The 72,089-nt window shown below is 34.0% G+C and overlaps 3 protein-coding genes across 3 annotated transcripts; 1 reads left to right on the forward strand and 2 right to left on the reverse strand.

Annotated features, from left to right (window-relative positions):
• The first annotated feature begins 753 nt into the window (after positions 1–753).
• Positions 754–6,083, forward strand: LOC114406252 (serine/threonine-protein kinase BSK6-like). The gene is made up of 10 exons (XM_028368905.1): positions 754–835; positions 945–1,165; positions 1,689–1,824; positions 1,950–2,083; positions 2,176–2,281; positions 2,766–2,851; positions 3,335–3,523; positions 4,324–4,488; positions 4,567–4,680; positions 5,617–6,083. The coding sequence occupies exons 1-10, from the start codon at positions 754–756 to the stop codon at positions 5,857–5,859; spliced, it is 1,476 nt and encodes a 491-aa protein (XP_028224706.1). The 3' UTR covers positions 5,860–6,083.
• A 4,703-nt stretch (positions 6,084–10,786) lies between these two features.
• Positions 10,787–15,068, reverse strand: LOC114406253. The gene is made up of 2 exons (XM_028368906.1): positions 14,014–15,068; positions 10,787–11,380 (listed from the first exon to the last, which is right to left on the reverse strand). Exons 1-2 carry the CDS (start codon positions 14,466–14,468, stop codon positions 11,149–11,151), a joined length of 687 nt encoding a protein of 228 aa, XP_028224707.1. The 5' UTR covers positions 14,469–15,068; the 3' UTR covers positions 10,787–11,148.
• A 31,217-nt stretch (positions 15,069–46,285) lies between these two features.
• On the reverse strand, positions 46,286–57,553 carry LOC114406254 (transcription factor MYB1-like). Its single transcript, XM_028368907.1, has 2 exons — positions 57,089–57,553; positions 46,286–47,485 (listed from the first exon to the last, which is right to left on the reverse strand). Exons 1-2 carry the CDS (start codon positions 57,360–57,362, stop codon positions 46,701–46,703), a joined length of 1,059 nt encoding a protein of 352 aa, XP_028224708.1. The 5' UTR covers positions 57,363–57,553; the 3' UTR covers positions 46,286–46,700.
• Positions 57,554–72,089: the final 14,536 nt, after the last annotated feature.

The raw sequence follows: 72,089 nt of genomic DNA on the forward strand, positions 1-72,089 counted from the left end.
ATTTTCTATTGTATTTAATTAACATATTATAAGTGTAAAATATTTTTATATAAATATTCAATAAAATTTGATTGTTTTACCATATCATTTTATTTAATAATATGATGTCACAGTAAAATAAAATTTATAACCCTGATGAGAATGATATTTATAACACTGGGTTAAATAGTGGACTTTTGGAGTTAAGAATACAAATTAATTTTCATTAGATTGGAAATGGGATTCATTTACACTAAAGATATTCACATATACTGTACTTAACAATAATAATAATAGATTGCAAACAAATTCACATAAAAGGTATTCTTAAATTTCCTTTTATTAAATGCTAAGCAAAATGATGAGAAAGCAGAAAAGCAAAAAGCCAAAACCAGAAAGCCAAGATTGGGAAAGGCCCTTTACAAATTGAATCACTGAAGAAAAAAAAGCCTGTTTCAAAGAAAGGGATAGAGAAAGACATAAGAAGAAAGTGATAACAAAAAATTGTAAAAACATTAACGTCTTGTATTTGTGTTGTCACTGTTGTGTACACTGCAACAGCAATTGAGGTACAAATGAAGAAGAGTTGTTGAAGCCACCTTAAGTACTATTAGTAGGAACCTTTTGAATTGTGTACTCTTTGCCATTTATGTTCAAGCATAACAAAACAAACACAAAAGGTTCACAACAATGACCACTGTGTGATCATTCTTCATTAGCATTCAACCCTCAACTGCACCTTTTTGTTCTTTCTTCTTCCTCTCTTGCACTTACATGGGGGCTCGTTGCTCTAAATTCTCTTTCTGCTGGTTCCACTCCCACCTCAAACCTTCTGTCCTTGAATCCTCTGACCAAGGTTTGTGTTGTTCTTTGTTTTTGTGTTTTCAGCACACACTCTCACATGCACACACCACCCTTTGTCTAGAAACTCTTGTTTCCTTTTAAAAATGTTGTCTTTGTTGCAGAAAATGGCGAGAAGGGTGAGAGAAAATTGTGGCCAAGTTTTGGTGAGTTCAATTTGGAGCAACTGAAGGTTGCCACAAATGGGTTCTCCTCAGAAAACATAGTGTCTGAGCATGGTGAGAAAGCTCCAAATGTTGTTTACAAAGGAAAACTTGATAATGGACAGTGGATAGCCATCAAACGTTTCAACAAGTTTGCTTGGCCTGATTCTCGCCAATTCCTCGTTTGTAACTTGCACTCACACTTCATTTATTTTTTCCCTTTTTAACTACTTTTGTCCAGTTTTAAAAGGCCTCTAAAGATAATTGTGGACCAAGGTTTTAAATTGCAGTTGCGGTCGGGGTTGCAGTCTTGTCTCTATCCTTGATATTATGAGAATTGTGGGTAAACGTGGCTAATGCAACCACAATTACTGTTGCGGTGAAGTTGTGGCTGAAATCACAGTCACAGACAGTTTTTTAAAACGTTGTTGTGGATAAATGCAGCTGATATAGTCACAATTGTGGTCGCGATGTAGTTGTGGAGATCTCCGAATGCAGCTGATGTAGCCACAATTATGGTTGCAATGCTGTTTTGGAGATCTCCATGCTGTAGTCACAATTGTGGTTGTGATGCTGTCATGGAGATCTCCAAAACCTTGATATTGAGGCTGCAAATACGTTTGCGGACTGCAATTTAAAGAAACTTTAACTTTCTTGCATTTTTCTTTCTTCTATTGAATTTGACATAATGTCTTGTGAATTTAGGAGGAAGCCAAACAAGTGGGGAGCCTTAGAAGTGAACGTCTAGCAAATTTGGTTGGTTATTGCTATGAAGGGGAAGAGAGGCTGCTAGTAGCAGAGTTTATGCCACATGAAACTCTGGCCAAGCATCTCTTTCATTGTGAGTTCTTTGTGAATACCATTAACTTTTATGTTAATCTTTGTTGGGTTTTAAATATTTCCTTAAATTGTGGTCATATGCCTTTTAATTCTGAACAAAAATAAATCATGGTCTATTTGGTGCAGGGGAGGCACAACCAATGAAATGGGCAATGAGGTTGAGGGTGGCTTTCTACTTAGCTCAAGCTCTAGAATATTGCACTAGTAAAGGAAGGGGTTTGTATCATGATCTCAATGCCTACAGGATCTTGTTTGATCAGGTATAATTGGTGGTTAATAAATGCTTCCAAGTTCTAACTAAATCTTGTTTCTTCCTATTTGTAACTTGGACTGGCTTGTGTTGTATACACAGGATGCTAATCCCAGGTTGTCTTGCTTTGGTCTCATGAAGAACAGTAGAGATGGCAAGAGTTACAGTACAAACCTGGCTTTCACCCCTCCTGAGTACTTAAGGACTGGTAAAGTTTTTAGGATGTTTGTGTGTGTTGGTTGCATGAGAAAGCATGTCCTTGATCTTTGGCATAACTGAAAGAGATCTGAGAAATCTGCCACTGAATCAGCCATAAAAGTATAGATTAGTCTGAAATACTTCAGAATGGTCAAAGAGCCATTGGCAATGTTGTACTATTCTGTTTTAGGTAGGATCTTTATTGTATCACAAAGGGGGCCTGTATTTAATTTTACATCCTCTTCTGCAAATAAGTAAAAAATTAATTGCTTTTGACTTTCGTTTTTAGAAATATAAAATTTGACCAAATTATATTGGAATTTATCTAGAAATTCATCTTGTCTTTTCTTTTTATTTTGTTTTTTTTATTGTTTCCTTACCCTAAGGAAAATCCTTCTTTTAGATGAGGGAAACATATCTGGAGTTATTTTGCGTATGCTTACATATTTTAGTATGTGACTGTTGTTCTTTGGTACATTTGGGTTTATATGCAGGTAGAGTGACTCCAGAGAGTGTGGTTTACAGTTTTGGAACTCTGCTGCTAGATCTCTTGAGTGGTAAACATATTCCACCAAGCCATGTAAGCTTTTCCTTCCATTATGAAGTACTAAAACTAAAATTCCATGAGATCTTCACACCATTGATTTTGGACAATGATGGTGTCAATGGCTGATATAGTTGCTTAAAATACACATTCAGCGTGTGGGACACACTATAATTTATATCAATATCATAAGCAAGAAATTGCTATTATAGAAATTCTCATGTGACATATTTTGAAACTTTTCTAGTATATTGTTTATAGTCTTTTACAATAACTACAAAAAAATAAAAAAATACCAGTTTACAATCTTTTGGTATATTAGTCATTGACTCATAGTGTATTAATTATTTGGATCTATTTCAAGTTGCAAAATAGTACTTCTACGTAGAAATATCTGTGTTAAATCTTTAATGTTCACGCAGACCATGTCTAGTATAAATTAGGTGGTTCATTGATGTACCAAACTCAATGAAGAACAAAAATATGATATTCACAGCATTCACTTTTGTTCTTTTACAGGCACTTGACTTAATTCGTGGCAAAAACTTTTTGATGTTGATGGATTCTGCCTTAGAGGGTCACTTTTCAAAGGATGATGGAACTGAGTTGGTTCGTTTGGCTTCTCGTTGTTTACAATATGAAGCTCGTGAGAGGCCAAATGCAAAGTCTCTTGTTGCATCTCTTTTGTCACTTCAGAAAGAAACAGAGGTATATTCCATGCATGATAAGCTTTTAGAATAATAGTTTATGCTTAGGTCTCATATATCTATTATTCTACTTCTATTATTACACAAATATTCCTCTTCTTCCCTTATTTTTGAACCTAATTTTTTAGCAGCATTTGGGAAACTTCGTCTAATCATGCTGATGAAGTACCTCCATACTTTCCATATTCTTTTCCAGTTGTTGTGTTTCTTAAGATGACTGATTATCACTTAAAGTGAATTGAAATTTAAGTATATGATGATTATTAAAGTTTAATTTATATACATTATTATTGTAAAGCATATTTACACCGATATTCAATGAGATTTGACTACTTTGCCTTATCATTTATTTATTAATATGATGTAGAGATTAAAAAATGTCTTAGAATTTAATGGTTATGCACTCATAATGTAAAATAAATTTAGACTGATATCCAATCACAAATCATCTTTTGTATGACTTTTAAGGTAATTATTGTAAAACTCAATAAACTTACCATACATTGTAGATTACGATTGGATGACAATAGAAAACTATACATACATTGTCAGTGTATCACTTTTTTTTTTTTCTCAATGTCTTGTTAGATTTCACCGTAAAAATATTTTATGTTAACAATGTATGTAAATTAAATTCTTATTTGCACATAATTTGGAATTATGCTAGTGTTTCCATGTAGTTTAATTGTTAAGATGTTGTATAAGCATCTATGACAAAAACAAATGTTATATAAGCAATGTGAGAACCTTATACCTATCTTGGGAAGATTATAATTTCTCATTTGGATAGTATATGAGCAGGTCCCTTCATATGTTCTGATGGGTCTCCAGCAAGAAACTGCATCCTCAACAAAGCAATTGTCATTGACACCTTTTGGTGAAGCTTGTTTGAGACTGGACCTTACTGCAATACATGAAATATTGGAGAAAACTGGTTACAAGGATGATGAAGGAATTGCCAATGAGGTTTGCTTACACACTTTTTCCCTCTATTTTTATTGTTACCAACTCTAATGTTGATCCTTCTTAATGTTGAAACTGCAGCTTTCCTTTCAATTGTGGACCAGTCAAATGCAAGAGACCTTGAATTTGAAGAAGCATGGAGATACTGCTTTTAGAGCTAAGGACTTTGTTACTGCCATTGACTGCTACACTCAAGTAAGAGGATTTTAATTTAAGGACTTTTTGCTTAAATTGGAAGCTATGCTTAATGTTAATGTTGCAGAGTTGCAATGACTGATGGTTGCATACTGTCTTGTTAAACATCTAATTTGGATTATCGTTTGTTAACTTAATTTTGCATCATCCTGAATTTGAAAAAATAATTTTAATTAAAAGTAATTTTAAAGCAAAGTGATTTATATTTAAGAAATTTTCTTTCAAAAGTAAATTCAAAATAAATTTTTTAACCCACAAATGAAAAAGTTACATTTTTAATGATTTTTTCTTACTTCTACATCAAATGTATTTTTAAGAACAAACTTTATATTTACTTGACAACCATTTTTTTTCCTAGCAAAATCATGTTTGGGTAGCAAAATCATGTTTGGGGTTTCCCACTACATAATCAAGCAGGGCATTAGTAGATATTGTTTAGGCCTTTTCCTTCTAGCCTTAAGTTGTTTGTAGATGTGATGGTTTAAAAATAAAACAAGGAGAAAATAGTTTATTGCTAATTTATAAAATATTTTTACATGCTAATTGATTTTATATATATATATATATATATATATATATATATATATATATATATATATAATCAATTTGTTGAATTTTAAATAACTGCTTTAAAAGTATGATTTTTTATTAATAAAAATGTAAGACATAAAAAGTAAACTCTAACCTAACCATCAAATGTTTGTATTGTGGAGTTATTCTAGGTCCAATCAGGCTCCAACATGAGTGCCTCTAATAGAGGATACCTATGGCCAAGACAAATAAATAAATAAATAAATAAAACTCTAGCATTAGTTACTTATCTATATCCATGATGAGTGTCTCTGACAGAGGATACCTATGGCCAAGACAAATAAATAAATAAATTAAACTCTAGCATTATTTACTTATCTATATCTTATACTTTTTTTTTTTCAGTTCATAGATGGAGGGACCATGGTGTCACCTACAGTGTATGCAAGACGCTGCTTATCTTATTTAATGAATGACATGGCACAAGAAGCCCTTGGGGATGCAATGCAAGCCCAAGTGGTATCTCCAGAGTGGCCTACTTCTTTGTATCTTCAAGCAGCTTGTCTTTTCAGCCTCGGAATGGAAAATGATGCACAAGAGACTCTCAAAGACGGGACTAACATGGAAGCCAGAAAAAACAAAAACTGAAAAAGTTGTATAGATTTTTCTTTTTCTTTTGTTGTCTTAAGCATTATTTCATTTCATGCCCTTTAAAGTAGTTTTTCTTAGGCTTTGCTTCCAATTTCCTTCATGATTTATTTGTTTTTAATTTCTTTTTTAATTTTTTTTTGGCTTTCCGTAATGCCCGGGACAAAATACAGTGACTGATTTGAAATTTTATACGCGTGCACCCTCTTTTTCCTTCTTTTGTTTCCACCTGCATGTCCTTTGTTGTCTCCATTCAATGACAATACTGTCAAAATTATATATCTATGCAGTACAATTTATAATGGACCAAGAAGAGAACAATACAATTTATAAAGGTGTCACATGGGAAGTGTAGGACGTGTCAATTCACTTGCAAAATTTTCCTTCCAAACTTTTAGGCTTTCCAATTACAAAAGGTCTCATATAGGATGTACTATTTTGGTCTAGAGAGAAAAAAATCATTTTGTATAAATATTAGACATAAGTAAATTTTAATTAATTTTATCTTATTTGATGTTCTTATCTTACAAATATTATTTATTTAATTGAGATTGTAGATAACTTTTTTTTCCTTATACTATGTACCAATGAATGATATATAAGTTGAAAAAAATAGTTTTGATTTAGATTGATATAATTAATATGATTAATTAATTATTTTTTTGAATTTTTTTTTCTTAGAATATTTTAAATTTTATCACACCGCCTTTTTGTTAGTTTATTACATAAGTTCTAATTCTTCGTGAGATGTAGAATGAATTCAATATAATTCCTAGCTTTTCATGTATATGTTCAATCAAAAACAATTTGTAAACCACTAAATATATTCTTTCTATCTCCTCTCAATTTATGGGTGTACCCTAATTCAATATGTTATGTGTCTATTACCTTTGTTTCACTGAGAGAATTTAAAATGATATCAAAGCCTAGGTAACAAAATATAAGAAGAATTAACCCAAGAACTCTAAGTTTATGTGTTCAATGTCCTTGACAAGCATGTGTTGATAATTCTATCATCTTCATGGTAAGCCTAGGACTTGGCACTTAGCTTGAGGATCACAACAAGTTTGTTGGGTTTTGCCAATCTCATGCTTAGTTTAGGATTAGGTGGCACTTAGCGATAGAGTGACATAAAACACCATTTTGTTGCCATTCTTGCGCTAAGCTCGGGACGTTAGCATGAGCTCCCAAACAACATTTTTTGTATTTGCACATTTTGTTGTGTTTTTTAATTTTGGGCCTTTTGAACATTATAATTAAGACCTAATGTTGCTCTAATTACCTTTGTTAGGTCTATTAATTAAGGAATATATTGTCTATTATTCCCTCTTGTAAACAATTTAATCATTTTAATGAAATTAACCTTTGCTTAAGTGAGAGTTTGAAGCTTCTTGAGTTTCTTCAATGGAATCATGATTCTTGTCTACGATATGAAATCCTTAACGGTGAATCCTTCTCGACTTATCTATTTGCATCAATCATGGTGTTGTTTTACTACTTTTTTTTTCTACTTCTTCTCCATTTTTCCTTTTCGGATTCTTGAACATTCATCCATGGAGCTCTTAAAGTTGATTTCTGAAACTGTCCAAATCAAGCAATTTGTAAGTTAATCTTCATCATTTGGCTTCTTTTGCATGTGAGATGCAGTGACTTCCTCTTTTGCTTAGAGACTTGACCATTTTTTTACACGCACTACTATTTTCTATTGTAATAACAAGAGCACCTTGCACATAGTTTGAAAATCCAGTTTTAGATATTGGTTGTCATGTTAATTAGGGAACGTCTTCAATTTAGTCTCAAGACTTTTTCCCTTTAGTGGTGCTCTACCCAAGCAGCTGACATATATTTACTAGAACACTCATCGATCTTGTCTTTTAACATTTAGTCTTCAAGTTGAACATTCATGGTTGATGGTTGGAACATATCATAATGATGTTAGCTCAAATGGATGCTAATACACACACGAAAGCACGCACCAATCCTATCTTAATTTTAACATTTAGTCTCCAAGTTCAACATGCATGATTGACAAACATCACAGTGATGCCAACTCTGATGCTACTGAATTAGTTAGTTAATTAGAATATTCCAAAAACTACCACACCACTTGTTTATTAGTATGTTAATTGTGATATAGGCTTTGGTGGTTCACGAAATGTTTAATGGCTGCAAATTTGTCAATTCCAAAAGTTTAAATATTTAATGCATCATTTCATTAACCATTGAACCTTTTAGTTTCTGTTCCATAAAATGTAGTGTTTTTTTTTTTTTTTTTTTTACTTTTCCATTAAAATGTAGCTTGTTGGAAAGACTATAAAAATAGAATAATATAAGTATAAAAAAAATATATATTAAGTTTTAAAAAATATATTTTATACATTAACAATAAAAATTTATTATAAATTAAAAATATATTATTGTTGGAGTTCTTAGTATGCAACTTTATTAAATAATTAGAGAGTTTTATTGTCGATAACTTTTGTATTTGATTGGAATCGGATTGTCTCCAGTAGAAAGTAGTCTTTATCATAGAAAAATGATTCTATTTTTTTAATTTATGTTACTTTTGGATAATTAGTTTAAATCTATTTTGTAGTAAAAATAAAATTAATAAATTAGTACTAACAATGAGATTACATATAGAGTTTGGCCGGCATGTTTGAGATGTTGGGGACTAAGTGTGACATTACATAAGGATGCGATGGTGAATTTCTTATAGTTTTGGGGTTGATGGATTGGCAGTTGGAATTTTGTGGATTAACATTGTTTAATTATTAGATTAAATTTATGATTATTAATATTAATTATGTAAATAAATTATGATTTATTAATTGATGGATATTAGTTTTGAATTTATTATGTGATTATTTTTATGATAGATTGAATCTCACTTACTGTTTAAATGAGGAATCTGTTTTTGTCATGTGCTTGTAAAATTATTGCCCCATTAGACAATTTTACCATAACCCAATATCATGTGAGAACTCCAACAACCAACCAGAGAGTAATATCTTTCTCATTTCAGGTTGGTGATTCAATTGAGATATTAAGGATGAATTTCATTTTCTCTTCAATGTCTCTAACTCTATTATAATTGTTATTAGTTGTTATATACTTATTATAATTGTGCGTCATTTGTTCCAAAATTTCCATCATTGTGGTGTAGATAACAAAAAGTATTGGATGGCGGTATGATTTGTGGTAATATGGTCAATATAGTTGAGCCATAATTCTTGGATACTTACATCAACAAACACAAAAAAGGAATGCCTTGTTGATTTCATTAAATTCCGTTCATGACAGTAGAATAAGGCAAAGGGGGGTCTCACTTATCCATTATCTGAATGGGTGTTGAATCCTAGAGCATGCATTGATATTAATTGAAATGTTATGGGACATATCACTACGGTTTTAGTGTTTTAATATTGTTTCCTTATGTTAATTTGTTGCTGGTGTATGTAGCTCATTGTTATTATGATGTTTGTCTGGGTGACGGGAGTTTTGGTGAGTTAGGGGGTTGGGCAAAAGCTGTATCCATCGTGTTTATGCTTTATTTATTTTGTTTGTTTTGACTTGTAAGCTTGGCATTTATTGTGCTACTGGTTTTTATTTTAATGAAATTCTTTGCTTATAAAATAAATTAATTAATATTAAAATTGCTTTTATATATTTTTGTAAAATATTATAAGAGTATATACAAATAATAATGAAAAAAAATTTCGTATATGTAATTATTAAAAGTAGATTCAAAATTTTAAAATTTTTAATTAATTATATTTAAATTAAATTTCAGTATGAAAATTATAATATGATAATTTAAATATTAATCAACAAAATATTTATTTATGAAACTATTTACATGATTTTATACAGTGTTTAACTATAAATAATTTCATAAGATTTTAAAATAAAAATAATAAAACATTGAAAAAAAATGAAATTAGAGAGAGAGGGTTTGAGAGAAAAAAAAATTATCTAAAAGATGACCTTTTGTTCTCCCAAAACCTTCCCTTAAAATAGAGTTAATAGATTGATGACCAAAATGTTTATATATATATATATATATATATATATATATATATATTAATATTATATTAAATATTATTATTTTTTAATGATAATATAGTCATTTTAAAAAAATATTATAATCATATTATTATAAAAATAAATAACATTCAAAGGACTCAAAGTAAAAGAAATTTTTTGAGAAAAATATTTGTTAATCACTGTAGAGTAACTGTTCAACTAAAAGATCAATTAATGACTTGGATGTGTTGTTGAAAATGGAGGGAAATTTTTATAGAATCTTGACATGTGACACCAAAAACCTTCCTTTACTAATTTTTTTTGTTTTAATCCTTTTCATTAGAAAAAAATTAATCTGACTAATATGAAGTTCGATTGAAAAATTAGAAGGTAAATAAAATCTGACAAAAAATTATTTTCGTTAAAAATCAAACTGAGATAATATTCGATTGACTTAACATTAACTGTAACACATAAATCACTTGTGTCCAATCACTTAAATTTTTTCCTTTCCATTCCCTTGTTAATAAAATAAATAAATAGACATTGCTAATAAAATAAATAAATAGATATTATAATAATTTGAGATAGGAAAAAAAAAAAGATAACATAATATATCCTAGAGAGACTCAAAATAGTAGAAACTTTCAGGAAAAAATAATTGTTAATCACTATATGATATGGACCGTTTAACTAAAAGATAAATTAATGGCTTGAAATTGTTGAAAAAGGAGGGAAAAGTTTTATAGAATCATAACATGTGGTATAAAAAAACCTTCCTTTTGGTACATTGTTAATGTTAATAGATTACTTTACCGACTAAAATGAGTTGTCCACTTTAAAACAATCATATCTATAATATACATTTAATATTTATGCAAAATCACATTGATTTGCAAAATAAAGTAATAGGGGGGATTTTTTTTTCTAAACATAGACAAGCTCTGCTATATACCTTTGTCTGAATAAGAAAGCACTATAAAGAAAGACCCAATATTATAGGAAGACTGCACAACATAAATGACGAAATCACGAACTGTTGACTTGCATAGAGGCAAGGATGATATAAATGCCTACTTACATAGCCCCAGTAAGGCCTTAAAATGAGAACATTAATTATCTCTAAGAATCAATTCTCTATTTTAGATTGTGGTTTCTCCTTTCTATTTTTCTTCCTCTTTCTCTTCACCCCCTCCCCCATTAAATTAGATTTCATTTTTCTTTAAAATATAAGTAAAGAAAAAAAGTTATGCTTTAGAAAAATTACGAGGAGGGCATATTGAAATGAAAAAGCCACGATATGACAAATGCAAAAACTATACAAGCAAGCAGAAAATTCAGGAAGCGATGGCCTTGCCAAAATCTTCGAGGTTCTGTTGATGTTGAGATTGTGGATGCTGCATTATTAGCATTGCTGCTGTCACTCAAAGTATGTGTTGTCTCCTCATTTGCCCCACAAACATTCCGTGCAACAGAATGACATATTTCACATGTCCTGAATTTTAACAAACAAAAAAATTAGAAAAAATAATTAAGGGCTAAATATAATTTTAGTCATCAACAAAGTCATGTTTTCTAACTGAAATTAGTCATTGAAAAAATCAATAGATACTTTACACCAATCTCACAGAGAGTCCGTGACAAAAAAAACAATTTTAGTCCTCACAAATGAAATAATGTTCACTTTTAGTCTCTCAAAAATAAATTGTCTCTTCTTAGTTATTCATTTTATTCTATTGCATGGACTAAAAACATATTTAACCTATTTTTTTAACTAAAGAGGTAGATGTTCATATAAATAGTTACAGTTATAATTGTGAGGTTACACAACTAGAAGAAAGTAGATATGATAAATCCCACCAAGGTATTGCTTTAAGTGAAACAGGAAAGAGAGAGCACAGGTGAAAAATTGCTGGTACCATTGAGTACATGCTCTGTATAAGGATCAGGGGCATTATTATCCCCTCCTAAACTGAAAAATCAAAATAAACTAGCAAAAGAGAACTCGCATAGTATTGGCAATGCATGATAGAAACTAGACAGAAAAGAAAAGGCCACATTTTCAACAACCACAAACTTAGTACATTAACCAAATCCTTAAGAGTTTAGAAGCTCATACACAGAATAAGGGCATAGTTGATGGGTGGAGCAATTATTCCTCACTATTGCAACCAAGGAATTTTTTTCAAATTGAATGAAAGTGTTTGTCAGTTAACTTATGTGTTTCTACTAAGATGTCATACCAGACAGATTCTGATTCCTACTTGATACCTTCTACAAATCTACACTTGTCTTTGGTGGGACAATGAAAAAATCACGTGGTAAGGTAAACCATGCAGCTTCTTCTAAACCCATTAAGAAAAAGATTATTTCAAGAATTTTCTATCAATAAAACAAAAGCATCAATCGATATGTCAAAGAAAGAACAGAGAACATATTCATATTCTGTTTCACTTAATAAAGCCACTAATCATGCGCTTGCAGGGGCAGAGCCATAACTTTGGCTTAAGGGAGGCTATGATCAAATAGCATGGCTTAGTAAAGAAATTTTAAACTTTTATGTGCATTTATATATGCAAGATATTTTTTTTTTTGGTTACAGACATATGCCAGAAATTAATATATAACTATTATCCTTTTATAAATAAAATAACTACATAACTGTATTGAGTACAGAAATAATATAAGAGAAAATAAATAAATTATATAGATAAGACAAATATTTTTAATATAGGGGACCACAAAATAATTTTTATAGTAATTTCAAAAAACATCACAAAAATTAGGGGTGACCATGGCCCCACTAGTTCACCACCTCACATTCCTCCCTCCACTTCATCAGCAACTAGATATGTTATACTGTTAACCATAGTTGCCTCCATAGATGGTCCCAAACATGGAGAAGAGATAATTCATCAATAAAATAGGTTCACTACCATGCATTAAACAAGGGGAAAAAATTATAGCATTATATTGAATTAGAATTCATGTATTGCAATTAAAATCAGGGATTAGCACAGTTACAATGAGTACAGGTTTTAACTGTTCTACTATCTGCAAGTGACATGCTGAACCTTTACATGCAGTGTGACAATAATTAACTTTAAAGTTCTTTGACTAGGATCTATCTTGTGGTGAGTAAAACAACTAAGCATACTAAAAGTTTGATATCATCATACATCATAAATGAACAAATTTTCACAAATCCTTAACATTTTGGGTTAAAATATCATTGGTGACACATCATCAAGCTATAAGCATCCACCAAGACAACAAAAATAAATCCCAAATACATGAACAAAAGGGCGAAGGTGTCAAATCTCCACTTAGATTGAGATAAAGATAATGAAAAAGAAATAATATGAAAATTCCTTAATTTCAGAAAAGGGACAAAGCAACAAGGAATCCCACTTTGCTTGCACAACTCAGCTAATCAGTAAGACTGACTAATGCTTTATGCCTTACTCTTTAAGTCTTCTTTAAATAATGTAATCTTCTATAACATTCCCCACTCTTGAAGAAACGATGGAATTTTCTGCCTTAAAAGTTTTGTTCCTTATACTCAAAATTCAATTAAACCATTCATAAGTTAAATTGCCTACTAAATACTTCACTTACATTTCAGAATTTTTCTACACTAAAGTTTTGAGTATCATATCCATACCCTTCCACTAAATACAAGATGTCACTAAATTGTAAAATTTTCTGCAAGCAGTGACATGGCATGACATGACTAGTTAATAAGCTCAAATTCCCAATGCAACAAATCAAGAAAAAGGAGGGTTTGTATTTTCTGTTTTTCTAAAATTATGAAAGTTAAAATAAAAACCAAGTTCACAATCCAACTAAGAGCATCTTTGGATTAAAAATTGTAAACTTAAGTTTGAACGAACTTCATTTCACAAATGCGTTTGCAAAAACAATTCTCCTTTTACTTCCATTTCAAATTGAGTTTCAAGGCGAAATTGAGGCAAGATTCAGTTTACAATTGGCCTAATTGAAAACCAAACAAGAGGCTTTTCCAATTTTACTTTTTCTGCAGCAGATTTTGAGACTTCCAAGTTCCAATTGAAAACGAAACACAACCTAAGAAAAGATAAGCTTTAAATTAAAGAATATTAAACTCACCTATTCCCCTTAATCTTGAACCAGGCCTCAGCACAATTCTTGTGAGCAGCACCCAAATCATCCTTACAAGAACACCCCAATTCAATGGGAACTCCGGACTCTTCTTGACTATCATCACTCTCCAAACCAAGATGACAAATCCTGCAATCCCTCTCCACTTTGGCTAAATGCACCTTAATTTCAGGAGCACCACTTTCAATTTCCACCTCCACAGAATCAGTGACAGAAGAAGCCCTCCTTAAATCAACATCACCACCATCCTCAGCATCAGAAACACAACCAAATGTGTAATCATCATAAGGGTCACCATTTGTTGAATAGAAATGGGAATAGCATGAACCATTCTCAGCATCAGAAAAGCACATGCTCATGTCACTGCCACTCACTGAACGGTGGTGGTGACTGAGACTCCCTTGCTCCAAATCTACCACATGACACATCTGTAGACTTGACATTTCAATAAAAACACAAACAAAATTTTCAAACCTCAAAGTTTAAGCACCTCTTCTACTAAGAATATATATATATATATATATAACAAAAACAAAAGAAAGAAAAAAAAAAGAGAGAAGTTGGAGGGTATATAAAAAAATTGAGAAATGGATTAGGTGCCGTTTGCTTGCAACCCCTTTAATTAATGCATCATTCTAGAAGTTTCAAGTTATGGAACAGGTTAAGGAAAGTTCCATGCTTTCAAGGCTCCAATGCTGGTTAGAAAGAGAGAGAGAAAAAGGGTCTCAAACAAAGATTGGTGTGCAAGAGAGGGACTCTTGGTGTGGCTGAAGAAGACAGGGACAGTGACACTGCAGACAAAAACAGAACGTGCAGTGAGAGTACAGAGAAACATACGCAGGTTTTGCATAGAAACAAGAGGTGTGGGGCATTGAAGAAAAAAAAAAGATGGAGAAGATTAACATTAATAAAGTAAGTGGTAACTTGGTGTGATGTTAGCTTTCACAGTTTGTGCCATAATCTTAATAATTACTCCAAACCACATAAATATTACTATATATTGGGAGGAAAACTGTATTTCAAAACCTTGGATATATATCAGAAAGGAAGAGGACTAGTTCACATTACGCCAATGGTTGTTTCAGTTTCTATATGATGATGATGGGACTGAGCCTGCGGGTCATAGTCTCAGACATTGCCAAGATCAAATTTACGGAACATTATCCAGTGTAACAAAAAAGTTATTATTAATTAAAAATCAATTTAAGTATATTTTATATTTATGATAAATTAAAAAAATTTATTTTAGGTATTGGATAAATTAAAAATATATTTATATTAGAAATTCAAAATATATTTTAGCTTTAAAAACTCTACAAATAAAAATTGTGACAAACATAATGGGATGTTTTGAATATCAAGAATATTGATAGAAAAGAAAATATGAATAGCAATATATAATTTTTTGTTTTGTGGGACAAAGATTAAAAGAAAGGCGAGAAAAAAAATTAGACTTCTAAAAATAAAAAATTAGTTTTTATTTTACTTTTTTTTCATTCAAAATTCTTTTTCTTTCCCTCTTTTTTTTTTTTTATTTTCTTTCCATCCAACCACACATAGTATAAGTAATTGGCACAGAAATAGAGTGGAAAAAATATTAAAAAACAGGGAATTTCATCGTTTGTTTGGGAGAAGAAAACAAGGTGTGGAATTATTCTTGCAAGACATACTAAAAAAATTTATCCCTTTTAAATTGTCATGAAATAAGGGGAATTATCTATCTCTTTCTCATTTATTAATTGATTAAAAATTAAATAAATATTATTAAAAATAATGGAGTAAGAAATATATTTTCTTAGCATACAGCTCAGATGGTGTTAATAACGATGGGACCACTTTTATAGAATATTCCAAATTTTACCGCACCGCTTTCTTATTAATTTGAGTAATCCACCAAATATATATATATATATATATATATATATATATATATATATATATATATATATATATATATATATATATTCTAACTTCTCTCAATTTATGTGTAGCCTAATTCAATATATTTTGTGCCTTTGACTTTTGCTACATGTAATTTGCTTAGATACTTGGCCATTACTTGTACATGCACTACAAACTCTGTATTGTAATAACAAGAGTGTCTTACACAATGCTACAAATTTAGTTTTTTTTTTTTTTTTGAAAGGACAAAGTATATAGATATCGGATGTTATATCTTCAAGACACGTCTTTAAGCGAGTTTCACAAGGCTTTTGCCCCTTAGTAATGCTACCCAAGTAGCTGGCATGCATGCATGGTTGTCATGAATACAAATGATGCCAACTCAAATGGTGCTAAATCCATTATTACTTAATTAGAATATTTCAAAATTTATTGCATTGCTTTTCTATTAGTTGGTTAAATAGGCTCAGATTCTCTATGTTTTATAAGGGTCAAATTTATATAATATATGGTTATCTATCTATTAACCATAAGAGTAGTGTTAGAAATAATGACACACAAAAACTTAAACCAAGAGGTTTGAAAATGTTTTTTTTTTACCCTTTTTTTAAAGATTTTTGCAATTTGCTTCCTTTAAACCAATTGAATCAAGAGATTGAGATGTTATGCAAATATCCTTTTACTTCCAAACACAATAGGTTGATTCAATGATACAGAGCAAATATCACAACCAATCTGTAAAGAACCTTGGGCAAAAAGTAATTAAAAGATGAAGGGTTAGAGAGAAGATGCTTAAGAGATTGATACTGATTTGTTTTCAAAGAAATCTATATCTAGTTTGATATGCAACAACCTTAGCTTGAATCTATCCACTAAATATTGAGTTTAACAACCAAACTCACATGCACATGTAACCACACATGCAAAACTCTTAAAAACCTATCAACAAAAACAAATCTACATGTAGAAACCTACTATATAAATCACACTTGAGTAACTCACTCAAGATACACGAAACTAATCACAAATTAAGTAAAGAATTCACCAAACTAATCACAAATTAAGTAAAGAATTCACCAGATTAGTGAAAGATATGAAAGTTGAAAACACTTACTATGCAATTTCAACATCTCTTCGTGATTGTACAACAAAGATCCAATGATTCTTCTGTAAAAATAAGTTTTTTTATCAAAGGACCTAAAGGGTGTTGACACAATAAGTTTATGAGTTTCTCTCAATGAAAAATGAAGTGAAAATATAAGAGAATGGGTGTCACACACAAGTTCCTTTTAAAAAACTCATTTTATAGTCCCAGAACAGAAATACTTGATTATCTAATAGATATAGTCGATTAAATTGTTCTTCACATCACTTGAGTTTTTTGAAGAACATATAGTCGATTACTTCACAAATAATCGATTAAATGTGGTAGTGAAATCAGCTTTAGACCCAAATAGTCAATTATCTAAGCTAATCTTAATTCTAAGATACAAGGCCTCGGTGTAGTCAATTATCTAAGCATATAGTCGACTTTATGATTTTAAAAACTAAGTTACAAATGATTTCAACAAACATCATCTTTGAGCACATATTGTCTGAAAGGTAGGTCTATCCTCCAAGAGCTACAATCTGGAGAAGCAAAAAGGTTGCCTATGATGAAATGACTTTCTCCACTCCTTTAGACCTTCAACAACTTCTTAGTCTGATGGAAATCTTCAACGTGGTTCTTCCCTAGAAGTCTAGGGAGTCCTTCCATATAGAAGACATCTACCTTGAAGAATGAGAATTCTCAGATTATGGCTCGCAGTTGCATCTGTACCTAAACCAGTACAAAGAAGAGATTAGGGCAAGGCAAGCTTCCTTCAAATGGCTGCAAAGGCTCAATGTCCATATGCCCTTCATGCTAGGGTCTCAATTTTTGTATCTTACACTTTGCAACTAAGTTTTAGATAACAACAGACAAGCCAGTTCTGATTCCCAAAGTAGACTGCTACAAGGGCAAAGAGATTCTCATTGAAGATGATGAATATACACCCTCAACCCACTATGTAAAGACAAGGCTAAGTAGACTCTTCAAGCATGAAGTAGCTGCTTTACAACAGAAGAGGGATCTAACAAGTAAGGATTGGCTAGCTCTGAAAAGATATTACAAATTGGGAGCTCACTGCTCTAGTCTGGAATCTAAAGAGAAGCCACCATTAGATGGAGTTCATCACAAGACCGAACATTGTTATCAGACAACCAATCACAATCTCTTTGAGGTTAATTCACCTTCAAAACATGTTTGTGTACGGAAGAGAGAGTTTATTGTTGTGTTTGAGCGCAGCTTCTCATTTTCTATTGATCTTACAAACTCTATTAAGTTTGGCTGCGTTCAAGTCAAATTGGACTGTACCAAATCGTTAAGTCCCTAAGGTTTTAATGTTAACAATGTATAAATTTTATGTGTTAACCTTTCATGCTTAAGTTACAAGTTTATCTATCTCTACGAGATATAAGCAAAAAGCATGAGGAGAAAGGCTGTGGACGATAGCTGAAATATCAGTCATTGGACGATATTGCCTCAACATCTAGTCAACACTTGGCTCATAGTCCAAAAGCCATGGAATTGTTACTTGATCCTCAAGAACTAAGAGTTATCATCATAAAGTAATGTCCATGGTTCAATAAGCAATACGTGCCATAGCGCACAAGAGGGAAGTTTTGAATTGTCTTGTCTTGACATTCTTTATTCTTTTTGTCCTGTACTATTAACATTGTATTTGAATTGTCAACTAAAAGTCAGCTCTGAATACAAGAATACACTAGCAAGATACACTTCTCTGAAGATACGCTGCAGAAGATGTTTGTGGTCCTCACACTTTCTGTCCACACTGTAATATGCGACGTGTAAAGTGCCCAAGCTGTTAGACAATGGCTAGCTGGGATCTCTCGACAAATCGAAGCTTTGAAGTCTATATAAAGCTTGAAAATGTTTGTAATGAAGTTTTCGAATCATTAGAGAATTATTTGAGTCAAAACAAACAAAATGTTGTAATGATGTCCGTTTAGCTAGACAGAAGAAACCTGAGCAAATTGAGTGAACCATAGCTTTGCTAAGTTAGCAAGTTTCCATTTTATTCAAACTTTGATGTAGCTCCATGTAGAGCTTGTAGGCCTTGGATCTTCTTCATCAATGGAGTCCTTTGCTTCTTGAACATCAATGGCGGCAGAATGGGGAAGGAGGAAAGGTGATTGAAGACACCACTTCAAGGAGAAGATGAGTCGAGAACAAGCTCACGACCATAGGAAGTCATGGATAAGAGCTTGTAGGTAAGAGAAGATGAGTGAAGGAAGAGGGAGAGAGGGGGCCACAAAATTTATGCCTCAAATGAGGTCTGAACTTTCAAGTGTAATTTCTCAAATGATCAAAGTTGAAAAAATGCATACACAAGACCTCTATTTATAGCCTAAGTGTCACACAAAATTGGAGGGAAATTTGAATTTCTATTCAAATTTCACTTGAATTTGAATTTTAATTTGTGGAGCCAAATTTGGAGCCAAAATTTCACTAATTATGATTAGTGAATTTTAGCTATGGTTCTGTCCACTAATCCAAGATCAATTCCAAGATTCTCCACTAAGTGTGCTTAGGTGTCATGAGGCATGTAAAGCATGAAGTACATGCACAAAGTGTGACTATATGATGCGACAATGGGGTGTAGCAAGCAAATGCTCACCTCCCGCTGAGGATGGTCCAAAATTTAATTGGATTGGGCTTCTCCCAATTCAATTAAATTTCTCTTCCAACACACACACATCTGTTAACTGTTAGGCAAGTGCACCAAATGTCCAAGTAGTAAAACTTGGAAGTCTGAGTGTCGAATTGCACAGGGATTTTGTTTTGTATTTGTATCATATAATTTTCAATTCATAAGGGAAGAAGTAAAGAGTGGTGTAAAAGAAGTAAAAGAATGGTAACAGATAACAACTAATGGTAGAGAAAATAAAAGTAAAATAAATAATTATAGAATTCAATAGAATGAGAATGTTAGGACCTAACATGTCTTGTTTGCCTAGGATGTATGATTTTTGGATTTTTCTTTATCAATTAGGTGAATTTATCCTACCCACATATATTCGATTACTTGGCTTTGATACCTCACGATGACAAACCTATTTTACCTACCTATCTCCCAAATGCCTTTGCAAAGATTCAATAGATGAAATGCATGAAGCTTTGATTCTAGATGTGTGCTTTAATGCATGAGCATAATGTTATCATCCTATGTCTACCAATGATTTCATTATGATATCTTTTCTTTTTGTTCTATTAGAAGTTATCCTCTGTCGAGCGCCTAACCCTTATAACTGATACATGCATATTTTCTTTATATTTTTATTAGAGTTACCCTCTGTCGAGCATCTAACCCCTAACATAATGTAAAGATGAATAATGCATGAAATAGAAATAGAAAAAGACAATAGGATAGAAAACACCTATTGTATTGATAAATATGGAATACATAATACATCTCTTTGGCTTTTTAGGCGTGCCATGCCCTAATTAGGAGTTTAGCCTCTCATGGTCATTGAGGACCTTACACTGAAATGGGGGTATAAGAATTAGTGGAGGAGAAGGGATGGAAGAAGGGAAAAAATGATGAGAGAGTGAATAAAATTCCCTAAGGAAGAGTTCTCTGGCTTTAGCTAGGTATGAGAGTGCTCTGAGACTCTGTGTGTCCTTTCTCCTTGGCTTGACTCTCTTTTTATAGTTCCTGAAGTGGATTTGGGCCTTCGTACTCGCGCTTAGCGCGCTTTGCTCGCTCAGCACAGGTGCACGTTTTCGCGCTTAGCGCGTGTTGTGCGCTTAGCGCAAGTGCTTGCTTGCGCGCTTAGCATGGCCAGGCCTTGGGCTGGGCCTGATGCTAAATCCTCACTTTTTCTTCATAATTTTTGTAGCCTTTTGCTTTTAACCCCTCCAGTTTTTATATCTGCAAGCCATAATTTGGAAAAGCATCACTTCTAACAATTAAGCAGAAATAACTGCTAAATAATTATTTTTGCAGACAATTTCACTTTATTTTTCATTATAAAAAGCACTTTTATTTAGTAGTTATCAACATCAAATAGTGCACTTAATGAATGTGAAATTACAAAACTACTCTAATAGAAAAACTACTCTAATAGGAAAACTAGTCTAGGTGCTCTAAAATACAAGGACTGAAAAATCCTACATTACTAGGGTACCATCCCTACACTATGGAGCCCTAAATACAAGGCCCAAAAATAATGAAATCCTAATCTAATATGTACAAAGGTAAGTGGGCTCATACTTAGCTCATTGGCCTAAAATCTACCCTAAGGCTCATGAGAACTCTAGGGCCTTCACTTGCATCTCTGGCCCAATCTTCTTGGAATCTCCTAGCCATGGCTTTTGTGATGGGTCACCTCCTTGGGAGGATTGCATCAAACTTACTGTGTAAACACTCTTTGAGTGATTAAAACACATTCTATCAAACATTTATTGTTTGTGAAAGTCAGGAATCACTTCGTGACAAAAAAATACTCGAGTCTTAGTCTTAGGGTGAGATTAAGGGTAGGGCCAGAAGTGGCTTAGAGAGTACTTGTTGTAGCTAGAAGAGGTATAGAGAATACTTGGCTGTAATCAAAGTTTTGATTAGTAGAAGCCTTAGTCTTGAAGAAGAACTAGACGTAGCCCAAGAGTTGAGGTGAACAAGTATAAAACCTATGTGTTTTTCTACACTATTATGTCTAAGTTTTGTGAATTGATTTTTTAAAACAAAGTGATTTTGAACCCCTTGGATGAAACCCATCATCCATTGATATATATTTGAGAAAAATTTCAATGTTTTCAAAAAGAAAAGTTTTTATCTATCACACTATTCAACCCTCCTTTCTTTTAGTGTGTTTTAGGTACTTCACACTCCACCTTCACCTTCATTCATCAAGTTAAGCCCATCATTGAAGAAAGTGAATTCTGATAATGAGATCCTTGTTTTTACTGAAGATACGACCATAGAAGTTTATGATGGCCCTCCTCCATCTTGGGAGTATGTGCATTTACATGAAGAAGCATTGCTTAAGACTCGAGGGTCGCTTGCTGAAGCTCTTCAAGACAAAACTCATGTTGAAAGAAAAGCTAAAAGGTAGAAACTCTTTAGGGATTACTTCTTTAATAAGTATACTAAAACCCCAATAGATATCTCCTTTGATGATGATTTTGGAGATGAGTTCTTTCGCAAGATAGAAGAGGAAAAAGAAGTTGCCAAACAAAAGGGGGGAAGAAGTAAAAGCAGAAGAAGCAAAAGATGTAGAAGCTAAGGAGGAGCGCATCATCTGAGGAGGAGATTTTCCAAATCTTTAGACTCTTATTCCTCTATTCTTCTCTATGTAATTTATCTCTGGTGAATAAAATGAGAGTTTTCTGATTGAAAGTACTTTATCTCAAAGTCTTACGATGCATGTTGTCTATTATACCTTATATTGCATCTGATAAGACTGTTATTGCACTTAAACTGTCATATCATATATCATATATATGTCCTCAACTTTTACATTTGTATTTGTTTGACATCATAAAAAAGAAAAGATTGTTAAGTCAAAAGACATTTATGTCTTAAAGATAAACCAGGACTCCTAATTATTTTGATTAAATACAAATAAATACAAATGAAAAAAGTTAAGTCTGATGTGTTGTCAGATCATTGTCTGTACCTTTGCGTCTGATGTTTTATATGATACATCCATCTATGACGATCTGACATTGCTTTAAGTAGTGCATTTAAGACATTCATTTAATACTCTATGCCTGAGATTCTCTCTTGCAGAAAACATTCTCCTAAGATCTATCAAAGTCCTATGAAGAATAAATGAAGTCTACAGTCTAGAAATGTTAATCTTCATCAAAAGGTGCACTCTGCATGTGCAAACCTGCTCTGATGGAAGAAGTAACTTTCTACTGAAGTGCCTAACACACTAACCTATAAACATGGACTCTACATGAAGAAGGGAAGTTCATTTAATGCAAGCATTAAATGCTCCAATGACCACAAGACTTTAGACGAAGAACTAGAGTGAAGAATCCATATGATAAGAGACAACAAATACTTGAAGATGAATGCTATAAATAGAAGAAGCTTTAAAAATACAAGACATGAATCAACTTGCTCGAGTCATTCATTTATTCATTCTTTCTTGTAAATATTTTTGTATAGATATAAAGCTCACAAAATACCTTGTAAACCTTGAGAGAAAAGACTAAAGTGCTGAGTGATATATTTGTTTGTAAGACGATCATATCTTAGTATTTGGGCAAATTTCCAACAGATCTTGTTGATTTTTTTTAGAGCCAACAGTGACTTGATAGAACAAAGAATATTGGGTTGAGGTCAAGCTTGGGGTAGAACTTGTCTTTGTGAGCTAGAAGTGACAGTGAAGAATGCTTGTAACTTTTGATAAGTTAGTGACAAAGAATATTGGGTTGAGGTCAAGCTTGGGGTAGAACTTGTCTTTGTGAGCTAGAAGTGATAGTGAAGAATGCTTGTAACTTTTGATAAGTTAGTGAAAACTTGGTAGGTTGCCAAGACTAGACGTAGTCTCAATGGTAAAGATGAGCTAAAATAAATTATTGTGTTATTCTTTACTCTTTTCTTTTTGTTTGACTAAAAAAGGGTTTGAATTTATTTTTAGATCTTATATTTGTTTTGATCTAATAAAGAAAACCATAGTCTAATAAAGCTTTTTTCAATATCTTGTATTTGTTTTCAGTAAAACCTGTATTAGACGATAAACATGTTTTTGGTCAAAGAAAAACTATAAAATTTCTATAAACACAATTCAAGCCCCCTTCTTATGTTATTTGCTTCCAAAAAAAAGATAAGAAAAAAAATTCTCCTTTGAGCATGGTTATCAAACTCTCGAGTTAACTCACTAACTCTTACAAGTTTACGAGTTCAGTTACGCTCTATGGGTTGACTCTTGAGTAAACTCTTTTTTTAGTATACTTTGGGTAGACTCTATAAAATTTAAGTAAACTCAGTAGACTCTCGAGTTCACTAATCGAGTTCACGAGTCAGCAAGTTAAAAAACTTAAATCAAAATGTAAGTCATTTTGGGTTATTTTTTGTCTGTTTAGTGTTTAACATACCTTCATTTAGTGTGTTATTCTCAAATACAAAAATTATCACCTTTAAAATCAAAGCTTCCAAGATTATTTTGATGATGCCAAAGATTATTAAAGATCCATTCAAACAAGATTAAAGAATCAAGAAGATTCGAGTGAAGATTCAAGAGAAGACTCAAGATATGCAAGAGCCTCAAGAAAAGCATCAAGATAAGTATAAAAAGAATTTTTCAAAGAAAATATTGAATAGCACAATTTGTCCAAAATAAATTTTCAAAGAAAAATATTTTACCAGAGTTTTTACTCTCTGGTAATCGATTACCATAAGGCAGTAATTGATTACCAGAAGCCCAAAACAGTTTTATAACTATTTTACAAAGTAGTAATTGATTACCATGGGCATGTAATCGATTACCAATGTTTTTGAACGTTGAATTTCAAATCTCAAGAGTCACAACTTGTGACAAAATATTTTTAAAATAGTGTAATCGATTACACAATATTTGTAATCGATTACCAGTGGTTTTTGAACGTTGGATTTTAAACCTCAACATGAAGAGTCACAACTTTTGATAAAATAAACTGTGTAATCGATTACACCATTATGGTAATGTAATTGATTACCAGTGACTGGTTTTGAAAAATAAATTGTCAAAGAGTCACAACTTTTAAAATGATTAGTTTCTGCCAAGAGTCACAACTTTTAACATGGTTCTTCAAGATCCATCAAATGACTAAATATGTGACCATGACACGAATTTCAGAATACTAATTAATGCTTATTCTCAACATTTTTCTAAGAGTTTTTGTTCAACACTTTCTTTGTTAAGAAAAATTCATTGGGCAAAAACTTGTGCTATTCTATTTTCTTCCTCTCCTCCATTCTTACAAAAAGATTTTCAAGAGACCTACTCTTGGTGACTATTTTCAAGAGAAGGTCTTCTTGGTTGCAAACATTGAACACAAGGGACCAACATTCCTTGGGTTCATTGCAAGAAGCAGGATTTGCTTCTTGGTTGATCATTGGAAACAAAAGACCAACGTCTTTTGGGTTCATTGCAAGAAGTGGGTATAACTTCTTGGTTGTTATCACTGGACACAAGGGACCAACGTTCCTTGGGGTTCATTGCAAGAAGTGGGAATAACTTCTTGATTGTAATCATTGAACACAAAGGAGGGAAGTCCTTTGTGGTTCATTGCTTGTAAAGGATTTTACAAGGATAGTGGAAATCTTAAGCGGGTTGCTTGGGGACTGGACGTAGGCACGGGTTGTGGCCGAACCAGTATAAATTCGGTTTTGCATGATCTCTTTCCTTAATCTCTTTTACTTTCTATTGTGTTTATATTTGTTTAAGTTTACTTCTCCTCATTTTTTATTCGATTAACTTACAATTAAAGAAATAATTGAATCTAAGGAATATCTAAGAAAGGGAAATTTTCAATTAGGAATAGTCAACGAAATCTTAATTCAACCCCCCCTTCTTAAAATTTTCTGAGGCCACTTGTCCAACAAACCCTTGTTCTCTAATAACATGAAATCCTCGATGGGAATGATCTACCACTACTATAACATCTGCAAGTTATTATCTAGAAGTGATGCACTATTAGACTTAGTTATTTAAGTATTGTGAAATTTATGATTTACTATTTTGCTTTATTATATTGTTGAGACCATTGCTGCTTTTTCCCAAGGGTCTGATGAACCTCTCTGTGAAACATGGGAGAGATTCAAGTCTTTTATTGCGGAGGTACCCAAACCATAGTTTTGATTATGTTGCATAACTACATATTGTCAGACCCTAATTTCCTCTGAGGACTATCATTTGCTAAAGTTTTGATCCTTGCTAGCCGAATTGAGCTGCTTGACACCAATTGCCGCGCAATATGAAATGTTTTTTGATGTTTCGATAAGGAATGTGGAAAATACACAAAAGGGAGGGCAAAAGGGTCATTTTGAAACTTTTTCTGATCCTTGGCTTGCCTAAGCTAGACTTTGACTCGCCTGGTCCTTCACCAGAAAAGCCACTTGTAATTAACAGTATGGGAGGAAGAGGAGAAGAAGGAAATAGACCACCAAGGAGGACTCTTGGTGACTATGCTTATTAACAAGGACCAAAGTATTACAACAACATAGTCATTCTTCCTTTCAACAACAAGGGTGTCATACCATAATTTCGTTCGAGGATAATTGTTTGCCAAGATGTGGATCTTCGCCAACCAAGTTGAGCTGCTTAACACCAGTTAATGCACAATCCATACGGTTTTGTGATGTTTCGGAAGGAAATGAGCAAAATACTCAAAATGGGGGCAAAATGGTCAATTTGGGGGCATTCCTCAACCCCTGGGCCCACCTGGGCCCATTACAAGACTTAGGGGAGAAGCAACCAGCTCACCTGGGCAAGCAAGTTGCTTCTGGAGTAAGTCACCGGGCGAGCTGGGCGGCAACCTCTTCCCCCATTTTTCCTATAAATAGGCGTGGGGGGCTGAGGGAAAGGGGTTCAACACCCTTAGTGAGCAAATTCGACTGAAATTGGTGAAAAGAAGGAGAAAAAAGGAGAAAAATCGAGGCCGAGGCACTTCCGTGACGTTTTCGTGATCAATTCCGCGAACATTCTTCGCTGTTCTTCATCGTTCATCGTTCTTCGACCGGTTAGTTTTTTACTTCGAAGCTTTGAATTCATTTTATGCACCCTTAGGGGTCCATTCTTGCTTTGTATGTCTTCATCTTCATTCTTCGATCATCGGTGATCTTTTTCTTTGTTTAAAGCGAGTTTTGACCGATCATTCATATCGTAATCTCATTTAATCACCGTTAAAATAAAATTCAACCGATCATTGGTGTTATGATCTCACTTAATCACTGTTTAAATAAGTTTTGATCGATCGTTTGTGTCATAAACTCTTTTCATCAATCTAAAATAAATTTTAACTGGTCATTAGCGCCGTAAGTTATCTCTAAAAAAGGATTGAAGATTAATGAGCCAAAACCAAATAAAACCAACTCATAAGCTTCTCCATTTCATAAAAAAAATCAAGAGATCGTTCAAAGGTCCCACGCCTTAACGATTCTCGCCTTTCAAACTTGAGAAGATCGTTTCAAGGTCCAACGCCTTAACGACTCTCTCCTCTTTTAAAAAACCAAAAGATCATTTAAAGGTCCAACGCCTTAAACGACTTTTGTTCGGTTAAAATCAATCTTTCAAAAAAGATAAAAACAATTTAACCAACGTTCAATTCTTAAAGAATTACATAGGTCTGATTTTCTCATCGCACTTGAGGATACGAAGGAGCAAGGGCAACACCCTTGTCAACCCCAAAAAATAAAAAATACAAAAAAGGAAAATAAAGATAAAAGGGAAAATAAATAATATTGAAGTCATGATTTGCACATTCGACTAGAGGCTGTCGTCCCTCATGACGAACGCGTGGGATGCTAATACCTTACCCTCATTTTCAAAATCCGCAGACCCTCGACCTTTTCCATTTTGGTTTTTCCAACGTTTTTCTCGAATAAACATTGGTGGCGACTCCACGCGTTTTGCTTCAATGGAAGATGCACCCTTAGCCCGTCCAAGAGGCTCTTTTTGCACCCCCACCGAAGGGCAGGTTGCGACAAAGGGTGTGGAGCTAAAGCCAATATTGCTCAGTTTGATTGGTTCACACCCTTTTGCTGAAATGGATCATGACAATCCATACACACATTTGTCTACCTTCATAGAGCTATGCAGTACCATGGGAGCTTCCGACGAAGACGTTAAAGCTGTCTAGCTCAGAGCTTTCCCATTCTCCTTGGTAGGTAAGGCAAAGACTTGGCTCCAATCACATCCAAACAAAAGCCTCAACACTTGGGAAAAGGTGAAGCAAAAATTCATTACAAGGGTATTTCCTCCGTCCAGATTCATCAGTGCAATATCAACCATTGCTACTTTTTCCCAAGGGTCTAATGAACCTCTCTGTGAAACATGGGAGAGATTCAAGTCTTTTATTGCGAAGGTGCCCAAACCATAGTTTTTCATTATGTTGCATAACTACATATTGTCAGACCCTTATTTTGTCCGGGGACTATCATTTGCTAAAGTTTTGATCCTTGCTAGCCGAGTTGAGCTGCTTGACACTAGTTGCCACGCAATACAAAAGGTTTTTTGACGTTTTGGTAAGGAATGCGGAAAATACACAAAAGGGAGGGCAAAAGGGTCATTTTGAAGCTTTTTCTGACCCCTGGCTCGCCCAGCCTGGGCCACCAAATAACTTAGGGGTGAAGTAACCAGCTCGCCTAGGCAAGCAAGGTTACTTCAGGTGGAAGTAGCAGCTCGCCTGGGCGCCCCTCATTTCCTATAAATAGGCATGAGGGGGCTGAAGGAAAGGGTCAACCTTCATATATTGAAAGGGTTTAGTGAAATTGAGAAGAATAAAAAAATGAGGCCGAGGTGCTTCCGAATCGCATCCGTGATCGATTCCTACATCGTTCTTCGTTCATTATTCATTCGCCAACCGGTTAGTTTTTGTTTTAAGGATTTGAACATGATGTATGGACCCTTAGGGGTCCTCTTTATTGTTTTGTGCATCTTCATCTCCTTCGCCACAAGTTATCTTAAAAAAAGTGTTGAAGGTTAATATGCAAAAAACAAGATAAAACCAACTCATAACTAATTTTTTTTTATCAAAATATCACTTGAGATCGTTTCAAGGTCCAACTCCTTAACGACTCTCCCCGCTTTTCAAAGTTTAAAACATCGTTTCAAGGTCCAACACTTTAAACGAATTTTATTCTCAATCAAAATCAATCCTTCAAAAAACATAAAATCAATGAAACACACAAACTTTCAGACTTAAAAAACTACGTAGGTCTGAATTCCTTATCGCACCTGAAGATACGTAGAAACAAGGGCAACACCCTTGTCGACCCAAAAAAATAAAAAAATATAAAAGGGAAAATACGCAATCTTGAAGTCATGTTTTGTACACTCGATTAAAGGCTATCGTCCCTTATGACAGGCGCGTGGGGTGCTAATACCTTTCCCGTGCATAAACAACTCCTGAACCCTCATCTTCAAAATCCATAGACCTTCATCTTTTTAGTTTTTCTAACGTTTTCCTCGAATAAACGTTGGTGGTGACTCCACACGTTTTCTTCATGAAAAGACGCACCCTTGAAGCTCGCCTTGTCCTCTTGCCGAAGGGTAGGTTGTGACACATATTTTTTTATAGTGGTTTGAAACCTCAAACAAAAATGATTCTTGATGCCTTAGCTGGAGGTACTATGTTTTGTAAGAGCCTAGAGGAAGGAATTGTAAACATTGACTCAATAACAACCAATGATAATCAGAGTCACCATGATAGAGCTCTGGTTAAAAAAAGGTCTCATGGAGTTGGATACTTTGAATGTAATTCTGGCTCAAAACAAACTCTTGACTAAGCAAATAGTGGCCTCAACAAAATAGATAGGCCAACCTCCTCAACAATTTCAACAATGTGGATCACAAAAAACACCCCAAGCTCATCAAGTTCAACAAGTTGAGATTGCCAATCGGAAGAAGAGGCCCATTATGTGCAAAACCAAGAGAGATCTCAACAGAACTTCCAAGCAAATTACCAAGGCTACAGAGGTGGCTCAGGTTCAAATCAGTCTTATGGCTGAAGACTACAAAATAATAATGCATATTCTAGTCTCACTATCACTTCTTTTGCGGGTCCTTCTAACAACTCTTATGCAGGTCCTTCAAATAGGGTTCCACAACAACAATAGCAAGCTCAATCAGATAGAATGTTAAAGATGGAAGATACTCTAACTCAGTTTATGCAGATGTACATCATAAACCAGAAGAAAATTGATGCTTCCATTACAAATTTGAAGTTCAAGTTGGAAAACTTGCAAAACAATTGTCTAAGCATGGAAGTGGATCCTTTTTAGTAAACACACAGGTTAACCCAAAGGATCCAAGAGAGTGTTTTAGAGTGGATGTCTTGGATGAAGTGATTTCTGATTCCAAGAGGTTAATTCAAAGAAAAGATTATTTAGAAAATACAATGACTAAAGAAATTAAGGAGATAAGTGAAATTATGGAAAATAAGAGTTTAGATTGTCTCCAACAACTAGATGTTTTCAAGGAAATTCCTTACCACCAATCTGTCTTTGAAGAATTGACAGAGAAAAGTAAGAATGAAGAATAAAAAAATGATTTGAAAGCAATACCTCCACATTTGAAATATGTTTTTCTTGCAGGTGATTCACAGAAACAAGTTATAATTAATTCAAGTCTTTCTGAAGAAGAAAAGAAACTAGTGAAAATTTTGAAGGAGAACATAAAACCCATTGGCTCACCACTTGTCCAATTGCAGGAAGTCTAAGCCATAACAAGGGCGTACAACTAAAAAGACGTTAAAGATGCGCTCATGGGAGGTAACCTAGTGCTACTAAACTTTGTCCTAATTTTTGTTACTTTACTCTTATGTCTTATATTTCTGAACATTACTTTTGAGTCTTTAGTCGTGAATTATGTTTTTGAATGTATAATTTGTTTTGTTAGAGCTATCATTGCATAGCCTGGGGACATGCCTATTTTTCAGGAGGGGGATGAAGACATGGCAGATTTTGTTGATTATTTCATTGGAGGAGATTGACCATGAAATTCAAAAATTCATGACTTGTCTTTATGTTTATTTTATTGTTTTGTATTAAATTTTAGTACTTTATTACCTTATTTACTATTTTGGATTTTTATTTGGAAACATACTTGAGTTTGTGTTTTTGACTGATTTACGTGTGCTTTGATATATTTTGTTTTGTTAGTGTAGTTGTAGATTATATATAAATCCTTTTGGGACTTAAATAGAAAATTTTTCTTGGACATAACATGCTTTGGAAAGAATCAACAATCGATGTTTTTGAAACTTACTTTTGATGGTCAGAACACAACAAAGTGATTTTTTTGGAAACATTGAGAATGAAAAACAAGGAATGGCTTTCCCAGATATCAAATGAGTTTAGATGTTTTTGCATGGACTTGATAAAAGAACAACTTTTGAAACACTGATTTGAACATGGAAACATGCCTTAAGCTTTAGTGACTGTGTTCAAACACAAATTTTATATTGAGTGTCCTTATTGATATGTTCTATAGTTGATTTTGCATGAATTTCTAATTGTTGTAACATATGATTCATGGATATGATTTAGGCATTCTTTCTTTATTTACATTTTAAGCCACTGGCAAAAAATGATAGAGGTGCAACCAGGTCGTCTAATGATCATTTACATGGGATTGGAGGTCCTATGACAAGGTCGAAGACTAAGAAGATGAAACAAGCTTTACCTAGAGGAGACAGACCTTTCCAAGTACTAGAGAGGATTAATGACAATGCTTACAAGATCGATATTCCAAGTGATGATTCTGAACATTTCAGGGCAAATGCTTTCCAAGAAGAAGGAAATGATGAGAATCCTAAAACTGCCCAAATACAGAGACCTATGACCAGGAGTAGGACCAAACAGTCAGTGGATACCCTCCAACCAAATGGTATCAGACATACTTATATGGCCCAAGTGGAGAAGGATGAAGGCTCAGAGGCAGAGACACTACCAAGAATTTTAATTGTTGCTGAAGGCCCAGACTAATTTAAAGGCACATGCCAAATATGTCTTTTTTTTATATTTCTATTTTTTTGTTGTCATTTTGGCCCAAACTGGTTTAAAGGCCCATGTATATTTCTATCTTTTTGTTCAGATACACTATATGTATTGATTTCATTTTCAATATAAGGAACTCGTTTTCAATAGAAGGAACTTTTGGTATTTGATAAAATTTTGTGAGAACTTCTCTCCAAGTTCCTCGCTGAACCAATCTCGAACTTATCAAGGTAATCCTTGTGGCGTCTACTTGACTTATCTTTCCTCTCTGGAAGTGGCATCATCCAAAACTCTATAACTTGTATCAAGCGGTCCGCTCCTAGTAAGGATCACATCAATGTTGTCCCTTTTTCAAAACCCAGACCAGACTTATCATGGGGATGTTGATGGAATTTCAAAAGAGTGGTGAGAGTCTTTGAACTTTCAAAGAACTTCTCAAACTCCTTAGTAAGACATGCTACTTTTTTCCTTAGTTTTTCGACAATGAAAGTTTCATCAGGCTTACTGCCCAGGCTTAGACTCTCTTCTAGAGTCTGGATTTTTTTTTTCAAATCTTCATTTGATTTCCTTAAATTAGTGTTTTTAGAAGCAGAAACTTTGAATATTTCTTTAAACTTGTTACACTAAAGAGAAATTATATAACAGTTCTGAAGAAGAACATCACAGGGAATATCATTTTCATTGTCCGATGAAGCACGAGAAGAAGTATCAAATTCAGAACAACTTTATACCTTGACCTTATCATCTGTATCTTCCACGAGATAGATGTTGGCTTGTTCATCGTATGAATTTTTATTCTTCTTACTATTTGAGTCATCCTAAGTGACCATCAAACTTTTCTTTTTCTTGTCCCCAAAATATCTCTTTTTCTTCTTCAGCTGGGAACATTCAACCTTCATGTGTCTAGGCTTTCTACCTTCAAAGTAGATGATCATATTGCTTTCCTCCTTATTTTCCTTTTTGAATCTAGAACCTTGCGCCTAGAGGAGTATTGATACTTGTTTTTCTTCTTCATCATCTGTTTCAACTTTCTGGACGTGAGGGCTACTTCATCATATGTGAATCCACTAGAGTTGTTTGAGCCATCAGATTCTTGCATATGCACTTTTAGAGCTTTGGACAAGCTCTCCTTCCTTTCTCTCTTGAAACTCATCACATGCAAGATTTTTCAGATCTCTTGCTTCTTGGATGGTTATGGTCTTGGGTTCCTACGCCTCGGGAAAACTGTCCAACACCTTCAGGTTTATCTAAGCCTTATAGTATGTTTGTTAAAGAGCTTTTAGATTGTTTAGAAGAACTTGAAGTCATCAAAACATGTCATCCATAGAATCTCCATCCTTCATGGTGAAGCTTTCATAATGTTTGGTTAGAGTCACGACTTTTCTTAGTCTAACATCTTCAATCCCTTCATAGTTTATGCTTAATGAGTCCAAGATCTTTTTAGCAATTCTTAGTCTACATATCTTGTTGTACTTATTTTTTGATAGGGCTCATGTCAAAGTATATCTAGCTTTTGTGTTGAGCTGCATAATGGCCAGATCATCATCTGTCCATTCAGCTTCAGGTTTAGGAATGGGAATATCCCCATTGGTGATGATAAGCTAGATTCAAAACTAGGTAGACTTCATGTACATCTCCATTTTATCCTTCTAGTAAGGGCAGCCTTCTTTAGCAAAGCCTAGTAGCCTTGTAGGAGATGCTCCCTCAGTGATGAACTTGTTAGACACTAGACGATTCATAACTTGACGACCCAGACTACTCTTATGATTTTAATGAAAACAAATATATAAATTTATGTTGACCATTCTATTGCATGTACGTCAATAGGTTTGATGACTGGAAGCAACCCAAAGAGATACTTATCCATTCGTGGGTACCTCATCTACTTGTTTTGACTAACACATTATTTAACCCTTCTTCTAGTGTGATTTATTGTATTTCAAAACTAATGTTGGTTATCTTCCATCTAGACTTTTTCCTCTACACACTATTAAGTACTAAACCTTTATAGGCTGAGCTTTAATACCAAACTATAGAAGCAAATAACACAAGAAGGGGGAGTTGAATTGGGCTTTTATAAATTTAATACTTTTCTAAGACTGAAAACACATTTATCGTTTGGTGCAAATAAACCTAACATCACTTAGAAAGGTTTTGATTCAGACTTTATTAGATGATAAGAAAAATAGTTTTCTGTGTAAAAAGAAAGGAGACATAAAATTTAAAAACTAATTCAAACCCTTTTTCATTTCAAGAAATATAAATAAGCACACAAATAATTATACCAATTCATCTTAAACCCAAGACTACATCCCATTCTTGGCAACCACCAAGTTTCCACTAACTTATCAAAGTTACAAGTATTGTTCACTACCATGTTTGGGTCTTACACTTGCAAGCTCTACCCAAAGCTTGACTTAAATCCAATATTCTTTGTCCTACCAAGCCATTGCTAGCTCTAAACAAATCGACAAGATTTGTTGGAAGATTACACTATCTAAATATGTGATTGTCTTGCAGAAGGATATATCACTCAACACTTTTAGTTTTTTCTCTCAAGGTATACAAGGTATTTTGAGAGATTATTATCTTTACAATAATTTACATAAAGTTTTACAAGAATGAAGGAAAGAATAAGATTGCATAGTTGATTTGTGTCTTATTTCTTCAAATCTTCTTCTACATATAGCCTTTATCTTCATATATCTGTTGTGTCACAACAGATGGATTCTTCACTCTAGTCTTCATCTGAAGTCTGGAGTTTTTTGGAATTAAATGCATGTCCCTTCTCCTTGCAAAGTCTATGCTGATAGGTTAACATGACTTTGTACTCTAGTAGGAAAGTTGTTTCTTTCATCATAGCAAGTCTGCAACAATAGAACACGTCTTTTGATGAGGATCAGTGTCTTCCAGACCGTGGGCTTCATTTATTTTCTATAGGACTTCACATATCTGAGGAGAATATTTTCTACATGAAAGAATCTTGAGCATAGATTATTAAATAAAGGTCTTAAATGCATTACTTAAATGCTATACTAGATCGTCTTATGAATACATCATCTGAAACTTCAGACGCACAAATACAGATCATGATTTGATAGCATATTAGACACATCTTTTATCATTTGTATTTATTTGCATCTAATCAAAATGATTAGGAGTCCTGATTCTTCTTTAAGCCATAAATGTCTTTTGACTTAATACTATATTAACAAGATGCATCTACTTTTCAGTAGCCCATCACTTAAGAACTCCACAATTAAGCATGTTTGGCTTGGAGCAATCATGGGATGGTGACGTTCTGGGAAGTTTCCCGGGAATGTGCGAATGAGGAAAAAACACCTAAAATGAAGGGTTTTGACCAGTGGAGGGTTATGACCAACAAGCATGTTGAGTGAAGTGTCACCATGTAAAGTGTTGTAGTATGAGAGCCACTGAGAAGTAGACAATCAAGGGCGTTACGCAACACCCAAGACAAGTACCAAAAGTTGTCATAAGGTAATCCCTAAGACAAAAGTAAGCATCAACAGATTGCCAAAATTTAATGTTGAAAATGTGCTAGATATATGCTAAAATGGGAGCAACAAATAGAATATAGCATGAAAAAGTTCAGAAGCTACATGAATCATAAGTAAAAATAGCCAAAACATGGTTGTATGAAAGAGAAAGCTCATATAATATTTGAATAAGTTTAAAATTCTCTCCAAGAGTCATAAACAATTAGTACAGAGCCTATAAAAAGACCTTCATTCAAAGAAGCCAATTGCTAGGAAGAAAAATAGCCAAAAGGGACAAGGTCAAACACTATAATATTAGAGCCCACCTTATGTCCAACTTAGAGAGTATATGTAAGTCTCCAAACTCTGTGTAACCTCATTGAAGTGAGGATCTAGGGGAAAACATTTGAGTCATTCCTATTAGAACTGAATGAGTGAGAAACTCAAAAGAGCAGTAGCCAGTAACAGGATTGTTGCTTCTAGAGTTGTGGTTTTTGTGCACAAGGTTTGTCGTGTGAATCTATAGTATAGTGGTTGTTGGATTAAACTTAGATTGGCTTGTGAAAAATGTTGTATATGAAAAATATTTATTTTAAAATTAGTCATCTAAAAATTGATAGGGATTAAAAATGGACAATTTTTTTAAAAGGATCTAAAAATAAAAATCTAAAATAGTTTAAAATCAAAAACTTATTTAACCATAATTCTTTTTAATTACTTTCATTTCCATTAATCCAAAACACTTAAAAGAAAACTTCTTCATTTCTTTTGTTTTTATTTCTTTCCATTTAAATAATACATCTTTTTCATCCTATTTATTTATTTTTATTCCTATTCTTTTTTTTTCTTTCTATTTCACTTGTAATCTAAACATAACATTCTGTATTTTTTTATTGTCTATTCTTAGTCATTTATTAATAACCATCAGATTTATGAGAATCATTATCCATAGTCATCAATAATTGTTAATATTTTTTTTAAAAATATAATAATTATTAATTTAAAGTATAAACAATTTTTAATTTAAATTGTCTAACTCTTGGAGTATTATTTCATATTAAGATAGCTAAAAGAAATTTAAATGAATAAATAAACTATAAGAATAAATTATAGTATATGAATCAAGAATGTTATCACAACATCCAAAAGTTGCAACATAAAAATAAATAATTAGCGACAAAAGAAAAAGTCTAAGTCATCATTATAATTCTCATCAAATCTCTTACAATCATGATTGTAATGAGATGGTAGTGGTGTTTACGAGTACGGGTCTCCTACGAATTCGCGTTAATCCAAACAGTTTGAGTTGTGTATTTTTTGTATTTGGATAAAATATGAACCAACACATTCAAACCCATTGAGTTTTGGGTTGAGTCATGGGTTTTAATATTTGGACCCATTAATCTACTAACCTGACTTGTTGATCCTTTAATTGGTATTAAATTATTATTTATATATAATATAAATTTTTAAATTTTAGAAAATCAATTACTATTGTTATCAAACTTAGTAATTAAGAATGAGTTTGTCTCTTCTTTTCTTAGTTTCTCATGATTTCACTCAATCACTCCCACCAAATTAGGGTTTCAACTTCATCTTCTTTCTATTGCACCTCACTCAGTTGCAAATCGCAATCGCACCTCGATCATGTTGAAACTTGAAAGGACACCGGAATAATGCATTAGAGGTTAACAAAAATTTTAGCTTATAAAAAGTATTGAATTTTAAATGCGTTAACAGGAAAATTTAAATACTTTGACCTACTGACCCAACCCATTTACAAATCCCATTTACAAATGGGTTGGTTTGAGTTGGGTTTCAAGTTTTTTTCTTGGAAAATAAACCCAACCCAGCCTATTCAAATTTGATTAGGTTGGGTCAAATCCAACCCAAACTGACCCGCATACACCCTTATGAGATGGTGTTGGAGTATAAGTATGAGGTGAAGTCTCACATCGGATAAGAATTAAAACGTTGAACACAATATAAGTGAGGATAAGATCTATAAACCTAAGCCTTAAGGTTTTGGGTTAAAGTGTGGTGTTAAGTTTCCTTATGTGGTGTGCTTGAGGTTATTGGTGAAAATATCTTTGGTGTTTATCCCCTTGATTGTACAACAATTGGCATAAGAGTGGATGGTTCGACTTGGTGATCGACTCAGATGATTAAGATGACGATAGTTGATTCATGTACATGGAGATCCCTTGTATCAAAAGTCTTCTTGGCGGGTGAGTCCATACATGGAGTCCAGGCAGTGGGTCTCATAGGCGTTGTAGAGGTGCAAGATATTAGAGCATATTGGTGGCAATGGCTAAGCGAAGTGGGGAAACCATGGTTAAGCCTTAAGGGCCACCATGGAATACTCGTGAATGAAAATGACTTTCCTTGAGGGCGAGACTACCATGTGGAAGAAACTCACATTTAAGGGGGAGATTGTTAGGGTACAAGTGTGAGGTGAGTTCCCACATCGGGTAGGAATGAAAATGTTGAGCATCATATAAGTGAGGATAAGACCCATAAACCTGAGCCTTAAGGTTTTGGGTTAAGGTGTGGCATCAGATTCACTTGTATGGTTTCTCATGACCCATTGGTGTAAATCTCTTTGGTATTTCCCTCCTTGATTGCACAATAGGTGGTGGTGATGATGCTTTCTTGCTATAATTGTGTTTTTTTGTTGCATTGTATATGTTATGTTTAACAACTCATGCTCTCTACTTACTGTGCTTAGGGGTGGGAATAGGCCAGGCCGGCCTACAGAGGCCTACGACCTGGCTACCAATATATAATATTATTTTTTGGATACAATTAATTTTTGTTTGAAACTATCAGACTTTGATTACACATTACTGCTTCATAACTTCTATTCTTATAATCAAGTAAGACTTTAATTACAATTTAGGTGTGAGTCATGTGCCTTTTTATATTCCTCATTATTTTGATTGACTTTCCTTTTTCTTTAACTTTCCTATTACGTTCCTACTTCATAAAATATTAAATATTTATTGTGAAGAAGGCTTTTAAAAAGGCTATCTGGCCAGGCTAGGCTTTTAAAGAGGCTAGGCCGAGTCAAAATAAAAACCTTTGATAGGCTATAGGCCAGGCTCAGGTCTCAAAGATTCATCGTAGGTTAGGCTCAGGCCTTTCAAAGCCTGACCTAGCCTGGCATATTCCCACCTCTAACTGTGCTCAATTGCACCTAAAGTTTATAATATTTTTGGACTATTGTTTTTTTTTAATTGACGAATGTCAATTGTTAGTATTATTAGCCTTTGCTAGCAGCAGGATTCAAACCCGCGATCTCGCTTTCCCCCCTTTCCTTTTCCCTTCGACACCTGACCAATCTTGTATCTCTTTTTTAGAACTAATGTAATCTTAACAATTCATGAAGTTAGTGGAAATGTGAGGCCCTTGTGAACTTTAAGGTGGTAAATATCAATAAGATCTCCCTTGTCCTTGCACTTGCACATACACTCCCATATAGAAAGTTAATTGTATATTGTTTAAAGTTCACTAAAATACTATAATTTTGTTGGAGCTAAGAGTGGAAATATGTTAAATCAAGTTTTCTTTGCTTGAACTTGACTTGCTTTATAATCATATGACTCAAGTTTGACCTATTAACTTATTATAGGTTTTTTTTTTAAATGTTTGACCTATTTTTTATTTATATAAGTCTCAACATAATAATTTATTTAAAGGTGAATTTTATATTAAGACTTTAAATAAGTTGATGGAATTATCCTTGAACAAGTCAATAAGTTTGTAAACTAATAAATATATACTTATCTCTAAAAAGATTAATAGGTACATGCTAATAAATGTATTGCTAAAAATTTAATTTGCTTGACTTCCCTAAATTTTTTCTCCTGTAAATGGGTCTCTAAAACCAAGAAAGGCTCACAAGGCAACATTGAAAGACATAAGTGAAGACTTGTTGCCAAAAAGTTCACTCAAAGAGAAGGAATCAACTATACGGAGACATTTTCTCTTGTATCTAAGAAAGATTCTTTCCAAGTAATTATGACATTAGTAGCTCATTTCTCCTTAATGGTTTACATGAAACAACCTGAAGGATTCTCCTCTAGTGATAGTGAGCACTTAGTCTGTATGCTTAATAAATCCATCTATAGATTGAAACAAGCCTCCCGCCAATGGTATCTAAAATTTCATGAGGTCATCACTTCATTTGGTTTTGAAGAGAACATCATGGATCAATGTATATACCAAAAGGCCAGTGGGAGTAAGATTTGTTTTCTTGTGTTATACATGGATGATATTTTTCTTGCAACTAATGACATGGATTTTCTATATGAGGTGAAACAATTTCTCTCGAAGAACTTTGATATGAAGGATATGGGAGAGGCATTTTATGTCATTGGCATTAAGATCCACAAGGGAAGGTCTCGAGGTATTTTGGGTTTGTCTCAAGAGACCTATATTAACAAATTTTTAGAGGGATTTAACACAAAAGATTGTTCACCAAGTGTAACTCCCATTGTGAAGGGTGACAAACTTGATTTGAGTCAGTGCCTGAAAAATATTTTGAGCGGAAACACATGAAGAATATTCCATTTGCTTCAGTTGTTGGAAGCCTTACATATGCTCAAGTTTGCACCAAACCTGACATTGCATATGTAGTCGGAGTTTGGGGAAGATATCACAGTAATTCAGGTATTGACCACTAGAAAGATACAAAGAAAGTGACGAGATATCTTCTAGGAACAAAGGATTACATGCTCATGTACAGACAAACTGATTGTCTAGAGGTGATTGACTACTTAGGTTCAGACTATGTTGGCTGCGTTGATTCACGAAAATCAACATTTGGTTATATTTTTATGCTAGCTGTTGGAGTTGTATATTGGAGAAGTGCCAAGTAGACCTTGACTGCTACTTCCACTATGGAAGTTGAGTTTGTTTTCAGTTTTGAGGCTACTTCGCATGATGTATGGTTGAAGAGTTTCGTGTCTGAGCTTAGAGTTGTGGACTCTATTTCTAGGCCATTGAAGTTGTACTGTGACAAATCTACTACGATATTCGTGGCTAAGAACAACAAAAGTGGAAATGGAAATAAGCACATCGACATCAAGTACTTAGCCATAAGAAAACATGTTAAAAAAAATGGTCTTTGAACACATTAGCACTGAGTTGATGATTGCCAATTCTTTGACTAAAGGCATGCCACCAAATAATTTTAAGGATCATGTAGTATGAATGAGACTTGATTCCATGATGTGATTTCATTGTAGTACAATTGTTATTTTTTGAAACTCTTATTTAGTTTGATGTTTTCTCATATGGTTTTAAGCACATATTCATTTATTTATTTTGAGAAATATAATTAATTTTAGATCTGGAATAAGTATATGGTTTATTCATAAAGTTAAGAGCTAGCATTTAGAGACTTTATATATTGTGGTACATGGAAGATAATATTCGCTATTAGAGAACCTATCACCATGACTCATATATTCCGTTTCCTATTAGACCAAGTGGGAGAATGTTGGATTTCCTTATTTAGTGGAACAAACTTGCTCTGTTTTGAATGAATTTCTATTGCTATTTTGGGAAGAATCATTTTCAATTATGGTTCATTTTCTCTCCACATTCAACGCACGTTGAGCAACATTAAGCAACAACCCAAGATCTTATTATCCATACCCATGTTTTGATCCACAGAGGTTGAACTTTGTGATGGACAGAGCTCTATAAATAGAATCGGGTGCTCTCAGTTTTGATCACCAAGCCTACTCCTCTCTTCAGAAAAAATACACCATCGAGTTTAAGCGAGTGAATGTCTAGAAAGCTAAAATTGTGAAGGGTAAAAATGCCGATAGCAATGGTTGGAGGTAGGTACCTTTGAAATTTATTTTCTTTTTTGTTTTCGCTATTTGATCTGAATATGACACTTATGGTTGTTAACATGTTCATACCAATATATTTAAATGTACTAAAAAAAAAGACTATTGAAGCAACTTTATACGTGTTGTGTTCGAGTAATTGGAATATAGTGGATTATGTAAAGTACTCGATATATCATTGTCACTGAGAACAATGTTTTCGAAGGCAACAACACAACACTCATAAAGGAAAACAAACACATAAGACCTTACACGATATAGGCCAAATCTGAGACGAAAGTCACAAAATCCATTTCTCATATCAACAACGAAAAGAGGTATATGTAAAAGTTTTATTGAAAAGAATAGAGTTCATATGTATAAAACATTTTACAATATTAATAAATAAAAATTATAATTAATATGAATTTTAAGATAATTATTATAAAATTTAATAAAATTATCATATTGATAATTTGTAATTGAATGACAATACAATTTTATTTTATATTATCAATGAAAAAATTTCTTGAAAAGTTATGTAAGTAAATAAAAACATCGAACCGACATAAATATAATTTTTTCAAACTCGAGCTCGACATGAAGTTTTCTTTTATTGAATGTGAACAATTAGGTTTATATAACTTCTTCTTTACTTATCAACTTAAAAATATTAAACCAAACTATTGATATAAAATATTAATATGTTAAAATTAAAGTTGAATTGTAAATACTACTGAATTTGATCTCTCACAGAAATATTTTTTTTTATCAAATTTCAAATTAATGAGTATTTATTTCTCTTAATGAACCGAAAACATTATTAAATTATGTAGTAAGTGAATGATAAAAAATAATTATGTAGTAAGTGTCCGTGGTTAATTAGCGAAGTGAGATAAAATTGGAATAGAAATTTCTCAATCTCTCGTTGCGGAACACATAAAATGAAGGTGAATATGAGAGACAGAAAATGCAATACAAGAAAGTGAAAAAACAGTACAAGATGTTAGGAACTAATGCTGAGCAACACAATGATGATCGTCTGCATATTTCTGTCAGGAATACCATATATTAAGAATTAAGCCCTTCTACTAATTCAGCTTTTCCTATCCATAATTCAGGTGCACCTTACAGTATCATCCTATAGCATCTCACCACAATCGTTAATAAATAATATATTTTTTATCCATAAAAATTAAATATAATATCAAAAAATTTATAATAAATACACAATCTTTAATAGATAATGTTATTATTATTAATCATCTTTCTTCTCATAAATGAAATTTGAGTTTTAAGCCTAAAATAATTATTTGATCTTTAACTTTTATAAAACAAAAATATCTTATATGTTAACAAAAAAAATCATATAATTAGCAAAAAGACCATATATTAAAAAGAAAAAAAATAATATATCCTTTCAAAAAAGATTTAATATATTCTTTCAAAAAAAAAGTTTAATGTATAATTTTTATTTGAAATAATAATTTTTTTCAAATAGTTCTTATTGTTACACCGACCCTACATACACTTTAATGGTAACATGTGTTTTTTTTTTTTTTCAAAAAAGAAACTGGGTACGTGACATATGGTTCTTCAATTTGACCAAGTATTGGTTCTACCTTTAACATGCGAAAGCGATTCTAAACCACTTCCCATGATCTGTTGGACAATTTGGTTGATTTGTTCCACATCTTTTCCCTCGAAATTAGTGGAATTTGGGATTGGATAAAGTGAAAGGTTACTTTGGATCCAAAATTGACCACTCAAAGCTGTCTAAGAGAACAAAGACCGATGGTAAACGGAAACTAAATTAGATCAAAGATTTCATGTTATTGACAACACTGTCTTTTCTTCTGTCTTCTGTTTTCTGTGCTTTTATCTTCAGAATGGTTTGACAAGATTATAGATACACAATTAAAGCAAAGGACAATTTTTAATTTTATAATGAATCCAAAGATCAAAACTTATAAAGTATATATCGGAGTCCTATCCATAAATTAAAGATCTTAATTATGATGAAAAAAAAATCCTTGAATCTTGCACCTGGAAATAAAATTGAAGAAAAATCATATAAAAAAAGGGAGAAAGATAAAGTTATACATTACAACTTCTTTCTTATAAATGTCACCTATAATTAAATAAGAGTGTTTTTAAGAGTTTTTTAAAAAGTTTTCTTATTTTTTTAATCTATTTTTTAATCTTTATTTCTAAATCAAATTTTAAAAAAAAATAATTCTCAATAGTTAAAAATAATATCGTATCATATTATAAATTATTTATCACAAATTTAAAATATAATTGATATGCTTAAAAGTATTATTTAGTACAAATTTAATTATAATGTAGTTTATATATTTAAAAGTATTTATTTATTATAAATTTTAGTTATATAAAACAAACATTTATGTTGTGCATTGCAAAGGTAAAAAAATATGTACATATGATTAAAATAACTAGAAAACCAGAGGATTTTTAGCTGTCATTCTTCAACAAGAATATTTTTAGTTATTTTTCTTCGACAATAGCATTTTTACTTTTTAGCAAAAAAAATAAGCATTTTTTTTACTTTTTTTTATAGATTTTTTTAATCTCTTATCTATTTGAATGTCTTTAGTTCAAATTTTTGCGGATTGAGAAATACTGAATTTAAAACTTACAAAGCTGCATATGTAAGAATACTGGCCAACAAGGTGAAAATATTGAAGTACAAAAACTTAACAATTTTCAATTACGTTCTTCAACTATGACAATTTTTAAATACATCTCTAAACCTTTTTAATTACGTTCTTAAACTTCACAATTTTTAATTACATTCTTGAACTATGACAAGGTTTAATTAAATCCTCCCAAGAATCTAATTAAAAAATAAATACAAATTTAAGAATCTAATTAAAAAATAATTTATGAATCTAATTAAAAACTCATATAATTAAAAACCTTGCAGATTAATTTAATCTATACATTATTTATCATAAATCTAAAATACTAATATATTTTGATAACAATGCATTTAAATTAAATTTTTAAAAGTAACAAGACATATAAAAATATTTATTTTAAGTTTTATATTACATCATCTTGCAAAGTGGTTTTTAAGCAAGAAAAATATTTCATCTAATCTTTATTATAAGGTCCAATTAACTAATTTATTAAAATTAAAAAAATTATTAATTTAGTTGAGAGCATTGTTCATTCAAAACACTTTTATATTTTAAAGATGAATAAGGATTCCTAATTTGATTAGATGCAAATAAATACAAATTATAAAAGTTGTATCTTATATGCTATTAGATCATGATTTGTATTTGAGTGCCTGACATTTCAGACGATATACCCATAAGACGATCTGGTATAACATTTAAGACCTTCATTAATACTATGTGTAGATTCTTTCAAGCAAAAAATATTCTCTGATGATCTATCAAAGTCTTCTGAAAAATAAATGAAGTTCCCATTTTGGAATACATTGATCTACTTTGTTGTTGCAGACCTTCTATGATGAAAGAAGTGATTTTTCTACTGAAGTACAAGACACACTAACCTATCATCATAGACTTTGCATTAAGAAGAGATGTACATTTAATGCAAGCATTAAATGCTTCAATGGAGTCAAGGCTTCAAACGAAGAATAGATGGAAGAATTCAACCGTTGTGAGACAACAGATACTTGGAGATGAATGTTATATATAGGAAAAGCTTTGAAGAAACACGCCACAAATCATTTGCGCAATCTTATTCTTTCATTCTTTCTTGTAAAGATACTAAGCTCTTAAAACACTTTGCATACCATGAGAGAAAATACTAAAAATGTCGTATGATATATTTGTTTGTAAGACGATCGCATTTTAGTCAGTGTGCAATCTTCAATTAAATCTTGTTGATTTGTTTAGAGCCAACAATGACTTGTAGAACAAAGAATATTGGGCTTAAGTCAGGCTTGGAATAGAGCTTGCAAGTGTAAGAGTCAGAAGTGATAATGAACACTTGTAACTTTGATAAGTTAGTGAAATCTTAGTGGTTGCTAAGAACTTGATGTAGTCTCAAATTCGAGATGAACTAGTATAATTCTTTATGTTCTTCTCTCTTTTACTTTAACTGACAAGAGATTTGAATTTGTTTTTAGATTTTATATCTTGTTTTGTTTTACAAAGAAAATTGTTTTTATCATCGTCTAACATAGTTAGATATCTAAGTGATTTTGGTCTATTTACATAAGACAATAACACATGCTATTAGTCTAAGAAAAGTTTTTAAATTTCTAAAAACACAATTCAACCCCCCTTCTTATATTATTTGTTTATACAAGCATTGAATTTGAGGGCGAGCCCTGGTGCAGCGGTAAAGTTGTGCCTTGGTGACTTGTTGGTCATGGGTTCAAATCCGGAAACAGCCTCTTTGCATATGCAAGGGTAAGGCTGCGTACAACATCCCTCCCCTATACCTTCGCATAGCGAAGAGCCTCTGGGCAATGGGGTACGAAGTTTTTATACAAGCATTGAATTTATCTTAAATTAGTATATTTTTTCTTCCAAAACTATCCCGATGAACAAAACTATAAATATTAATGAATTTTGTTTCTCTCACTGGCATGTTATTCTAGAATTGATTTTTCTTAAAAGTATTTTAATGAAAAAATTATTAATGCCTAAAACATTTTAAATTAAACCATATAAAAAGGATCAAACTACACTTTTAATTTTTACATTATAATAAGCAAAGGGAGTAGTTATTAGTCAATACCCCATTATTATCAGCACTAACTTTCATGTAAATATAGTTTACCACAATTGGAGGAACAAAAACATCTAAAATGTAAGACCAATGTTCGTATTGATCAATCATGTGAATTAGGTGACATGTATAATACAAGTATTGCTCGTAGTCCCTCTGGTCTCAAATATAAGAAGAAGAAAAAAATTATGATACACTAAAAAAGTTAGTTAATCACATTCAATTGCATTAATTTCAATTAAAAAGTATTTTTTCTAACTTACTCTTCATTGGAACTTAATATTAAGAATACAAAAGAATCATTGCAACTAACATATCAATTAAATGAAAGATATTTTAAAAATACTAGCATTAAATAAAATAAATTTAGCTTATATTTGAGACAAAATAATGTGTTTTTTCTTGTATTTAAGACCAGGGCGAGTAGTTAACAATGATAATAGCATGGTAGATGGTAGTAAGCATTGCACGAGATAGTTGGAACTTAAAATCATGCATGACCAATATTTGAGCAACATTAGTAAAGCCTAGGCCATTCACAACAGAAAACAATAACTCTTCAGCATTGATTTGATTTCTCTAAGCTGCAATTGCCTTTTAACATAAATGAGTTTTACTCTTAGAAAGTGAACAGCATCACAGCGGCAACTCAAACTGACTGATATGCAAGTAATTTTACCCTATTGGCCTATTTTACAACGAACATTTTAGCAATTACAGGGTCCCAAATCAAGTCCTAATCAGTCAACACCCCAAAAAACAAAATAATTGTTCCTTGAACTTATGAACCTCCTTTTACCTAGTGAATCCATTTACATTATAGCAGTGATTCACATAACTTTGATTGCCTAATTACATTTGGAAGGAAAATAGATTGTCATTACTAAAGCCTTTATCATACCCATTATCCAGTCCTCTCTCAGAATAGGAATGATGATCTATTTGGCACTTTAATGGCCAATATGTACTTGAGATCCATTAGATACTACCCTGCCAGAGGTGTTGCCCATTATTTTGACACTACTACTCTCCAACCCACTTTTAAGCCAAGCAAGGTTACTAATGTCTGTAGCTATTGCAGCCAACTCAAAATTTGGGAAAGATGGAGGTTCCGAAAATTCAATGAATTCTGGTCCCAACAAAGAGCTTTCGGACTTTCTACCATTTGGAGCAGCACAGCAGCCATGGCCACACTGGTGAGGCACTGACTGGTCACCAAAAATTCCTTCAAGCGCTCTATAAAATTCCATATCTGGTTTTGATGATTGTAAAACGGGTCCTTGCATTGAAACAGATCTTGGAATTGATGTTGAAGGCTGCGTACCATCAAATGAGTGGTATACATTAAAAGCACTCACGCGTGCTACTGGCCGAAAAAGGGTAGGTGGGTCCTTGACTTCATGGTGTAATTGACCCTCAGTTTGTGCTTTGCCATCAGATTTATCATCCATGATCTCCATAGAACTGACATCTCTCCCTTCTGAGGATTTCAAAGAAACATCCCCACATGATAGAGTGTCTTCTGATGATGCTTTTGCTTTCTCCAAGCTAACATCTTCCATGAAGCTGCCAGATTCTAATTTAATCGTATCATGTCCAACTCCCCGACGCCTCAGAGTGGAATTCCAGTGGTTCTTAATCGCATTATCTGTTCTTCCTGGTAGAAGCCTGGCAATGGCTGCCCATTTGTTCCCATGGATTGCATGAGCAGCAACTATCATCTGGTCCTCCTCATCTGAAAAGAGTTGCATTTTGTTAAGCCTATATCTTTAGGAAAGTAACATGATAAGATTTAATAGATGAAATCCAAAACTTTCTAAGTAAATATATCATATAATTCTAATGTAACATATAATGCATGCTGTAATGTAGATTACCAACATATTTCAATGGAATGCATGTTTCCTGTACATAGGATTTATTATGACCTGTGTCATAAGATAATGTAGACAGTTATAATTTGTTCCAGGTAAGGAAATTTGCACAAAACAAAAAAAATTGTGGCTTATTCGTTACTGCAGGTTGCAGAAAAGTCATCTGTGAGAGTAAGGAGATTTATCACAAGGGAACAGAAATGTTCCAAAAAAAACACTCTCTTCACAATATTCTTATTATGATGACAATGATGATTGTTGTTGTTGTTGCTACTACAGCTGGTGATTAGTATTGAAAGTGAGGTACTTGAGTTTTTAGAAAAAGAAAAAAAAATTAACAAAGAATTCTGTAATCTCATTCTTTCCCAAAGGCCATTTTGGTCTGCGGATTCTCATTTTAGATCCTGAATTTATTATAATATAATTGTTGCAGGAAACTGCAATTAAACTTTTAATATCATGCATAGATAGATATAAAATTAGCACAAAAAAGAGGACTAAATTTTAATAGTCAACAAACAAAAGCAGAGACAGTTTGACAAATGAAATGAGATGTATGCATAATACCACATTCTTGATTATCATTGCAAACCATTACTAAAAGTTATTTACATGATATAACCTATCCCAAGCATTGAGCTTTTTCATTATCTAATAGGTTTTTACCTCCAAAAATGAAAGATACATAAGATCAGTTGCTCTTTCACCACCTGTCAACCTCAGTTTTATAATCTAAAATTGTGTATGCTATTTTTAGATGTAACTGTGAGCATAAGCATAAGTATGTTCTATACTTTAAATTCACCACACTTTTATGATCATGATAGCTGTATTCTATTCATGAATGTCCTTTCTATACAGAAAACACATGACTACAAGAATGCAGATCATCATCCCTTAAGTCAACAGTCAGACCTAAGATCAGTGTACACAAATATAGACACAAGTTGATTAAAGGCAACCCAACAAATGATGTAAGTATAAAACAATCAGCGATGTGAATATATTATAGTCGGTGCTTCCAAAAAGCAAGGGTCAAAGCTAAGATATAGTACTTGCGATGACACAATTGAAATATCTAATTAGTTGCGGAGTATTATAGTCGGAGTATTACTTGCGATGACACAATTGAAATATCTAATTAACTAACCATAAATTAAATTAACAATGGGTCAAAGCTAAGATATAGTACTAAGGTATTGGTCATACTGTTCTTCAATCAAATTAGCAAGGGTCATATTTCATTTCAATAAGCGATGTCAAGTGTCCACCTTCAGTGCAGCCATCAATTTCATCTCAGCAACTAAAATTGACATCTTGGTAACCAGTGTAATAATTTTACTGGAGAAAAGTACTATCAGTTACTGTACCAAAGTTTTGTCCTTTATAATATTACACAATCTCATCCTAAAGTATATAATGAATGGAAGCCAATATATGTTGGGTATCTGAAACGTATAATTTGTATTGATGGAAGAAAATAGTGTTTATAACAAACAAAGGAATGGTGTTCACAACGAAACCGAAATAACGACAACGTATCAACAAAAGGAACGAGACGGAATCAATAACGCAAGGTCAGCGTTCTGCAACGAGACCAGCACCAGTTCAGAGTAATACCTGAAGATTAAAGAAGAGCTGAAAAGGTTCATAAAGGAGTACAAAGAAGAAGGAAAATATTAGAGGGATCAGAGAAGCAATCAGGAAGAATTTTCACCTTCAACATGCCTCAAAGTGAGTATTCACGCAGCCTTATATTCTCCCTCCTAACGCGTGTGCTCTTTTTGACCCCCACATGCGGATCATTAGCCACGTGTCCTTCCTTTGTAACAGACTCACATGCCAAATTTCCCTCCTGCTTCCCACATGTTACATTACCCTCCCCTTTAAAAACAACCTTGTCCTCAAGGTTGAAGTGAGGATAACTTGCCTTAACCCAAGTCACATCCTCCCATGTAGCTTCCTCAGGACCAGCAATTTCCCACTGAATCAGCACCTGTTCCACTTGGGAAGAGTCTCTCAATAACACCCTTGAATCCAATACTACTATGGGTTGAACCATCGGACCACTTTCACCCACTGTTAATGGTAATGGTAAATAAGGATGCTTTGAGCTACCAATGAACTTCTTCAATACAGAAATGTGAAAAACAGGATGTATACGAGCTATTTCAGGCAATTTCAACTTATATGCCACTGTGCCAATTCGATCCACCACTTCAAATGGACCAAAATACTTCATTCCTAATTTCTGATTTTTTCTCAATGCAACTGAGTGCTGTCTATAGGGCTGTACTTTAACCAAAGCCAAATCTCCAGTTTCTAATTAACAATCCCTGCTTTTCTTATCTTCATTTTGCTTCATATAATTTTGGGCTCGTAAAAGATTAGATTTCAATTGTTGTAACAAAGCATCTCGAGTAATCAAAGAATCTTGCACAGAAACTGGATCTTTCGAATTACATTCATAAGGAATAACAGATGGTGGATCCCTACCAAAAACAGCCTTGAAGGGAGACATACCAATGTTGTGATGAAAGGAAGTGTTGTACCAAAATTGAGCCCAAGGAAGCATCTCAAACCAGGCTTTAGGATGATCAAACACAAAGCATCTCAAGTACATCTCTAGTGTCTTATTCAACACCTCCATTTGGCCATCCGACTAAGGGTGATAAGCAGAACTCATAACCAATGTGGTGCCCTGGGCTTTGAATAACTGTTGCCAGAAAGCACTGATAAAAACATGATCTCGATCTGAGACAATGGTCTTAGGAAAGCCATGCATCTTTACTATATTAACAATAAAGGCATCATATGAAGATGCCAAATGCGTAATAAAGTCCATAGCAATGTCCTCCCAAATTCTTTGAGGAATTGGCAGTGGTTGTAATAAGCCAACTGGCAACGCTTGTTCTACCTTGGCTTGTTGGCAAATAATACACTTTCTCACAAAATCCCTTATATCTTGCTGCATTTTGGGCCAATAAAATTGTTTACAAATCCTGGAAACTGATTTGGTGATTCCCTCATGACCTCCAATCTTAGAAGCATGAAACTCGTGCATAATTTTCTGTTTCAATGCCTCATTCAAAGGAATCATCATCCTGCCTTTCCAAAACAACAAGCCATCCTTAACTGTATATTCAGTTCCTGACACAGTTCCCTCTATACATTGTTTATAAAGTGCAGCCAGAATAGCATCCTCCTTAATTAATGTTGCTACTTGAGTCATCCACACTCCAACTGCTTCAGACCACGCCATAGAAAAACTTCTGGACAATGCATCAGCAGGAATATTCTCCCTACCTAGCTTGTATTGAATAACAAAATCATATCCCAAAAATTTGGGTAACCACTGCTGTTGATCAGGAGTATGCAACCTTTGCTCTAATAATTCCTTCAAGCTTTTCTGATCAGTACAGATAATGAATTTATGGCCCAATAGGTAGTGTCTGAACTTAGCCAAAGCTTCCGTAATGGCATGAAACTCTCTAATGTAAGCAGATTGTTTTTGCATTCTAGATTATAGCTTTTTGGAAAAATAAGCTATTGGATGTTCACTCTGACTTAATACAGCCCCAATTCCAGTAGCTGAAGCATCAGTCTCTAGTACAAAAGGTTCCTTGAAGTTAGGAATGGCTAAGACTGGAGCTGAAGTCATAACTTCCTTCAACTTATTAAGGGCAGTAGTGGCACTTGCACTTGCAGACCACTTAAATGAGTCCTTCTTTAAAAGATCAGTTGTTAAGGATGCTGCTATTGTAGCATAACCTTTCACAAATCTTCTATAATATCCTGTCAAGCCCAAAAATCCCCTTAATTGCTTAAGAGAATTTGGTAATGGCCAATCCAAAACAGCTTGTAATTTCGTTGTCTCCATTGCTACACCAGCTCCTGATAAGGTGTGTCCCAAATAATCAATTTCTCTAACTCCAAAAGTACATTTAGAGAATCTAGCAAATAACTAATGCTGCTTCAAAATGCTCAACACAAATTCCAAATGAGACAAATGATCCTTCCATGAAGGACTGAATATATGAATATCATCAAAGAATACCAAAACAAATCTTCTTAAAGCACCTTTGAAAATGTCATTCATCAAACTCTGAAAAGTGGCTGGGGCATTGGTCAAACCAAATGAGATAACTAGCCATTCATACTGCTCATGATGTGTTCTAAAAGCGGTTTTGTGTTTATATTCAGAATTAAGAAGAATCTGATGATAACCGGATCTTAAATCCAGCTTGGAAAAGAAGACTGCCCCATAAAGTTCATCAATTAATTCATCAACAGTTGGAATTGGAAAGGTGTCCTTGATAGTTATGGCATTAAGTGCTCTATAATCTGTGCATACTCTCCAAGATCCATCTTTTTTTTTACCAAAATAATTGGAGAGGAAAAAGGACTTTTACTTGGCTGAATAATTCCTTCTTCAAGCATACCATTCACCAATTTCTCTATTTCCTCCTTCTGGCTGTGAGGATACCTGTAAGGTTTGACCTTAACAGGTTGATAACCATCCACTAAGGGAATGGAATGATCATGAGCTCATGGAGGAGGTAATGACGTAGGAGTTCCAAACACAGCACTATAAGAATGCAGAAGTAAGGCCAATTTAGGTTCCATATCAGTGGGCAACTCCAATAAAGGAAATTGTACAGAATTGGGCTCAATTAATTGCATGGTAAAAATCTCAGCAACAGCATCTGTATTCAACATCCTCCTGATATGATGTAAATAAGTCTGTCCTGGAATTATATCATTCTCTCCTTGTAAGGTCGTAAATTTTCCATCATACATAAATTTCAATTGTAACTTGTCATAATCAGCTATGTGAGGACCAATAGTTTCCAGCCAACTAGCTCCTAAGATGAGATCAGCACCTGATACTGGTAATAAAAACACAGGCAATTGAAACCTGGCATTTTGAGCTTTGATAGTTAACTTGCTAATCATTCCTTCAGCTTCCATATAATTCCCATTTCCCACCATAACCTTAAAAAAAGGTGCTGGTTCCACAGGTAATTTGAGAAATTTAGCCACTCTTGGCTGTAAGAAATTGTCTAAACTGTCTCCATCCACCAAAACCTTCATTGGAAGTTTATCAATATAAGCCATAAATCAAATTGTACCTACACCCACACCACCTTTTAAAGCATTCAATGACAAGTGATGATCCTCAAGAATCACCTCCGCATTATCAGCCACACTATCAAATCTGTCTTCACTATCATGAGGTTCAAGCTCAGCATCATCATTCTCAGATTGTAACAACAAAAACTGTCTATTAGGACACTTATGGTTGAATGAAAACTTCTCATCACAGAAATAACATAGGCCTTTCTCTCTTCTCAATTGCATCTCAGCAGGAGTTTTTTTTTTACTGAAGTATTTCGAATAGGAGGTACATTTGGAGTGGGCAGCAATGGGGGTAAACTATTTTTCACTGGATTTTTTTGGACATTATTATGAGTATTAGAAGAAGACAAGTTTGAGTATCTAGGTGAAAATGGAGTAGAACGAGTAATAGGCATTGTAACATACTTCTCCTCATACAATTAGGAGCCTGGGCAACCACATCTCTACGGATGTCCTTGTTCAATCTACTAATGAAACAATTAAGTAAGGCCTCAGGAGTCAAACCATCAGATCTATGAGCTAATGACATAAATTTCAAATAATAATCAGCAACTGTACCCTTTTGTTGAAGTTTGGATAACTCTGCCATAGAACAATCAAAAAGTGAAGGACCAAACTGAGATTCCAACGCACGTCGAAGCTCAATCCAGGTATTCACCATCTCCATTCTCTGCAGCATCTGAAACCATGGAATTACATCTTTCTCAAAATGAATGGAAGCTATATCAACACGATCCTAATCTGGAGTATTATGATAGTTGAAGAATTTCTTTGCCTTGAAAATCCATTCCATGACTGGAGTTTGTCCATCAAAATGCAGAAAACCCAATAAAATCTCCTTAACAACAGAATTTTATGAAATTGGCGTTGGTGACAAGACTGGAGTGTTGGAATTACAACCTTGTGAGTTCGAACCACCATTGGCCGTTGTTTGGTTCTGAATCAACAGATCAATTGATCTCTGCATCAAATCCATACGAGCTTGATTGTCAGCTTGGAATTGATCAAAACGATCGTGAAAACTTTGATCACAAGAACGTTGTTCTTCCATCCAAGATGTGAGGGCGGAAACTTAGGACTGAAGTTGTTGAAGCCTAGTACGTTCATTATGCTCGGCCATGATGACAATGAAAGCACCAATGAAACGTATAATTTGTATTGATAGAAGAAAATAGTGTTTATAACAAACAAAGGAATAGTGTTCACAACGAAACCGAAATAATGACAACAGCAAAAGGAACGAGACAGAATCAATAATGCAAGGTCAGCGTTCTGCAATGAGACCAGCACCAGTTCAGAGTAACACCTGAAGATTAAAGAAGAGTTGAAAAGGTTTATAAAGGAGTACAGAGAAGAAGGAATATATCAGAAGGATCAGAGAAGCAATCAGGAAGAATTTTCACCTTCAACATGCCTCAAAGTGAGTATTCATGCAGCCTTATATTCTCCCTCCTAACGCGTGTGCTTTTTCTGACCCCCACATGCGGATCATCAGCCACGTGTCCTTCCTTTGTAACAGACTCACGCCAAATTTCCCTCCTGCTTCCCACATGTTATAGTATCTTTACAAAATCGGGGATTATCATCCAGTGTATTTGGTTCAAAAGTTATTTATCATTATATCATTTTGAGGGTGAGCCTTGACGAAATGGTAAGGTCGCCACTTTGTGACCTCTAGAGGTTATGAGTTCAAATCTGGGAAATAGTCTCCTTGATTTCAAAGTCCCCAAACCCCACCAGGTGAGAGCCTCGTGCCCTGAGTTGCCCATTTTATGTCAATTTTGGAGAATAATTTATTTTGAATTAGCATTTGTTCTTTTTTCTCTCTTTTTTAAAAGTGAGGTCCATGATCTAGTGTCAGCAAGGACAACATAGGCTAAATACGAAGCAAATTGGCCTCAGTGGGTTTTGAACCCCGGATCAAGAAGCGATGAGGGCTACAGAATATTTTGTTAATGTAATAAAGTTAGTTGGGCAGTTGAAATAGTTAAGAATAGAGACTTGGCCTAAATAGTAGGAGCAGGGCAGAAATCAGATTTGTTAGTTTTGGGAAGCTGGGCAGTAGCTTAGTCGTAAAAGGATAGCCTTGAAGGGAAATCTTTGGAAGAAGGATTATGTCCTTTGGTCCGTTATTCAATTAACCATTTTTAAAGCCTAAGAAGTTTTATGTTGTGTCTCTAACAATTTTAACCCAAATACTAGATCCCTTATGGGTTGACGTGGAACACGGGATGAAAGCTCTGAAGAACAAGGGGGAGTTCTTAAACAAAGAGAACTGATGGTCACAGGGCACAATTACTTTCTCTGGCCTCTAATTCGGCTAATTATAGTTGGTACTGAAGAAGTTCAACAATCAGTGGATAGGTGAATGAAGAAACAGGGCAAAAGATTCAAGGAGCAAGAAGACCATGAACAACCCACTCACAAGACACATGTGAAGACTGAATATGGAGAAAACAGAGTCATAACAAGAAGCCAATTATGAGTCCTTCTGTGATGAATCAAAATCTTGGGCTAGAAAGATTGAATTGCCCAACATCCATGGCAGCAACCGGGTGAGTCAGATTGCCCAAGTTGAGAAAATCTTCAAAGTGCAACAAATGAAGCCAAATGAGAAGTTTCAATTCACATTCATGATCATGGAGGGGTCAGCAGGGCATTTGTTCGTGTTCTTGAGAAAGAAGACATCAGATTTGACCTGGGAAAATTTGACAGTGGCTATGGTTCAAAGGTTCCCAGGAAGACAATTGTGCAGTTTGTATGAAAGATTACCTACCTTGCAGCAAATGGATTTATTGACGAGTACATACAAGATTTTGGAATCCTGGTGGCACAGGCAAAACACACTGGGAAGGATATAGTGTAAACACCATCTGGAAATTGTGGACAAGCTGATAAGGTTGAACGTTGAGCAGATGATATTGATAAGGCCCAGAGAATAGGTAGTTAGTGAAGTTATAGAATTGGTTGGGATGCTAAAGTTGATAAGATTATAGTCTTGGCTTAGGTAGAAGTGGAAACATTCATATTTGTTAGTTCTGGAAAATCAATCAGCATCTGAGTTGTATAAGGGGAACCTTGGAAGAATGGTTCACTCCTTTGCTCTCCATTTGTGAATCAGCAAAGCATTAACAGAAGTGTTCCTTTTCTTAAATCTATAAACTTTATCACCTTTAACCAATAGTCTCCAAAGAAATTTGGTACTTCCTGAGGCCTGAGCTAAAGCTTTTAGACATGAATTTATTCATTTAACTTGATGGGATGTCATTTTAGCTAGCTCGCTATACATTATATACATGCAGTGAAATCGTCAAATTATCTCACATTGCATTCTAAGAATTAGACTTTAAAAAGAAAATGGTTTGACAAGAAATAAGAAAATAGGGATTAACTGTCTGCAACTGCAATTGTGGCTGCAATGTCAAGGTTTTTTTACTCACCATGACCGCATTAGCCACATTTTTCCACAATGTCGAGGATTGTGATGAAACCACAACTGCAATCACAATTTAAAACCTTGGATTGACCAAAAAATCTGAAAATTTTAAGTTGGAACAAGACAAAAACAAAAACAGCACTCAGGATCAAAAGACACTTTATTTAACCATTATTATAAATGGAATTCCTATGTTCAAAATCAAAAATAACAAAAACGAACCAGACACAAAACCAACTCAGTGCATGACAAGACACTGTTATAGTATAGCGAATACCCATACTAAGTATGAAATTCACTTGGAACTCAATTTACGACGATCCAGGACATCAAGTTCATAATTTTCCAAATGTCAGACTAAACCTATCCATAATAAGATCAGTCTCTCATAAGTCCTAATCCACGTGAGTCCTCTTGTAAAACGACAAAAACTAACATAGCCTGTGAGCAAGACCAATCCAAACACACAGTAGCGTACACCGCCATAACCATTTTAAGTACAAGACACAAAGAGTTCTCTACACAAATAACAATCACAGGTATCAGTCATACCCTGTAGCCAATGATAACTACCAACCACCATCTCAATAACACCATCACCCTGGGTAACAACATGATAATAATTCATAAACAGCAAAGCAAAAATGTGACTTATCCATTAAGGAACAGTAATGCACATAGCAAATTCAAAAAATGAACCACAAAACCATCAAACTTTAAAAACAAAAGATCTTAATACATGAAACATTATAAGTAAAATTCAAACCATTTCCGTTATTGCATTTCCATCTCTACACTCGGAAGGTCAATTTTCGAAAAAAATCAAATTAAACCATACCGAAACAAAACCAAATTCAAATTCAAATTCAAATTCAAACCAATTACGTACCGGTGAAGGGTTTGCGCTTGACTGCGGGATCGAGCTGGTTGCACCACCGGAGCCGGCACGACTTGCCGGATCTTCCGCTGATCCCGCGCGCGATGAGGCTCCAATTTCTCGCGCCGAACTTGCTCACCAGACGGCTCAGAATGACGTCCTCTTCCGGCGACCATGGACCCTTCACTCTGTCCCTTCCACCGCCGCCGCTGCCGCTGTCTAGCCCGAGCAGCCCCTCGTCGCCGCTTCCGTCGGCGGCGGCGGCGGCGGTTTCTTCCGGTTCCATCTGTGAGGTTAGTTAAGAAGTGAAGAGTGGAAAGTGGAAAAGAACAAGACAATAGAATAGTTAGCGCAAATGTTTCGGCACTTTTTCAACACAAGCGTGCTCACAGCGAAGGAAGATGTATGTCCATGTTTCAACTGTTCAACTACAATTATACCCTTCACTCTAAGGATTGTTTCAGTAACAAAACTCAGATAGTGTCCTAACCTTTTTGACTGGAAAAGTGGAAAGGAATTTTTTTTTTTCATTTGGGGTAAGTTTTAAATTAACCAGAGTTTTGCGCGTGGGAACGTCCGGGCTCATACTCCTATTTGAATATTATCAACATGTTTATTCTCATATTTGAGATTTGTTAATTGTTAAATATTAATAATCTTTTAAAAAATGTACAAAAAATTAATTTAAATATTCAAACAGATAATATAGACCGGAAAGACTGCTAATGTAAAAAGATGTAACATTATGTGAAAAGACTGTTAATGTAATTATAATTCAAAGAACAATGTCAAACACATAAAATATAAGGTTCCATCTTGAATTAGGGTCTCTGATCCCAAACAATAGGTCTCGACAACTTCAATGGTATGCAACAATAAATGTATACAATAAGTAAATAAAAATGAATCACAAAGTAGACAAAGAAAAATAACTTACATGTACTTGAAGCATTTGAAGATCTACATTTCATTGTCTCTTGGTTCTGCAAAGGTGAACAACCACCTTCACTAAAGTGCAGGCTTTTTTCGAAAGCCCAAGTAATATTATTTGGAAACAACCAAAATTGAATCTAACTAAATAATAAATATAGCATAGAAAAATCAAACCCACAAACATAGAATAAAACATAATAATATTTGTACTGTTGATAGGAATGTCTAAACAAAAACAAAAGTAAAAAAAAAAAATTGTTCATTACCCGAGGGTAATTAAATTACAGACATAATATATCAAAATAAAACAAAGATAAGTAATTAAATATTTCTTCAAGGGGAGTCAGCTTCATCCTCTGTGTCATCCCATGTAACATGCTTCCTATAAAGGACCTCCCATAGATGTTGGTCAATGTTGTAGAAAAAGATGACCTCATCTCCAGCCTTCAAATGACACTCATCTAAATAATGAATCCACACATCAGCAACACATGACAGGCCATTGTTCATGGTAATCATCCATTTCTGATGCCTACCACTACCACGATCCACAACCATATATTTTTTGATGCAATTAAATAAATTGAAGCCTCTGGTGGCAGAACCTAGGTTAGAAGGAACACGGTGATTAAATATAAGAAGTTAACAATAAATAATATAAAGGATTATGATTAAATTAAGAAACACCTACCAGTTGATAATTTTGTTGAATCATATCTTCAGAGACATCAATGGTAAAAACATGGTGCCTTATGGTTGGGACTACCCTTTGGTGTAGAGGTCCCACAACGTCCACACTGAAAGTACTATTTTTGTCCCTTCCAACAAACCGCATGAGAACTGTGGCGTCCCCAAAATAATGATTGGTTTAATAGTAATGATTTAAATAACAAAAACCATGGTAATTTTTTTTTCTTTTTTTTCTTTTTCATTTCTTTCTCTTTTCACAATAATTAGGTGCAGAAGGAAAATCCTCACTATAGAGTCCTGAATGGTCAGTTCACAACTCTATTCGGAGTCATTTCTTTCTTACCACTCGTAATCTCTAAACTATTTTGTTGTTTCAAAAGGAAGAGTATACCAGCCATTACTTTAGGTCGTCACGTGAAAATAATAAATAAAATACGGTCGGTAAACTCTTTTGCAAATAAAGTTTGCTAATACTTTCTTTTCAAATAACAAGATTAAACCTAAGTACATTCATCATTTAAAAGCTGTCCAAAATATGGGAGTTTTACAAAATACATAGTGTCATCCAGAGCAAAGGTGTCCACAGTGGTGGCTTCAGCCACATTTATACAATCATCAAATTCCTATACAATAGGTCTACCCGTACAAAAACAAAAGAGTAAACCTAACAGTCAGTCCTAGATACACCCACCCTCAAAAAGTATATAAAACTAGTCCATAGAACTGTCTACTATGATGAAGAGCCTCCACTGATCGTCATCTCTCCAGGGCCACTATCCTCCGTAGAGTCTGCCTCGGATGCCAACATGACGTCCTCAGGAGAATCCACCTCAGGGAGTGGGTCCTCATTACCCTCTAGAAAGTCAAGAGCATCCACAGCAGGCTCAGGAGGTAGCTCCTCGAGATCCTCCTCAGGGTCTTCCTCGGATGACGTTACCTCAATCACTTGGACTGGCTCCATTAGACGGTATGGTGTAGGCGTGGGTAGTATCCACTCCACAGTACGCTGAAGCGTGCGCGCGGGTTCATCTGGATGCACCAATGAAGTAGTCGAATCGTGCCCCGAAATCGGCACCTCGTGTTGCCTTCGAGGGTCTCCCAAGCTCCCTCTAGGCACTCCATCTCCACTCGATCATGGATTAGCTGCGCCGCCATCACGATCTACAAGAAAGAAAAGAAAGGGGTAGACTCTTTCACGAGAATCTAACTACACCGCAACACAATGCGTCTCATAACCACTACATGTAAGTAAAAGGGGTATCTTTAGGCTTTTCATCTCTGGTAATCGATTACACAACCTTGGTAATCGATTACCAGAGGCCAAACTCGAATTACACAGCTTCAGGACATGAAAACCTGAAAAAGGCACTGTGTAATCGATTACACATACCTGGTAATCGATTATCAGTGGCCTATTCCTCTGTGTAATCGATTACACAGACTGGTAATCGATTACCAGAGGCCTCCATAATCTTGCAGTCCCATTTCTAAGCCTGGTAATCGATTACACCCCTTGGTAATCGATTACCAGAAGCCCTCCTAGCTTCCTGACCTCGTTTTCAAGCCTGGTAATCGATTACACTCCCTTGGTAATCGATTACCAGAGACCATCTTAGCTTCCTGTCTTCACTTTTAAGCCTTGTAATCAATTACCCACCCTTGGTAATCAATTACCAGAGGCCATATCTCATATATCAATCAAAGTTCACAGCTGGCCAGCCACCACACAAGCCTCCTTGCTTTGTGGTCTTAGTTCCTTTTATCTGTTGACTGCCAGGAGCTCGCCTGCTTAGGTACATCACAGGTTCTCACTGAATGACTATGCCCGGGTTGGGTCGGGATTGGTCAAGCTTGGTTTTGGGCAATAGCACCCCACCTGACGTCCCCAAGGTCTACTGACCCCCGCGACATATCTCCAGGTACCACTCTGTGGTCAACAATAAAAGAAGGAAGTCTCACCCTTCCACACTTCCTCATTTCAAGCTTGTAGGATTATGGGGTACCCATCACATGTGGTACTAGGTGGCGGTCGGGCGGTGGTGCAAAACGATTCTCCACATCCACAAATCACGTATAACCCACCATCCCCTGTTGCCCACCTCCAACTGAGCTCACGTACTCCCACGTAGCCCTTATCCTCGTTCCTCTCAATGCCGGGTCCCCATCAATCCTCCCAAGCTTCCACAACATCCAAGTAATTCAACATTCAATCATCACAAACTAACACAGCCAAGAAAACAGGGCAAAGGCAGAAAACTCTGCCCAAAACACAAACCAACATCACAGCTTTTCACATTCAATTACCCCAGTAACATTCTCTTCGTTCCAGTTCGTTAACCGTTGGATCGACTCGAAAATTTTACTGGAAGTCTCTAGTACATAAGTCTACATTTTGACCGTTGGGATCTGCTAGAAAATGTCCAGAACCCCATATGTACTACCCTTTTCACAACCATCTATACACAAGCATTTTTCTGCACTTATACAAAATTCTGCTGCACATTCCAACAGCAAAATTCTGCATAAAGTGCAGATTTCGAAAACCACTCTTTCCCTCATCCAATTTTGCCCAAATTGAATCCTACAAGTCCCAAATCATGTACCAATCATGTCTAAACCAAGGACAAGCTTAAGACCAAAGCAACATAAAATCTAGGTATCCAAAACCCCTCAATTTAATGGATTTTCAAGGTTTGAGAAGTGAAATTGAGAATGAGGTAAATTTGGAGCAAACTCTCACCTCACACAAGTCTATAACATCAATCTAAACTTGTTCAAACTGGATTTACACCTAAAATTCCACCGAATCAAAATTTGACTCCTCAACACCTAATTTTACCCTAGAAATGGCTCTTTGTTCACTTTGATCATTTGTTTTTCTCTCTTGCACAACCCAAGCTTCCTCATAAGTCCTAAATGACATTTCAAACTAGGATTAACTCACTTTAACCTCCAAATACCACTAAATCCAGATTTGGCCTTCCAACTCTCAAAAACTCACTCTTTTTCCACTCATAACACCATATTCTCACTTTCTAACCCTAGGTTAACTCTACCCTTTTCATCCCTAGTAGTTTTCCATAAGCAATTTCAGCACACCAACATCAAAAGCATCATCATAAAAACCCTAAAACTGAATGGGTAAGCTTGACTCACTCAAACATAACAAGTTTAGCATGCTTTCGTCAAATCTCTTCACAAATAACTATCACAAAGCATTAACCAAGCAAAACTGCCCATCATATCTCCCAAAGCCCCATACCCACGAAAATCAAGTGAGAAAGAAGTCTACCCAAACCTGAAATTTCGAGGTCCCACACGTAGAGATGCGCTTCACGACTCCGAAAATGCCTTCCTTTCGCGATTTGGGGCAGAAATGGTGTGCAAAGGTTGGAGCTTTAATGGAGTTTCAATGGAGGATGAAGAAGAAAGAAAAAGCAACGTGAGGTAGAGGGAGAAAGCTTCTGAAATGTGGGCTGAGTGAGGAGAGAGAGAGAGTTGCTTTTTTGTTTAAAAAGGCTTTTTTTTTTCTTTTCTATTATTTTATTTTAAGCTATGCCATATGTCTCCATTTGAGTGGAGCAAAAAAGGCCCACTTTTTCCTCTTGATGTGACTCATACTCAGTCACAAAAAGAGAAAAATCTGACCTTTGCAATGCTAAAATCCTGCCTCGGTTTGCGTGTCATTTCTCTGGTTCCAGTCCCTCGCGTTTCTCTGCACCCGTCGGGGCCAGTTTTCGAAAGTAGGTAATATATATATCAAAACACTCAGAATGAAACCCCGAGCATGGTTCAGAGGTTGGTTTTGTTAAATTTTAAGTCGCACGCAAAACGATGATTTTTAGACTAATTAATTAAGAATTAACCTATAACCTTCTAGTTATGGATTTCTCTTCCTTAATTAGCCTAACCCGCGTATCTTGCCCCCATTATTCCTACTTCTACCAGGAACATATATGCATATACACTGAATAATACTTATATATATATAATCATTCAAAATGCACCATTTACAAAAATTCCGGGTAGAATTTCCAGGATGTCACAAAAACACTTTCGTGGATGCCATGGGTTCTCCTAAATTCCTTGAGTCCATCACCAAAATAGAAACGGTTACCATATTTATGAAGCTTTATAAAATGTTTGTCTCCTTCGTAGTCAAATAACACATAATTTGGATAATTTGGGGACCATTGTCTATGATAAGACAAAGGAACGTCAATGGCATTCTGCACATTAACATTTGAAGCATATTATTTATTTGATATTAACATAAATAACTAAATGTTTAGGGGTGAAAGTCGTAACCTGCTGAACATGGAATGACGTTTCAAATCGGTGCACAATTCTCGGTACATGTAAATTTGATGGGCCCTAGATGAGAAACATTTATGTAATGAGTAAGTGAACAAAGATGTACCCATTGAAAGGAGAAGATAAATATCGCAATATCAAACATGTAGTATGAACGAAAAGAGCAAGGATAGAAGGATGAAGGCTGCATAATGAAGCAAAGTCGAACATATAAGAAGGTAAACATAAAGGATGGAAAAGTTAAACTTACAGCATCAGACACATTTGATGATGATGTATTCATAGTGTTTTGTGTTTTGAAAAGTCCTTCGACAAATGGGTGAAGATTTGAGGATACTGGGTGGTTATAGATATATATATTACTGCGTTTTAATTATGGGAGGGGGAGGGTGAACAGTTAACAATGTACAAAGTAACCGATAACCTTTTACACTTCCCGTGCTAGTTTATTATGGTTACTGTTGTTGTGTTTTTATTGCGAGGCTATTACACTTCCCGTGCTAGTCTATGATGACTATTGGTGTATAATTAAATAGTAATAAATAATTACATGCAAAGGTTAAATTTTAAAAAATAATAATAGTAACTCTTTATCAAAAATTGTAATTATGTGTATATGGAAACGATTATGTTTTTTACTTCCCGATGTATGAAATATGAATAGACACGTAGTGTTTTGACATTGGGAAAATGCACCTCAACAAACATCTAGTACTGTATTAATTACATGGGAAATTATACGTCAGGAAACATCTGGTAGTGTACTATAATAATTATGAGGGATGATGGATGTGACATCCCATTTCAAAGATTGAAATCAGAATATTGACGGTCACTACACAAAGACTACTAATATAATACATGATGATATCCACAGGATAAAGCGTTAGTAGTCATTAGCACCTGTATAAACACAAATTCCAAAAAATCTGCTAACGGGATTTTGTAGGGGTCTATACGTTACCTTGAAAAGACAAAAGAAAGAAACACAAAAAATCAATATTCATGCATACAACATTATTTGTACAACAAACTAAATTTTCCAGTTAAAGATACAAAAAGGTCTTGTTCAATTTGGATTACTTCAGCAAAGTAACAATCACCGGTGACTTTGAATTTGGATTACTTCAATTCAGGACAATAAATATTGCAAACAATATCAAAATTTCAACAAAGTTGTATTTGAAATGCCAAACACTATTATTTGTGTAGTTTGTTGGTCTCGGTCAAAATTAAAAAGCAATGTCAATTAGGATATACCAAAATATAAACAAAATTAACTAAACAACATAATACAAATGGTACAAATGGTGCAACTTAATTTTTCAAATTATTATCTACAAAATGACATGGTTAAACACCAATAGAAAAAAAATCACAATCAACAAATGCCAAAGACAATAAATCAAAGAAATAGTAGGGCTCACATAGAAGGCTTAGCTAAAATCAAACAAATAAGGGCTGACATAAAAGACTTAGGTATAATACACAGGAAAGGTAGAAGGAAAAAAAAATCATTCACAACTGAGGTAGAACACAAATAAGCAATTTACCCAGCAACAATGGATACAAAGAATCATAGAAATGGTAAAAGGTGGAACCAAATATAATACACAGGAAAGGTAAGGTAAAAGCTAAAGAAAAAAAATCATACAAATGGGATGATCATGACTCTAATTTTCTGAAAACATAGTAACTGTTTTTCACCTCCTCAGTTACACCCTCACCATCCTGTCAAAATAGAAATACTGAATGATATAAGAAACAACCATTGGTTATCATAAAAATTGCAAGAAAAACAAAGACATACAATAGAATGAAACAAAGAAGGTACTGCTAAAGGCTATGCAGAGCATGCAAGAACACGGGTTTGGATAACAGTGTTGTCTTGCCTTGTGAAGGGTTGCCTGAACATGTTAGATTTCTCCAAATATAATTCACAGGAAAGGTAAAGTCTAAAGAAAAAAGAATCATAGACATCCACCAAAGAATGTATAAATTAATTTTTGAAATACAAAAGCTGCAAGTAGAATTTTATTTTCCAATATTAATACAAATTGAACCCAAATAAGCAATTTACTCAGCAGAAATGGATACAAAAGGTGCAATTCAATATTTGAAACAACAGAATGCACACACAAATAATAAGTATGTGATACAAAATGTACCATTGCTACAAAAGCAAACAAATTATTATCTACACATGACATTAATAAACACCCACAGGATACAAAAGGTGCAATTTAACATTTGAAACACAAAAGGTCCAACTAAATATAATACATAGGAAACGTAGAAGCAAAAAAAAAAGGAATGATAGAAAGCACCATCAAGGTAGAAGAATGATCAGGAACACCCTCCAAATCGCACTTGTTGTCATTAAAATCTATCCTTTTGTTCTGTGAGAAAAAAAAAATCAAAGCTTTAGTGTTCTTCGGGCTTGTATGCTCAACAAAGTAGGAGAATGATCGGGAACACCCAAATATTAGGGCTGAGGTAGAACACAAATAAGCAGTCTACCCAGCAGCAATGGATACAAAAGGTGCAATTTAACATTTGAAACACAAAAGGTCCAACCAAATATAATTCACAGGAAATGTAGAAGCAAAAAAAAAAGGAATGATAGAAAGCACCATCAATGTAGAAGAACGATCAGGAACACCCAAACAATTAACCAAAAAAATTAAGCTTTGAAATAACTACAAAGAAAACTTACCTGTTGTGATAAAAAATCGCTGCTTTTCTTGAGATAAAAATGAAAGCTTTAGTGTTGTCTGGACTACTATGCGAATCAAAGTAGAAGAATGATCAGGAACACCAAAAGAATTAACCAAAAAAAATAAGCTTTGAAAGAACTACAAACATAATGCACCTATTATGATAAAAATTGTTGCTTTTCTTGAGATAAAAATCAAAGCTTTAGTCTTGTCCGGGCTTCTATGCGAAACAAAGTAGTAGAAGGATGAGGAACACCCAAACAATAAACCAAAAAAAATTAAGCTTTGAAAGAACTACAAAGAAAACGCACCTTTGTGATAAAAATTGATGGTTTTCTTGAGATAAAAATGAAAGCTTTAGTGTTGTTCGGGCTTCTATGCGAAACAAAATAGCTCGAAGTATCAGGAACACCCACAAAAAACATGCAAGAAAAGAAACGTTAAAGCAACAAAGAAAACCCCCCGTACACAAGAAGCAAAATGGCAAAAAACAAAAAGAAAAAATGCAGAAGACGAGTGGGCAAATGAAGACATGTGATGTTAAAAATTGCATCTTTAGCCGAAGACGAGTTCCGTTTATGGTTCTATGCACCTACGGTGATAAAAATCGTCGTTTTGTTGAGATAAATATCAAAGCTTTAGTGTGTTGTTCGACCTTCTCTGCGAAAGAAATAACATGCAATATAAGTTTAAGCAAAGGAACATCAGAAAGCTTTGTAGGAGATCAATATACACACAACCGTACCTCTAAAAATCCAAAAATTGAAGCTTTAGTCTGTTCTTCGAGCTTCTCTGTGAAACGAAAATCAAGCAACAAAAGAAACATCGAAGCAACAACGAAAAGAAAAAATGCAGAAGACAGGTGGACAAATGAAGACATGTGATGTTAAAAATCGCATCTTTAGCAGAAGACGGGTTCCGTTTATGGGTCTATGCACCTACGGTGATAAAAATCGTCGTTTTGTTGAGATAAAAATCAAAGCTTTAGTGTCTTGTTCGACCTTCTCTGCGAAAGAAATAACATGCAATATAAGTTTAAGCAAAGGAACATCAGAAAGCTTTGTAGGAGATCAATATAAACGCAACCGTACCTCTAAAAATTCAAAAATTGAAGCTTTAGTGTGTTCTTCGAGCTTCTCTGTGAAACGAAAATCATGCATGAAAAGAAACATCGCAGTTTTAGTATGTGCGTCCACCTTCTCTGCTAAACAAAGAACACAAGAAGCGAAATGGCAAAAAACAAAAAGAAAAAACGCCGAAGACGAGTGGGCAAATGAAGAGATGTCATGCTAAAAATCGCATCTTTAGCAGAAGACGGGGCATTGTCTTCCATGTTTTTTTCTCACGGCAGAGAAAAGAAACACGAAACCAAGCAAGAGCAAATGGGGCAACGAAAAGGCGAAATGGCCGTAAACGCAAAAAAGGAAAAAACAATAAATGTGTTGGTATTCGTAAAAGAAAAAAATAAAAAAGGAAAAAAAAATAAGGTTTACAAAAAACGCTGTATTTCGGGCGGCACTGTAGCACGATTGGACATTTTTGGGCAGGAAATGGGTCAACGAAATCGCGACATGTGGCACCCCAAGGCCTTGTTTGTATATTGATAGATGATTACTCAAAGGAGGAAATCATAACAATTGTTACCAATAGGTCAAAACATATGTTTCTTATGATTTTAAATTATTTTTTTATTAAAATCATAAATAATATTACGATTTTAATATAAATTAATTTTTTTACAACTTTAAAATCGTAATCACTTTTTTTCTTTTATAACTTCAAAGAGGTAAAAGCGTTTTTTATTACCACTCCAAAGTTGTAATACCTTTTCTTTTTTAAAAAAATTATAAATGTTTTCGTAAAACCTTTTTTTGTATAAAAGTTTATAAATTTTTTTACAGTTATTTTTATTTTTTTTTCTAATTTTTTATTTAATTATTAAATAAATAATTTTAATTTTACTTGTTAATAAATTAAATTTTGTTACTTTTTTTAAGAAAATTAAATTTTGTTACTTGATTATTGATTTTTAAAGGTTTGGATATATTTGTTTTATCTGAAGTTATATTCGGGGAGTGCTTTGTGTGTTCCGAGATTAGGATCAAATTTCAATTTTAATGAGGATTTATGGTTGAATTGCATGTTACTTAGTATTAGGAATGAAACATATTAGGAATGAAAGAAATGGAAGATAGATGAAAAGTAGTTTTAGGATTCATTCAATTCATTTATTAATCAAAGTATTACAAAGTTGATATATTTATACAAATATAGAAAATAACTAACTTGAATAACCAACACTAACTTACTCAAATAACTTCTAGTAACTATAACTTGAGTAACCAACTAATTTACTCAAATAACTTCTAGTAACTAACTAAATTAATTTTATGTCTAATATCCCCCTGCAAGCTGGAATGTGTTGACAACACTTCTAGCTTGGAGAATACAATACATCAACATTAAAGAAGAAAGAGAAAAGAAAAGAAAAAAAATATGAAAACATGAAATATAGCGAAACATGTCGGAAATACATTGGTCAAAATAAAAATTTCGAGAAATCTTCGACCAACTTCAACGGCTTCCAAGAGTCCAAAGCAAGCATCAAAGCTTGTTGGCAAAAACTTTGGTGACGAAGGACAAGAAATTGTAATCGACACGCTCGAAGAGGTACCACAATGCGGTGGCATAAACGAGCACCGCAACCGCTCCACGCCAATTCATCCACAACACCACATCAACAGAGAACACGATGAAAGGATGAGAAACTAAGGCAATGCCAAGATTGTCAGAAGAATGAAGAATGAAGGGGTTAGAATCATCAATGGCAGCCATGACCTTGAGAGAAAAAAAAAATCAACCAGACATCTGAAAGGTCCCCTTAAAAAACGATTCATAAGGGGGTGGCTTACCCAGTTATATAAAAACTTAATCATCAATGACATCCATGGCCATGAGAGAAAAAAAAAGAACCAATCAGGCATCCAAAAGGTCCCCTTAAAAAAACGATGCATAAGGGGGTGGCCTACCCAGTTATATAAGAACTTAATCATCAATGGCATCCATGGCCATGAGAGAAAAAAAAAAACCAATCAGGCATCCGAAAAGTCCCCTTAAAAAATGATTCATAAGGGGGTGGCCTACCCGATTATATAAGAACTGAATCATCCTCATGAACCACCCGATGTGGGACTCACAACACGCCCCCTCGAGTCAGGGCTCGGCGCCACAAAGCGAAGGCTAACAACACTATCCACACCACCGGGCAGAACCACAAATAACTTCAATAGGAAGCAAGAGACATGGAAGCAAAAACTTCTGATACCATATTAGGAATGAAAGAAATGGAAGATAGATGAAAAGTAGTTTTAGGATTCATTAATCAAAGTATTACAAAGTTGATATATTTATACAAAGATAGAAAATAACTAACTTGAATAACCAACACTAACTTACTCAAATAACTTCTAGTAACTATAACTTGAGTAACCAACTAATTTACTCAAATAACTTCTAGTAACTAACTAAATTAATTTTATGTCTAATACTTAGCAATGAAGAAATTTAAGATTTAGATTGGAGTTAATTTTTATTGTTAGGATGATATCGGTAAGGTGAGTTGATTGGCAATTTAGTTGGATATATATAATTAAAGTATAATTTAAATTTCTAGAGCTAATGTTTGGGATTGAATTAGATATTTGATAAATTATAAAACTATAAATGATTATAATTACGTCAATGTAGTTTTACAAGATTTTAATTTGATGGTTAAATTTGGACAATGTTATCCCATCATTTATCTAAGCTTTAGTGACCTAGATGAGACATAAAAAATGTGAAGTTATGCAACACTAATTACCAATAATAGGGGATAAATTATTGCTCATATTATTTTGTAGGATGCTCATCATCAACCTATAGGATGATGAACACACCCTTACTTCAATGAGCACGCCATGCTTACTTTTCTTATCCTCTTTTTTGAATTTTCCTAATAAGTGGGAGTAGGATTGTGTTAGTTTTTAGCATGGTTGTGTTTGATTTTTATGTCTTACACTTCCAATTTCGCAAAAATGTAGAGCACAACCATGGTCAATTTGAGCATGCTCATGCTAATTTTCTTGATATCAAACATCAAGTTCAAACCAAAAACGAGTAGGAAGATGATCAAATTAGACTTTGTGATCTTCATAATAGTTGTATGCATCCTTAGATGTTAGTTAACCAATGGCTTTGGTCTTACTCAAAACAAATTCCCAAAACTCAAGATATGATCAAATTAGTGAGGAAAAACCGAGTTGTTTGAATTAGGTAGCAGTTCATACTTGTAGCTTTGAATTTTAGGCATAGTAAATGACTAAACTAGATTTTTAGTCAACATAGAAGTTATAGATAATTATCTTAATTTTCTAACAAGATAAGAAGCAACTTGATAGAATTGATACAACTCTATATATTATATTCACACTCTATAAAGGTCGTAGTAATGTAGGAGAAAATGTGACTATATGTTATGAAAATCTTAATGAAGAATGAGACGATGCATGATATTATACTTATAATGTGAATGAAGTGACGTCATGGTAATGTTGTGAAATGAAACATATGTTTCCCTAGATTATGTGGGACAGGGCCCACCATGTGATAAAGACGTATGAAAAACCATGTGCTTCACATATATCTCACGTGACATGATATAAGTTGTTTTGAAAGTTGTTGTTGAGCCTAACTAGAAAGGTAATGAATGAGTTCGTGTGGAGCTTTGGCCTTGGGGGTCTTATCTAGTGTAGGATCTCCTTATAGCCCATGTTGATTCCAAGTGTTAGAGTGAACTTGTAAAGCAGGTAACCTTGACTTGCTGCTAGCAGTCTCATCTCAATTGAGAGTGTAGTGTCAAATTATCCATAGTGTGGCAATCCATCGTCTAGATATCCTCCTAAGTTGTTTTTCTTGCAAGTGTTTTGACTAGTTCCAGATGCATTAAGAGAATAAGTAGGCAAGCCTTGCATTCCATAAGCATCTAAAGTTGTATGTGTTGATCTAATAAATGTGATTGACTTACATATATGTATAAGTGTTATCCATGAGTTGATTTCATACCGAGATCATGATGTCAGTTTATATCACTTCTTTCCTTTGTTTGTGTTTGGGTTGATTGCCATTTGCAGGTGAGGTTCAGTTGGATGTTGGTGATGTTGTTGGAAAAGCATAGGCCTTAGTTTTGCTCCTTTACAATTTCCATGGGTTATAGAGTTATGCTATAATGTGACATCGAAGCTTGAGTTTTAATATTTATTGTGTTGGTTTTGCAACATAATTCTTTTGAATTAGTTCTATTTAACAATTTCTATGACTTTCGGAGTGTCAATGATGCTTAAACAATTTATGTTTATATTTGAAGTTTAGAGTTTAAGATGAAACACATATGTGATATTCTTTTGTGGGAGAAAATTTTTAAGGAAATTTTCGTATTCATTCCTTTAATTTACTTCACAATAATAATTATGAATGTATGTCTCTCGAGATAGAAAGGTGTCACATTCAGTCCTTTAGCCCAATTGTGAGACTGATATTCATTTTTTGGCTTAATCACGCTTAAAGTTGTTTGCCCTTCCCTAAGGATGTATTTTGCAAGAATCTATCCCAGGTTTTTCCCCACAAACTCAACGTGTGTTACCAAATGAATTACTTCTATTGGGTTCTTTTTGAATTTGATCTACCATATTCCATATTGAGTTGGTTCTTGGTATAATCATTACTGCAAAACTTTTCCTACTAAGTTTTTTTGTAACTGCATTTTAAGAGCTTTTTAACAACTGATTTACGTGTTTCATGGTATAGAGTAAGAAAGGTTAATCTTAATTATTTAAATTTATGTGAATAATTTTTTTAAAAAAAAGGAAGGCAAAAAATATTTTAATGGAGGTACAAGGGGTGGCAAATTGACCTCAGGGGGTCACTTTTACAAACTTTTTCCGAAACTAGGTCTATTTTGAAAATTACCAAGGGGGTCTATTTTTCAAAGCTTTCCGCCATTACTGTAAGCGAAACATTATGTGACTGGAACAGCATGACATTTCGCCAGTGGGATTGGCGAAACAAGCATGGCATTTCGCCAATGGGATTGGCGAAACAAGCATGGCATTTCGCCATTGAGGTTGGCGAAACAAGCACCCATCACATCACGACAGCAGTGGGTTTCGCTGGTGGTATTAGCGAAATAGGGGTGCGAGTTTCGCGGGTTGACGTGACGCGCATGCAGTGGCCAAACAGGAAAAAATATATACTAAAATTAAAAAGGATTTTAAAAAGGAAAGAAAAAATATATACTAAAATTAAAATATTAACATAATAAA

The sequence above is a fragment of the Glycine soja genome, chromosome 3 (genome assembly GCF_004193775.1).
Source record: "Glycine soja cultivar W05 chromosome 3, ASM419377v2, whole genome shotgun sequence".
Classification (NCBI taxonomy): Eukaryota; Viridiplantae; Streptophyta; class Magnoliopsida; order Fabales; family Fabaceae; genus Glycine; species Glycine soja.

Coding starts and splice junctions, on each gene's coding strand:
- LOC114406254 (XM_028368907.1), bottom strand. CDS start 57,362: ATGGAACCGGAAGAAACCGCCGCCGCCGCCGCCGACGGAAGCGGCGAC. Junction 47,486..57,088: donor CAAGCGCAAACCCTTCACCG/GTACGTAATTGG, acceptor AACTCTTTTCAG/ATGAGGAGGACCAGATGATA.
- LOC114406253 (XM_028368906.1), bottom strand. CDS start 14,468: ATGTCAAGTCTACAGATGTGTCATGTGGTAGATTTGGAGCAAGGGAGT. Junction 11,381..14,013: donor TTCAAGATTAAGGGGAATAG/GTGAGTTTAATA, acceptor GTTAAAATTCAG/GACATGTGAAATATGTCATT.
- LOC114406252 (XM_028368905.1), top strand. CDS start 754: ATGGGGGCTCGTTGCTCTAAATTCTCTTTCTGCTGGTTCCACTCCCAC. Junction 1,825..1,949: donor GGCCAAGCATCTCTTTCATT/GTGAGTTCTTTG, acceptor TATTTGGTGCAG/GGGAGGCACAACCAATGAAA. Junction 2,852..3,334: donor AACATATTCCACCAAGCCAT/GTAAGCTTTTCC, acceptor GTTCTTTTACAG/GCACTTGACTTAATTCGTGG.